Here is a 71,090-nt window from a genome sequence, read left to right on the forward strand (position 1 = left end):
ACAGTCCATCCCTGGTCTGCGTCAGCAGGGTTTCCCTTCCCGATCCATGACAGGAGCTGCAGCCCTAGAAAGCTCATGGCAGAGTAAACCTTAAGCACAGTCGAGTGCTTATGGAGATTTCCATGACATAAAAGCAACTTGAAGGGACCCGAGCAGTACCAGGACCTGATGGCACCATGGGGAAGAAGGGCAGATCACAATCGAGATGCACAGAATCCTTTTTCCCACCACTGAAGCCAAGTGCTCCTGATCCCTGGCTAACAGGGTGTCATGGTTTATCCTCTGAGCATGGAGGTTGGATGAGATGACCTTTGAAGGTCCTTTCCAACCCAAAACCATTCTGTGATTGTGTGATTAGATTGCAGAGCCTTGCAAATAACTCTGGAATTTGTCCTCTCCCCCATGTGAGAAGGGATGGAGGTGCTTCAGAGAAGCAGCTCCCTGACCTACCTTTCTTCACCAGAGAGCAGGATGTTCTCTGGAACTGCTGCCCCTGGAGCACACACAGGATTCAGCTGGGGAGGCAGTTCAGTGCCCTGGGAAGGGCTGGGATGCAGCGGGATCCAGCGCTGGCTCAGCATGTTGGCAGCATGACATAAATCATCTCCTGCCCTTGCTGATCTGTGTGCTGGGAGTGCAGGACACACGTTCCCTGTTTTTGTACCAGCTGATAATAAAGCTCTGGTCCCTGCCTGGAGACACTGACAGATTGGAGACTCGTTTTGTCCTGACCTCCTTGCACGTGGAGGAGCTGAAGATTCAGCCCTGGTGGAAGGCACTCTGACATAATTCGTCCAAGGACAAGGACACAGCCCTCCTCTTTCAAGAAATTTTCCTTTGCTAAGGCATATTTTAGATCCTTTACCCAGCATCTAAGGATGCCAGGACCTTAGAGCATCGCTCAGAGGGTCGACTAGGCTCCCATTTAAACCCCAGCAGTCCAGAGTGGCTTTTATGCTCATCCTTGTGTCCTTCTGGTGCAGAAGAGCAAAATGTAGAGAACTTGTAGAGGACACCCTGACCTGACCTTGTCCATAGGGGGAAAAGAGACCTCTTGGCAAAGCCACAATTCACTCAGTTTTGAACCTGTACAAGGTGCTGAGTAGGTGATGTTATCAGAGCTGGCATTGTCTGGGCTGGATTAGCTGTCAGAAAGATAAGCCAGCACTTGTAACCCCAGGAATGGAGGAGAACCACAAATAACCTTCCTGGAGACCCTGGGGAGTGTCCCGAGCAGCCGCTGCACTCCCAGTCTGAGCTGCCTCGCCACCCGCTCCCCTGCCTGGGCCACACAGCTAATTTTAGGCTAAAGGCCTTTTATTGGCTGACAAGCCTCTGGAATGCTCTAGGCACTCTGTAAGAACTGAGTTGCTCCCTGTGGCTTCCTGGAAGGAAGTATCTGGGAGGTTTTGAGGGTGGCAGAAGTGACAGCTTCCCATGAAGCAGCCATAGCTCCTGCGATCTGCCCTTGGAAGTGCCAGGGAATGTATCTCCTGGACCAGAACTTCTCAAAGGGCATTTCTGTGCCTCACTCAACCTGTCTTGGCTCCTTTAGCTTCAGGGGAGCCTCTCACCTGATGCTCAATGCATCACCCCCACTGACTAGAAGGCCCCAGTTATTAAAAAGTCTAAATTTCCATGTGATTTATTAAAAGAAAAAAAAAAAAAAAAAAGCACTTTGGGGGTTTTGCCCTCTTAAGTTGGGTGTCTTTGGGTCACTTTGGGACTTTATTTCCTGACTTTCCTATATGAATGGACAGTGACCATTGCTGCAGGGTCAGGAGCTGGAGCGTGAACACAGACCAGTACTTTGGGACTCAGAGTAAACCTCTGTGCCAAGAAAGCAAATAGAGCCAGTTCCTTCCTATGTGGGGAGACTTCACAGACACAGGACAGCTCTCATAGCAGCAGCAAGCTTTCAAAGGCAAGCAGCTCACTCAGCCTTAGATGGACAAATTCTGCTCAATGCCTTTGCACAGCACACCCTCCAGCCAGAGGCAGCTCTGGGCAGACCAGAGCACTGATGTGCCAAACTAGAGCCAAACCTTGTCAAATTAATTAATTTAGATGCTTATTCTCGAGTTAATTGGAATGTGGAGGCTTTAGCTGTGTTGAGTCATCCTGTGTAGCAACAAAATCCAAGTAGGAAAAGACCCATGAGGCCATGTTCCTGCTCTGGAGTGGATGTGGTTGTGTTGGAAAGCTCCTGGGCTGGGCTGACAGACTGAGCCCGGCAGAGCTGACTGAGCTTTCATCTGCTCACAGGTAGAAGTGCTGCCAATGCACCTTCCTCTGGCACAGGAACAGAGGTGGCTCCAGCTGCTTCCCATTCCCTTCCTGCACGGCAGGTGTAACCCTGCCATTTTCTGTGTGGATGCTCTCTGAGCTGTCTTTCTGGATAATTGGCAAAACAAAAGCAGCAAGATTGACAACAGGATTGAATTAGATGCTGAGGCTGAAACTGCATATCCCAGCTTTGCCCCAGGGTCCCAAAACCCTGGAGCCTGTCAGCTGGTGCAGCAGGCAGGAAAAATCAGGGGAGAAGAATGGGAGGGAAGAATGAGCTGCAGCAGACATCTGTCAGTGCAGCCGAGAGGGCTCTGCTGTCAGATGGAATTGCAGTGCTGGGAGGTTCTGGGATGGTGTTCCATCTCCCAGTTCAGCACAGCTAATGCCAGGTGACTGGGATATGTAAGGACTGTCCTTGCCCAGTGCATATCCCAGCCATGGCAGGGATTGGTGACTTCACACAGCCTGGAGCTGGCCCTGAATAGCTGGGAAATCAGGCCTTCCTGCAGCCCTGCACCGGCATGCACAGAGTCTAGTGAAAATCATTTCTGCCAGCAGGAATTCCCTGCTAGCCTGAGGTCAAACAGAAGCCTGGATGTAGGGGATGCCTCTGGCTTCCCATCCCAGACAGCTTGAGACCTGCACAGGGGATTTGGAGGAGTCAGGCAGCAAGGAGAGATTGGAAAGAGAGAGGTGCTGCTGTTCAGTGAGATAGGAAAGGAAGAAAAGCAGGATTTCTCTCCTCTCCTCTCCTCTCCTCTCCTCTCCTCTCCTCTGTGCAGTGCAATGCTCCCTGTGCCTGCAGGGACCATGAGCTGCCATGCACAAACTTCCCATTCACACACAGTGCCACCACAACACATCCAAGGACATATAAGGAAAGGTGAAATAGATCCCTGTGCAAACTGGATCCCTTTCAGCAGAGCAGTTTTGTGATTTCCTCTTTCCCCTGTAAGAAATTGCAGCCCTTTTGTTGGACCTTACTCAGTGGTTATTTATTCCTAAAGAAGGAAAAAGATCCTGACTGAGCAATGATGGAATAAAATATGCATGAGGAATACAGTTAGCAAACTGCTAAAACCTTAAACTCTCTGGGATAAAGCATTATATATATATATATATATATATATATATATATATATTAATAATCTCTGAGCTTTTCATATACTGAGGGACTTTATAGAACAAGAGGGTAAACCCAAAGACATCCTAAATAAATGACTGGCCTTTGTCCCCAGCTGAAGCACTGAGGACCTATAGGATCATAGTTAACATGTGCCTGGAGAAAAACATTTGAAAAAGGATTTTTACCTATGTGACCAAATTATTTTGTGACTGCAACTGTTAAACAAGGTACTCACACCACTTCCCACACCACCTGCACATTGGTAACAGCCAGAGAAACAGAGATGGTGGAAAGTTTTTGGCCTCATCAAATGTCAGGAGATTATCTGTGACATTATTGTACAGAGAAGATGTGACCCAAACACACAAAGAATATGGGCTGAGAGGTCACGAACTGAACAAGACTTTGCCAGACTCTTTTTGGCTGCATGTGCAATCCCTTTGTACCAGCAGCATCCACAGCAGCAGTGAATGTTTTCCAAGGGCCATTTCAGGAACACGAAGCAGCCTCTCTCCTCAGACAGTGGCTGAGTCCAGTGTGAGGCTGCCTGACCATGAAAGCAGATGGAACTGGGGCCTTGCAGGAGCTCTGCAGGGAGACTTCCCCTCTGGAGTTCCGTTCCCCAGGCTGCCAGTCTCCATCACACTGAACGGCTGCTCCCGGTGCCAGCCACCACCACCTCCAACACATCCACCGTCTGCCTTCCCTCCATTCCCAGCACAATGGCTCAAGCTGGCTGGTGCCTTGGCACCAACCCACCCTCTAATTAATGCACAAGAGAAGGAAGGGGAAATCTTCAAAGAAATCCCACCAACAGCTCTCACAGAAAAGCTCTAGACCAACCTGAGCAATTGCCTGATTCAAGTCCTCTTCATCCCCTTCCCTGCATGGTCCTGCTTGGCCTGCCAAGTCCTGGGAACACCAGGTCACTTCATCTCTGCCCTTTGTGCCAGTGCAGAGATGTCTTTTATAGAATTCTGCATTGCATTTGGAATTTTATTTCATTTTTATTTTGCTGCTTTTTGTTGTCTCTGTTGAGACCCTGTGCGTCATCTCTTCTCAGTTTTATTTGATTGCCTTTTGGAGATGAGGAGATTAATATTTCATCAAACATACAGGGAATAAATAACCAGATTTGAAAGACATCCAGAACCTTTCCTGCCTTGATGGGCATTTGCAGACCTGAGGAGTGGGGAGGTATTTTTATCACAAGCTATTTCTGAGGATGTCACAATCCTTGCCACAATCTCTGCAGGACATTTCCACTACCCATGACATGTCCATGTCCATGATGCTGTGGGGTTATGCTGAAAGGTGTGAGTTCAACACTCTGGAGATGCCCATTCCTCTGTGGGACAGAGGGAGGGCTCAGCCTGGACAAAAGGAGGCTCATGGGGGACCTTCTGGCTCTCCACAAATCTGACAGGAGGGGGCAGCTGCTGGGGTCAGGCTCTTCTCCCAGGGAACAAGAGACAGGATAAGAGAAAATTGCCTCAAGCTCTTGCTAGGGGAGGTTCAGGTTTGACATCAGGAGGAATGTCCTCATGGAAAGAGCTATTAAGCATTGCAAGGGACTGCCCAGGGAGGTTTGGAGTCCCTGTCCCTGGAGGTGTCCAAGGAACACCAGGACATGGCACTCAGTGCTCTGGGCTTGGTAACAAGGTGAGGATGGGGCACAGGTTGGACTCCATGGTCTGGGAGGTATTTTCCAATCTTATGATTCCATGATCCATGCAAGAGCCTCTGTACATCCTTGTACATCCATGGAACTCATGTGCATCTGTACAACAGCCAATGCAGCAGAATTGTGATGGGGCCTGTGCTGCCAGACCCAGCCACAAAGGGCTCAAAGCTGACAGGGTTGTGCATCACACAGTGTGTGAAGACAGAGCCACTTTCCGCTGGTGCTTTGGTGGGATCAGTTTCCAGAATAAAACCATGGAGTTTTTCCCAACCACAAACCACTGTGATCTGTTTGATGGGAAATGCCAGCTGCTGGTTGGGAAATTTCAGTTGACTTTGCTTTGAATGAGAAAAATAATAATTATGACTTTTATTATGATCAGTTTAGCATTCTGCCTTGAGGTTTAATTAGCTGAAGAACAAAAGCTTTTGTGTTTCTGTTCTATTCAAAATTGACACATCCTTCCAAAAGCAATTTGAAAAACACTTTTAAGAAATTTGGGAAGCAAATGAGAAATTCAATTAGATCCCAGATCTTTGTGGGTTTCCTTGAGTTGGCTTGTTTTAGTTTGCAGTTGCCATGTTTTTGTAAATGTGGGATCTCCTATGAATGCACACAGTGTGGGAAGAAGAAATGGCAGGAGGGAATTATCTGTGTAAATGAAGGAATCAGTCACTTGCTGCACTGAGCAATGAATCAGAGTAAACCCAGCTCCATGTGTCTGAGTTTTCCTTCTCCCAGCAGGACACTAGTTTGTCTTCCTGCATGGACAACTTCTGCATCTCCAGCAGTTTGATGGGACTAACAGGGATCTGAAGTGTCCAGAGGCCACCCAAGCATTTTGTAAGGCCTTCAAGACCAAGAAAATCTGCCAGCACAGCTCTAAGGTAATACTCACTAAATGAGCTTGGTAACAATCTTTGGTTTCCTTCCTGCAATGTTTTCAGTGGAGCTGTGGCTTCAGCTTTCCTGCTCTTTATCTCAGACCAGCTGTGAGACTTGCAGGGGTGAAGCAGGTAATACAGAGTGGTCAAATACAACAGGGATAACCACATTTGAGGTATGATTATACTATGTGGTGAGCAGGAATGAGGGAAACGTGATCCCAGCAGCCACTTTCTTTTGTCAGGCAGAGTTTGAGAGCGTTTTCCCCTCAGTGCAGGTCTAGGAGGAGGGAAAAGGACACAGGACAGAAAATCTGGAAACTAATTTTAAAAGCAGGGCAAAAAACAAGTCTCCTGGGAGAAACTTAATGTGTTGGGTTGGATTTTTTCTCAGCCTGCAGTTGCTAACACAGCCCCACGTGCTGACAGCCTGTCCTCCCCCGAGCAGCGCCCGAGCATTCCCAGCTCCACTCGACCTCCTGGGAAAGAAACAGTCCCAACACACAGGTGAGGAAATCGAGGCACACTGCTGATCTCAGCTGGGATTTCAGCTGAAAAACCAAACCTCACCCTTCCACCAACCTGACCTAAATGTCCAGGAAACTGAGGATTATTTTCTCCTACAGATGTCCCAGCTGGAAGCAAAGCCCTGCTACCAGTGCTCCATGTGAGAAGCAGGGATGCATTTCCCTGCACCCTTTCAGTGCACGGACCAGTCTCATCCCTATAGTGCAGGAAGGACACACAGAGTTTTCCCAAGCCAGGGGAGGGCTGGCTGCAGGGACAGGGTAGGAGCAGGGCAGTGGTGTAAGTCCCACAGACAGCCCCAAAGTGCAGCTGTAATGGAGCTTCTCAGACACAGACCGTCAAACCACGTGCAGTTACATAAAATAATTTACCAAAGGCAGATAAGTTAGACTAAACCTTTCCCCTCCCTCCTTCCTGGAGATCCGATATTTCTCTTCATTGTCTCCATCCCTAATACCCATGTCCCACGTCTGTCTCTGCACCGCACCGAGAAGTTTGAGATTAACCATGACGAATGAACTGATTTCCATGTCTTAGGGACTGTTCTGTTTTTTCTTTGCCGCATCTGACAAGTTGCATTTTACTATAAATCCCCTCAATTAGGTGCTTCAAACAGCACTGCAGCCTTTTCCCTGATATATGGGGAAGGAATTATCTTCATATCCCTGGCAACCAATTCCTTAACTAAAAATGCTTAGTGTTCACTTCTGCCTTCCCTGCATCACCTCACACTTAAGGTGACACACCTGAACACACCTGCTCACACCTGAGCAGAGCATGGCCATCCCACACGTCCTACTTGGTGGCTGTGGGCACGCTGTGATGGTGAAAGACAATCCTTGGTCTTTATGTGAGAATGAGGTCTCTGATACTTCCCATTGCAAGGTCCCTTCTGTCCCCTGGGTGCACTAAGCCCTGAGCAGCCCCCAAAACCAAAGTTGTTTTGTGACCAGGAGCCATGCCCTAGACCTGCAATGGTAGAAGGTGTCCCATGGCAGGGGGTTGGGACTGCATGATCTTCCAATTCAAATCATTCCATGATCCTATGATGCACTCAGTTGAATCCAGGATGCTCAAAGTTATTGGGAGCAAGCTTTCTCAAGCCATTTTTAGAAAATTCTGCATTTTCCATGGGCTGATTGAAGTGAGAGGTAACACAAGGGTGGCTCTGGAGCCTGTCTCATCCCATACTTGTCACGGGAGGGATGTTAAGAGACCTCAGAAACAAAAAGTTTCCTGAATTTACCAGAGCTTTATATATTTTCAGATTTCTTTGCCAAAGCAGTGACACAATTAATTTAACCCAGCTAATGCCAGAAGATTTATGTCTGTGTTGTTTATTCCCCTTAATTACTGGTCTGGGAACATTTACCCTTTGGGGGCCAGGATGGGTCACTGGGTGCCCCCACACGCTGGGGCACAGCCCTGGCCAGTCCTTCTGCCTTGGTCCTGCAGCTCAGGGAGGACCTTGATCCCCTCCTGCCCTCTCAGGTGCTCCAGAGACAAAGAGCAGCTCAGTGAAGATGGATGGAGGCTGTAGCCATGAATTCATCAAGAAACACTGCCCTCCTATTGATCCATTTGCAACCTGCTGTGGTCTGCAGCCATTCCCAGAGGCAGAGGCTGCAGCTGGGAGTGCGACCCAGCACCCCATGAGAGGCTGGTGGTGGATGAAGCATCATCAGCTAAGGGAAATATCACACCCCTGGATGGTGGTCCCATGGCAATGTTTTCCAGCATCTCCCCTCCCAGCAGTATCTCATGGATCCTTATTTCTTCAAGGAAAGAAGGAAGCACAGCATGTTGTCTCTCTATCTGCCCCGGGTCACCTCAGGCTGATGGAGCTTGGCTCACTCCCAGGATAGGCGCAGCACCCGCAGCTGGGGCACCCCCTAAACCTCAGTGAGTACAGAAGGCATGTTCTGAAACTGCCCTGGCATGGGGGAGCAGGTTTAACCCAGCCACAAATTCATCCAACTCAGGGATGGACCCAATCCTGACTATGGCAACCCCAAGAGACAGGGGTGTGTGGAATCCCTCCCCAGGAGACCAGGGAACGGCTGCCAGGGGACTGCAGGAGCTGAGACACAGAGGTATGACAGGACACCCTTTAAAGCCTGAGGGTTATGCTAGGGGAGAAGGGAAATGTCATTGTCCAAGACCTCAGGAGCATCATCTAGGCTCTCCCACACCACCGTCCCCCACCCTCCCCAGGACACTTGTCCTCCCCCTTCTCTATCAGTTCAAGCCCCCCCTGCTCCTGCCCCATCACCTCTGCCCCTCCCAGCCTACGGGACAAAGCGCCATGTCAGCAGCACTCCACCTCCTCCGGGTGCGCCCTTACGATCAAACACCCCCGCACAGCCCTCTGTGTCAAAGACCTGCATCCACCTGCCCCACATCCCCGTCCTTCCCTCAGGAGCATCTCCCTCACAAGGCAGGGCTGAAACCCCTTCCACCCCATCCCTGTGGAAGAGAAAAGGGGCTCTGCCCTCCCTTCGTGTTCACCATCCGTTTTGCAAAGGGGCTGCAAAGGCTGACAGGGGAAACCTGGGGGTAACTGGGAAACTTGTCCCAGTTCCTCTGACACAGCCCTGGAGCGAAATGCCCAAATGCATAATACCCACTCATCCCCTCATCCCCGGCAAATCGCATCCCCAAACCTTTTGCAGACACCAGGGAAGCCCCTAGGCTCCGCAGGAGAGACCGCACAGCGTCTGCACGATGGGAGTGAGAGGGGTGGAGAGAGAAACCCCCCTCCAAGGAGAGCCGGGAGGGCGGTCCCTGGGCCGGTGGGAAGTTTCTGCTGCTGAAGATGCTGAGGGAGGGAAGGAGAAGGGGGGGGGGAAATCAAATCGAGTTGGAAGGCACCAGGGAGGTGGGGAAAGGAAAAGGGGAGGAGGGAGAGGAGGAGGGAGAGAAGGGGGAGTGGGAGGCTGGTGAGGAGAGATGTAGCCCATCGCCAGGCGAGCTGGAAGGTGGGCAGCCGGAGGACCGGGGAGGTTATAAAAGGCAGGACGGGGACGCAGCCTCCGCGCAGCTCCGCGGGGACCAGCCAGGCTCCTTCGCTGCAAGCCCAGAGGATTCTCTCCCCGACGGCAGAAGCAGCCCAGCAGGAGCGGGGACGCTGCCAGCCATGCCTCGGGGAGCTGGGCGCAGGGGCAGCTGAGGATGGTGCCCGGCCTGCGTCCTGCCCCCCTCCTCCTCCTGCAGGTAAGATGCTTTAAGTCCTTTTCTCCCATAAGGGCCCTTCTGCCCCCTCCCCATCACCTCTGCGCCGTGCATCGCCCGCGTTCTCCTCGGTGACTTTTCAATTTCTTTGAAGGGAAAAGTAAAAAGAGAAACCACAACGCAAAGGGGTCTCGGGAGAATTCCTCCAGTCGAGGCACTGGGGCTTGGCAAGAGCTCGTGATGCTCAAAAACTATTGGGGAGGGGGGCTGAAGTGAGTGAAAGGATCATTTAAATGGGGAGAAATTGCAGTCAGGTCCTCCTGAGCTCAGCCCAGGGCTCCCAGTAGCTCGCAGCCTTGCACCTCCCAGTGAAACCAGCCGCCACCAGTTTCCCAGGCTGCTGGGAGGGGGTGGCCACTCTGGGGGTGTGATGGATGTGGACATTGCAAATGCAGAGCCCAGTTGTAGTCCCCATAATTAATTTTCTAAGGAACCCTCTCCTTTACTGCCCTGCACCTGCAAAGCACAAGACTTTCTCTCTAATTTGCTCGCTGTGGAACTGTAGCCACTGCTAATTTTGCAGCTCTGCACAATATGCAAATGCTTTGTCAGAAGCAATATTCCTCCTCCTTGAGGGCTCATCAAGGAGGGAAATGTTCACAGCCCAAAGCTTTTTTAAATCCCAAACCCTGGACAAACGAGATGAAGGGGTTTCCAGTGAAATCCTGAATTTTACTTAAACAAGCCTATAGTGGCAGTTAAACAAAATGATCAGGTTTTTGATAAAACCTCAGTGTCAAGGAGGGGAAAAAGAGCAAATCTGCCTGGCTGGCTGCAGAATGGTGTCTCAGTGGCCCAGCTGGGACCGCAGAGTTAAAACAGCAGGTAAAGTGGAGGGATAGCCCTCCCCATTGGCACCGTTATGGCTCATACCCTCCGGGCTGTGCACCCCACTATTCACCCCACTGTGCACCTCCCACATCAGCTGCATCTCTGGGCCAGGAAAGTTCTCACCTAAATGATGAGAAGAGCTGATGTGCACCAGGATACCCCCTGCCTAGTTGGTGCTGCTTCTAAAAACTCTTCTCCTGAGCAGCTGCTCTCTCTTATTGCGGCAACCCACTAACCCTGATTGATAGGATTTATGGGAGCTCTTTTGCTGTTACATTCCCTGGTTCAGGTTTTGTTTGGTTCTGATGCAAGAAATAAAGGTGAGACAGGGCAGGATCTTCTCCCTCAGCCCAGGTCCTTCTTGCCCAGTCTGTGGAGACAGCACAAACCCAGTGCAGTAGGGTCATGTTCTGGTGGGGACAGCCATATGAGCATGACAGCTCCTAATAACCTTGGTGAGCAAAAAGTGGTCCAAAAGAAGCCCAAAGGTGCTGAGACACAGCTCCCATCCTCTGTCAAAGCTCCTTAGGCTCAGGGGACTCTCTTGCCATCCCCAGGTGTTCCCCAAGGATATTCTCCTTGTGAAGGTGGAGCAACAAGTCCTCAAAAATCTTCCAGAGTTTGAGACAAAACCACCCCTGTGCTGGGGCTGGGACCAGGATGGGGGGGTCACAAAAACTAGACCAGACAAAGAGAAGCCTCTCCCAGCTGGCTTCAAAAAGAAACAGCCAATCTACAACCATCCCCCTCTTTGCAGTCAAGCTGTCTATTTTTCCTTATAAATACATGCATTCAAAACTCAGATGCTTTTCCAGAACAGTCCCAACCCTCTCCTGGGGACAGCATGGGCTAAAGGACGATGAAACCCCAGCTGTGAGTGCATCCCTGCAACCAGGTGTACCTGGATGCAGCAGCATCCTGCCTGTGAGTGCAGAGACCTGCAGCAGCCCAGCTCCAACCCAGAGCTCAGCAGGGACAAACCTCCCCTGCAGACAGTGGGTTGGCACAGTTGAGGGGTTGTTCCCCATGCACCTGGCTTGCACCTCCACTTTAGCATTGGTTTGCCCATGTTGCTTTACGAATAGACATCGCTCAGGAGGTTGGACAGACAGACTAGGAGACAAACTTGCTGCCAAGTGCTCCCTGGCACCCTGCAAGTCATTAAAACAAACGAAAAAAGTGATTCAAAATAAACCAGTCCACCTGCAGCTCTGTCAGGAGCCAATTACATTTCTGGGGCTGATAAAACTGCAAAAGAATTTCATGAAAAATCGGGGATTGATGATGAGGATGGGATAGTTTCCCCTCTCCTCTCACTTGATCACCTCCAGCAGCAATAAGCCCAAAAAACAGCCCCCGCCCCTTCCATGCTCAAATCCTTGCATAAGATGCAGTGCTGCAGTCGCAGGACGTGCTGACCCTGGGGATCTCTTCCAGTCCTCACTTTCCTTAAAAGCTGGAGTTGATTCAGTGTGTATGAAATCATCCCTGTGGTTTCGCATCTCCAGCAAAGAAGTGAATGGAAAAGGCACAGCCTGTTCCCAGAATAGCTGCACTGTCACCATAGGATGTATAGGAATACAATCAGAATATCCTGCACCACCAGCTCAACCCTGCCCTGAAATTCAGCTCTGCTCACCCAAAATCTTGCACAGGGTTAGCCTAGAAGTTCATTGTGAGTGACAAGCTCAAGCTGCAATTGAGTCTGCAGTGTTCAGAGAGGCTGCATCCATGACTTTGTCTGTGAGAACAGTTTTTGAACCCAAAGAAAGCACAAAGCAACCCCCAAATCACAGAGTTCCCTCACAAAGCAGAGCCCAGGAGCCATTGTCCGACACCCCAGAGCTGTCACTCAGGAGAGGGTGGCTCTTTCTGAAGATGGAATAACATACCCGGGGCCCATCTGTTGTTTTTCCTTTTTTCCCTAACTGCATTCTGAGCTATGAAGAGACCCTCCTTCTCTGCTTTATCTACAGTCACCCTCCTAGGAGCAGTCACCTCCATTCCAATGGCCAAGGGCAAAGTGTTTTGGTATTTTGCAGATCACAGTCCCTCTTCCACTCCGAAATCTGGACTGTCCTGGAAAAAGCAGTGGCAGATGCAGCTTTGGTGTGGCCAAACTTTCCTGAGCTGTGAATGTGAATAAACCAGAAAAAAAATTATGGGGAATTGAATTGTGCATGTTCAACCCTAAAAAGGTGATGGGTGAAGGAGCGGGTTTGGAGCAGTCAAGATGAGGGTTTTGGGACAGAGCTGGAGGGGAAAATGTCCAATCCCAAACTGAAAATATCTGTCAATGCACAGGAGTTCCACATGTACAATCTGCACAACAGTTCAATAAAATTGCCTTAGAAAAACAGCCCTCTCCAGGCTTGTGTCCATCACTCCAATTTTCCTCAGCAGCCTTTGCCCCTGCAAATCCAGATCCCATAGGAGCTGCATGGATTGCGTGCCCTTCTCCAGCTTGATGATGCCTTTAGCTTCCAACACCCAAATGCCATTAGTCATTTTTTCACCTGTCCCCAAAAATTCATGTCTCTCTTGACAGATAAATGAAATCAGAATTATTTATGGCAAGCAAGGGAGACCTGAGCTTAATCCAGGAAAACCTTTAATTGCTCATAAATCAGTTTTTACAGGGCATTCATTTAGTCCTGATTGATATTCTTTTGTTAGAATCTGCATCCAGCACACTTGGAGAGAGACTCCAAACAGAATAAACATTCTCACCAAAGCTCCTGTTTACACACCACAAGGACTGGCCCTCTAATACAGATAAATTAATAAACTCACAGATTTTAATGCCAGATGGAGGATGGAGATGTTCTCACTGCCTGCTCTCCCCATGAGTAACACTAGCCATGGAAAATCCCCACACGAGCGTTGCTTTAAGCCTTGTTCCATTGCCTGAGCTTTGCCTTGATGTCTCGATGATGGCAGGGCTTGGAATGGGGCTTTGGAAGAGAAATGAAGGAGCAGTGGGGGCTTGGTAGGGCAGCGAAGGGACTTGGAGGAACCCTGAGGTCATGGCTGGCAAAGCAAGCTACTGCCAGGTCTAAGACAAAGGTGTAAAGAGCATCCTTCATGGACCAGATGCTGCCTGGAGATTTCATTTGGAAATTGTTCCAAGCGAAAGCCCTCAAGGTGGAGCAGGTAAGAAGCTCCTGAGCTGCAGGAAACAGTGCCTGGAAGCCAGACGAGACAAAGGCAAAGAGATCCCCTGCAGTGAAGGCAGGAGACACAGGGGTTGGAGGCACCTCCAAGCACATTTGAGGGCAGCTCTTTCAGTCAGGCAGTTGCAGGCCACCTCCAGCCTCCAGCTGCAGTCCTGGCAGGATGTGCTGCTCCCTCCCCACTCCACTGATGCTGCTCTGCCATCTGAAGTTGGCATCGAGCTCTTTTAACACTCACTGTATTTAACACCCAAAGTCTGGCACCTTTTGCTGCAGGCTCAGAGCCAAGAATAGGCTCCATCCCAGCCTGATGCCCTGGGGAACCTCAGCAAAGGTCCAGGGCAGTAGCTGCTCAGCCCTTCCCTGCCCATGTATTCCAGGAGGTCTTTCCTCTTCCACACCAAGTGCTGTAGTGGGCAGCAAGCCCATCCAAGGCAGGGAGCAGAACTGATGGGTCAGAGAGGTCCCTACAGCAAGGACAACTCCAGAGTGGATGGTGTTGTCTCCCCTCCCAGGAAGGTCACAGAGGCCACCACTGTCCACTGCTCCCACTGCCCTCCCCAGCTCTGTGCAAAGCCCCTGTCTCCCACAGCTTCATCCCAGGCTTCAGTCCCGCTAATCGCTCAGCTTTCCAATTACAGCTCCTCCTCGGCACTGGACCTCCTAGATTGCTAATTAGGCTACAAGCCATCTATCTCGTGCTCAGAGCTGTCAGCCCTTCCTGCCGTGCAGATCCCCTTTTTTCTGAGGCAACATTATAGCGGGGGTGGGGGGGGACACATGCTTGTCTCTGGGTAGCACAGTGCAGGGGGGGATACTGCAGTTGGATGTGAATGTATTAATTAGTATCCATGGATTGCTTGAGAGAGCAAAAGCACCACAAGGGGACATTAATTTCTAATTGTTATTAATTGAATTTTTCTGCCAGGTCAGTGGCAGGTCACAGAGACTGACACCATGTGTGTGTGATTGTGCTGCTCACCCACACAGCAGCAGCCAGACTCCCAGTGATGATGAGCTGATGCTGTCCTAGTCCACGATGTTGCATCTCCTGACCAGGGGACCTGCCATCGTCACAGGCACAGGAACAGCTGGGTTTTTTTACAGCCCTGGCAATACCAGGACGTGGTTGGTGTGTCCAGATTGCAGAAATCTGTCCCATATGGTGCCGCACAGCTTGAGTGACCTGAGGCAAGTGGTCCTCAGTGCCTCAGTTTCCCCTCTGGGACAGCCCTGGCATGGTGGGTGGTGGGACACCAACCACCACAGATGTTTGCTCTGTGCGGGATGCAGGAAACATGGGAGCAGTGTCAGGGTTTTGTGTCTGAGCTGTGCAGTGAGGACTGGGGGGGCTGGTCCTGCTACAGAAAATGTGGGGATGAAAGGAAGGAGCTGGTGCTCCGTGAGATCCAAGACTAAACCAGAACGATCTCTGTGTATAAAACACGGATGTTACAGAGCCTGGAAGGGATCTGGGCAGATGCTGAGGCAGCAGCAGGGGAGACAATGGTGGCTCCTGATGGAGAAGAAGCTGCTGCCAGTGCGGGCACCCACGGGGTCCGTGCAGCTCCTGGCAGAACCATCATCCGTTTCTGTGGGAGCAGCTCCCCTGGCTAACTGGGAGCACTGTGCAAAGTGGCTGCTTCCAGAGGAGCAGATTGCCTTCCTTCCCGGACAGCTGAGAGCTCAGCTGAGGCTCTCCAGGATTTTGGCAGGCTGAGAGAGGTCACAGAGGTGTTCCTGCCTGCAGAGCGGGATCTGCCATAGCTGTGTGAAGGCAGGGTCGGGAGGGCGGAGGAACACGGCCCCTCTCTGGTCCAAGTACGACCCACTGCCGTGTCGGGGCTCTTGAGGTGAGCTTGGCTCCAGCCCGGCCAGGCTGGGCCCTGCTGGGCACCATGTGGCATCTTACAGAGCAGCAATGCTCTGGCAGCAATGCTCCTCAAGGACAGAGCTTTGACCTGTTCTCTCTGTAAAAGCACGGGGAGGAGTTGCACTAACCCACAAAGAGCAAAACAGATAAGACGGCAACCAGTAGTAAGAATTTTTTCACTGGGGCAAATTCCCCTGCAGCTGCCACCACCCCTGCTTATTCCCCTCAAAATGCTGACAGGAGTGGGACAAAACTCTGCCTCTATCAAGAGCTTTGGCCACACTGCAGAGCCTGGTAAAAAAACTCTTAGTATTAGTTGTGTTTTGGGGATCCTTTTTTCCTTTCTTTCTTTCTTCCTTCTGTAGCTGTTTCAGCTCATTTACAAAGCCTGCAAAGAGCCAGTGACTTCTCTATCCACACTCCTCTCTGGCTGTGGCTTGGTCCATGTGCTGTTCAGTGCCAAGACCTCTCCCTGTGTCTGGAAGGAGAATGGGCACTACCAGGCTGGAGCAGGCTGGGATTAGGAGAAACACATCCAATTAACACTTGAAAGCCTATTCAGATAGACAAACCATCCCAGACATCTTTTGGGCAGAACGCTTGTGTCCCATCTGCCAATGCCAAGAGCCAACAGGTGTGGTGGGTACCAGCTGTGGGCATCAACACAGAGGGGAGCAGACTCCCTACACCTTGATTCCTCCCCGTCTGGAGTCTGGGTGGTCTCAGCTTTCTGAAAGGAGACTCAGGAGGTGCTGGGCTTCTGTAGGACCAGCACCCAGGAGCTCCAAGCAGCTCTTGCACCAGGGCAGGATTGAGCTGCCGGATCCTCTGTGCCATCTGGAGCAGTCACAACAAGGCAGCTATTCTCTCCTCCATTTATACGTCTGCCTAACATCTCTCTTGCTGTCAAAACCAGCTTCCCAAGGCAGTAAACAGTTATTTGGAAAAGAGCAAGTGGGTGCTGAGCTTGTCTCTGTGTCTGAATAAATCCTGTTAATGCCTTGGTAAAGCATGAGGATGGCTGGGTATGCCAGCAAGGGCAGACAGTGTTTCTACGGCTCAAGGACAAGAGGAGGAATGTCTTCTCTGTGTTCAGAGCAGTTTGGGCGGTAAATGGCACGCAGGAAGGGGGGTCAGGCAGTAGGAATCAGCCTGGTTGATGGGGAAGGCAAAGGTTGTTGTCCCCAAGGAGCTGGGAGCTTGCCTGCAAGCAGGGGAGGTGCAGCCCTTCCTGCCTTCAGGCTCAGGGTTGTTTCCCAAGGGATCTGTATGTGATGTCTTTTGGGGCACAGCTCTGTCATTTAATCAGTGACTTTTCTCCAGGGGGTTTGGTCAGTTGCTGAAGGTGAAAGAAATGGAGTTGATCCTCATACACCATTAGTGCTGGTGGAGGAGAGGGGATGAGCCTGTGTCACCCTTTTCTACAAAATATCAGGTTCCCTCCTTCCCTCACCTGGCACCATGGTGACCTGTGAGACCAACACCACCATCCCTCTGCCATCTTTGCAATCCCTTCATCCTGGCAATTGCCTTTCTCACTTTTAGTTTCCCCAAACTCCTGCAAAGGCACAATAATTCAATAATCATTTTTCCAAAATAGCTCCTTGTGCAGAGTTTTAGCAGAGCTGGGTAAATCATGATCAGTGCTTTCCAACTCAATGGGAACGTTGGTGTTTGCTGACAATTCTCCTGAAAAAAAAACACTTCAGCCAGAGCTGGTTGTCTGTGGATCAGATCTCCTTAAGGATGTGTATGAACCTCTTCCCACTGACAGCTTACAAGGCTGTGATTTCAGTAAGGGATTGAAAATCCAGGCGTGGTGTCAGGCTCATCATGTTTCCCCTGTCTGCTCTCAGGATTGAAAGATGGTAAACCCAAAAGTGTTGATTAAAATGATAAATAGCAGAGGTTCCATGATTCATCAGGGGCTTCAGAAGGGCTTTCTGAGGGGGGTATTCAAGGCAGGAGAAGATCAATGGGTGGGGAACAGAGTGCAGTCCCCCAGCCTTCGGCTCAGATAAGCACAGTTTCCCTAGGAAGCCATCCTGTCAATGGTACATGTCCATTGTGCAAGCTTTGGGGTGGTACCCACCCAGACATGGGCAAGCTCAGATCTGACCCAAGGAGGCATTTGGGAATGGGGAAGCAGCATATTGCACATATAACCCCACCCCTGTCTGCTCTCTCCCCATCCAGGCATTTCTCCTCTGGGACAGCCAGGTTGCAGCCTCCATCCAGGAGCAGTACTGTGAGAGCCTGCCGCCTGTCACCAACCACACTGGTGAGTGTCCCCCAGCCCACCTGAGCCACCCCTGGGGATCCCGTGCTTGGAAGAGGGTGTCAGGGGTGTCTCTGGGCTCATCTGCTGCTGCATGGATCCTTTCTGGGGAGGTGGGACACTGCATCACAGCCTTGCACACTCCTTGCAGGGTGACAGTGGAGGCAGGTAGAAGGTGAACATTTCAGGAGATGAAAATAAAGAAAATAAATGTCTGTTGGGCAGAGGCAGAGATGGACAAAGAGACATCAGAGCTGGCTGCCTGTTCTATGCCATACCCAGGGACACCAGGACTTTGGCCCCTATGTCCACCCTCCTCTACCATCCCCCTGCCCAGGGATGATGACTGGTGGTTTTGACTTTTTGTGGAGACCACGTCACCAGTGCAGTGTGGCCACCATGGCTCGGAGCTCAGCCAGCTTTTGTCCCCCACCACTCCTACACAGGTGCCATTGAGCACTTTGGGAGGCCACCAGTCACGAAGAGCTTCTGGGGACACAGCTATGGCCAGGGCTGGCTCAGCCCTGATGGGCGGGAGCAGCAGGGTCATGGACAGCGCACTCCTACTCAACATTGTACATGGTTTGGTCCAATCAGGTCAGAGCTTGTGCCAAAAATGGCTTTTAGCCTATATTCAGGATGTGACTTGGATGTCACCTCAGCAGTGACAGGCCTGGTTCAGTGACAGCTTTTGGGGGAGGAGAAGTGTGAGAAGGAGTGGAGCTCACAGGGACAAGGAGAAAAGTCATCCCCAGCTCTGGGATGCTGCAGGGTTGATTTTCCGTGACTGAATGAGAATCAGAGCAGGCACCAAGAACTCTGTCAGGGTAATGGATGGCCACAGGACTGAGCACTGAGGAATGGCCATGGGGACCCAGAGCTGAGGGATGGCTGCCCACCACCCGTTAACAGCAGCATTAACAGCTCCTTTTTAACAAATCCTATCTTGGCACCAGTTGATCCAGTCTGGCCAAATCCAGGCTACCTTGCCCTGCAAGAAGCTTCCCAAGCCCACAAGGTGGAGGCAGAAAGCCAGGGCCTGTCCTTGGCCGTGTTAAGATGTGATAAATCCTGACCCAGGGCAGCAGGCAGGTCCCAGAGAATCCTCATGCCCAGCTCATGGCCTTTTCTGCCCACTGCTTGAACCTCCCAAGCTGGAGGGAGAGGTCAGAAAGGGGGGAGAATTTCTGCTGTGGTTTGCTGATTGATTGCCATGGAATCACCACCATCCTCAAGCACTGAGCACTGCTTTCTGCAAGGATTGGGCTTTGCTCAGTGGGGATTTATCCACATGATTACAAGCAGGATTTAGTGCACCTCAGTGTCCATCTCACTGGCAGAGGGGAGAACGTGAGGCTTCAGATTTGCAAATTGTCCATTTCTACACATGCAACCTGCAATTCCTGAGCAACTCATTTGGATGGGGCTGGCACATGTGAGAGCCATTTCCAGCTGGAGGGGGGGACTTAGAACAAGAGGCAGAAGGGAAACTAATTGTCTTATGTCTGCTTGGGAAGTGGAATTCAGCACCAGTCCTGGTCCTTGGGGTCCATTTAAGCCCTGCCTGATGGAGACAGCAATTCCTGTGGAGGGATATTTACTAAACTGGAAACTTTGATTTGAGCTATTTAACTTGAAGAGTTGTTAGGATGATGCTAATGAGAATTGCAGCAGGGCCCTGAGACTTAATTTGTTAATGTCTTCACAACCCTTGGGAAATGACACATTCTGACAACACAAGCCCAGCAGTCCCCCAGCGCATGGCTCGTCAGGAGATCTGCTGGGTGCATGCACAGGTACTGCCTCATGCCTGTGTGCAGCATCCCTCCTCCAAAACACGGCCCACCATGGGCTCTCCTCCTCTCCTGGGTCACCAGTCCCTTAATCTCTGTTTTAAAGATGATATGTAGCTGGACAGTGATGTCACCAGGGTGCCAGCACTCTCCAGGCATGTGCACTGAGCTGGAAAAGTCTCTGCCACAGCAGTGGTGTGGAGGGTGGAGGCACACAGGGGTAATGCTGTCCAGACTCAGGGGGTGCAGGTGGTGCAAACTCTCATCCCAGGACATGGAACACCTGAGCCTCACAGAGCTCTCCTGTCCTGCCCTCTTATTGTGGCAGCAGCTCACTGGCCACAGAGAGAAACACAACTTTCCCAGGCATCATTCTGGGAAAGGCTGTGAGAAGATCAGAGAAAAGGATGAGAAACAATTCTTATCTTAACTTGCGGCACCTGGTATTGTTAATATGTGGAATGTGTTATGGAGATTTGTTTACCATAGGGTGGTTTCTTAACTAGCCAATGGTGATGGACCAATTAGGTCCACCTGTAGCGAACTAGGGTATAAAAAAAGCAATGAGTTTCTTAATAAAGAATAATTGATTAGCCTTCTGTAAATGCATGTAGTCTATGCTAATTATTACCTGGCCGGGGGCCTCCTTGTGCTGACATCTTATCACCATGGTTTTACCCATCTTCCTTCAAGCCCCCAGTGCAGGGTGATATCCCTGGGAATTCAGGCCCATTGTGATGCTCCAACTTGATAGTCTAGGTATCCATCAAAAATTCCTGTCACTGAGCCCCTGATTTTAGCTGGGACTGGGACACAGGGGCACAGCTGAATACTCCATCAGAAAGCAGTGAAGCATCACAGTAGCAGTGAAGGAATATCAGGCTGGACTTGAGGTCAACATGGTGCATTCAGGAAATCAGGTCAGCTGCACCTCCAAACATCTGTAAGCCAGGAAAGTCTCAGATGAGGCTTGAAAAGGAACGCAGTGAGGATCAGCATCCCTTGTCTGGCACGGATAGGTGCTGTCCCAAAGGTTCCCAGCCCATGCACTGACTCAGACCACGGATTTCTCTTGCTGACAATTTCATCTCCCTACGGTCTGTGTGCAGCTGCTTCTTGCCCTGTTACAAAGTCCATCAGGGAGGGACAAGGTCATTTCATCCACCAGGGCAAAGCATTTCCTGCACCTGCAGAACTGTTTCCCTGGGGAGGGAAAGGAAGAATCTGAGAAGATGGGAAAGCCTCTTCCTAATTAATAATGAGGCTTTTCCAAAGGAGCTCAGCAGAAAGCTCTGAAGCAGAGCAAGCTCGGAGCACTCAAAGTTTTGCCATTCGTAGCTTTCAAGCCTGGATCAGCCCAAGGAGTTGCCACCCAGTTGCTCACATCCCACTCTGGTCCTGGCTGCATGATCCACTCCTTTAAGCTTGTTATCATGATGAATTCTTATCCTCAATCCTCTGTGTGTCTGTGTGTTCAGGAGAGAGAGGGGAGCACAGAAAATTCCTTGTCAGGAAAGAAATGTTTCATGCCAGTGCCAGTTCACCTAAAGCACAGAAAAATTACACAAAAGCTAAGCAGAAAAAAAAAAAGAAATGTCTGTGGGTTTTTAACTGAAAGCTTTTTCAAGGGGGAAAGGGAGTGTAGATTTGCATTAAATAAGGCAAATCTGATTGTTCCAGATACAGCACAATCCTTAGGCTAAGAAGCAGTGAGTGATGAGAACATATCCTTCACAGGCACTATCAGATAAGTTTGGTAACACCTTTCATAGCAGGTGACAATTTGACCAAGAGCCTTTCCACCCACTCCAGCTCAGTTCCCAAAGCGCTGACACTGCTCCAGCAGCCCACGTGCCACTGCTCTTTCATTCACTCACTGACTCCCCTGGGGCGAGTCTGGAATTTAAATTCATAAAGGTCAAATTAACATCAGCGACTCTTTTCAGTCTCATTGGCATCTCTCCCACCAAGGCAGAAATATTAATAAGGAGCTGAGCAAGGGTTAAAGATGCAGCAATGAGTCTAGGCAGGGACTTGAGGGAGAGACATGGTACTGGGTAGTTTTGGGAAACAAAACTCTCATTTACATGGAAAATCCTGGTGGATTTAAATATATACTAGTGTCAGAAAGGCCATTCTGCTCCATCATCTGGGAAACAGGAATGTCAACAGCAACTCACTAATATTCATAGATTTTACTGTAGTGGAAGAGGGAAGACGAAGAGGTTTTCCAGTAGGAAACTGTCCTGGCACATCCCAGTGTCAGTAGCAGCTACAGCAGTTAAACTGTACTTTGGACTGGATGCAGTGAAGTCACTGCCAGAGACTGTTCAGTTGTAGCCAAACTAGAAGGCTCTGCTGGGAAAACTGCCAGGGAAGGATTTTGATGTTTCACTCACCCACCACCAGATCCCAGCCAACCCCAGGGAATAAAGAACCTCCTGCCACAATTAGTTATAAAACAACTCCAAACACTCTGTGGTTCATGTCAGGAGAACAAGATAAGCCCCAAACACAACCCACTGCACTATATACATTATATACATATGTATACACACACACATATATATGCTGTAAATCTGTACATGGATCATCATAAGTGACAGATGCATCAGATACCAACAGCACAAGCTAGGTTTGGTGCCTTTTATTTATTCTTCTCCAGAGCAGCAGCAAAGACACGAGGGGATAGTCAGTGACGGTGAATAGCAACAAGTCAAAAATTCATTACAACGGCCCATAGCTATCATAATGTTTAATTAGCCTGGATAATTATTTTACATTGAGGATCATGGAACTTGAATGCTTGGGAGGATTGCTGGGGATTTTTTAAGGACTGGAGTCTTACAAAGGTAAATAGAAGCCCCCAGTGCCACTGAAAGCAGTGCTGGAGGTAGAGTTTAAGCAAGGATCTACTTTGAGGCAGACACAGCTGCTCCCAGCCATCCTGAGCACCGACCCCTGCTCACAGTGAAGTCAAACAGCTCCACCACCCCAATTTCTACCCCATGTTAATACAAATTGTCCCCCAGTGCCATTTCCTTCAATGCCTCAAGGCGCTACTCAAGCATTTAAGATCTGAGTGACCCTGCAGCTCGACCCAGCCACCCCTCCCTGGCACTTCAGCACCTGGAAGTAAAAGCATCCCCCAAAGGCCCCTGTTTTGGGGCAATAAGGCATGAAATGGGTCTTTCTTCTTCACCACTCTGCTGGAGCTGCCTGGGAGGGACAAAGAGATTTTTGTGCAATTTCGCAGTTGATGCATCAGACATCACAGAGAGTTGTATTTTGATTAGATGTTGAGATGAAGCCCTGATTGCCAAATGCAAATATTGCAGCAGAGACACTGGGGACACTCTCAGGAAGCCAGAGGCTGCAGGCAGCAGCGGCAATGCGGTCACAGAGGACATCAGGGCTGGATAGAGATAACTGTGGTTGAAGAAGAGCTCAGGACAGGTAGTGATATGAGTTAACAACTTTCACCTGTTAGACTCTTGAGACACCCTAGATAAATAACCCCATCATTCCCAGCCACGGGAATGAGCCTGTAGTTCAGATTTCCATAATCTTTCCTGCCTTTTGCATTGTAGAAGGGGACAGAGGTTTCACCCTTTCACCCCTCACAGTGTCTGTGCATAGCAGCAAACTGGGATGTTGTGTTGGTGCACAGTTCTGCCCAGTGTAAAGCAGGATGTGTTTACCAGCACAGTTATGTGTTTTGCTTTACTCCTCTTCAGAGCATCCCAGCAATGGCTTGATGGTATGATAATACTTCAGACCTCCTGAAACCAGCTCAAGAGCACTGTGGCCACACGTCTGGTACTGCTGGACCAGCATAAATATGCTCCATCGTCCATTTGGTCAAAATCTTTTGGCAGATTAGCTGGGAGTGGAGAGCTTTACCATACCAGGTGCCACACGGTTCCATGGCTTTAGCTCAGAGCCATCTTGAAGGTCTCTGAGAGTGGTGGGAGCAGGCTGGAGAAGGATGTTTTCTTGAAACAGATGGGATATTGCTACAGTTATCCTGAGATAGTTATTGTGATATAGTTGTCTCAGTGTAAGTCCCTGGACAGACACTTTTTTCTTCAGAAGAAGCTTTATATTGCTTCAGAGCAGCACAATGCAAAGGCAATGGGTGAGAAGGGATTGGAGCAACTTCCCCTGTGCCTCATTCCCTGCCTCAAAGTAGGACCTGCTCCTTCCTCCTCCAAACACCATGTTTCTGTGGGGAAAGAAGCCAAATTAGGGGAATTGAGTGCAGGTAGGAAATTCACTGACCTTTCGTGCTGTAAATCTGCAAAGACCAAACCTGTGCTGCCAATGGAGCTGAGAAGCCGGAGCACTCGTGTGCAGAATCTGGAGAATAGTTCCCCTGCAAACACGGATGGGCCATCGAGCAGGCAGGGAAGCATTCAGTACTGATACATACCATTTCCATGCTAAACAGTGCTCAATGCTGGGAGCCAGGTGCCACTCCAGGAGCTGGAGCAGGAAGTTGTGCTGGGCAAAAGGGATGTTGCCGCCCTCGTGGCACTCTTTGTCTTCACTGTTTTACTTATCACTTCCCCATCAGGAGAGGTTTTTTCTCTCTTTTCTGTATGCTGGAGAGAGCAGAAAGAGCAGCATCTGCTTTCTGCTGCTTTTCTTCATCAAGCCTTTCTCAGTGTGAGCCTGGGAAAAATATTACAGCCACCCACTGGATGAAAACCTGGTGGGACAGAGCTCAAATGCTGCCGGTGGCAGCACAGGGGTGAAGCACAGGGAGAGGTCCAGGAGCATCTGACAGCCTGGCTGAGCATCTCCTCATCTGACTGCAGCCCCAGACCCCAATGTCACCCCACAGCACCACCCTGACCCATGGAACGCGGAGGGCTGAGCTCCTGGTGATGCTGGTGCACCGTCCCTCTGGTGGGACTGGTGGGACCCACCGGGTTTGGTGTCTGGTGGGATTCTGTCATGCTCTAACGGGAGTGCCAAGCAGCATCCCACCAAGTGCCTTGGAGAAGGGTGGAGATATTAAATCCAGCCTCAAGCAGACATATCACAGAATGATGTACCTCTGTCTGGCTACATCATTTCCATGAGTCTCTCTGGGGTTGGTTATTAATGGCATTGCTGTGTGTTTGTTTTACTGGTGGAGAGTATCATCATTGTTGCTCTCTGGCCCTGCTGACTTTTAATTACTCACTCTTCCTGTTTGTCCTCCCTGGGCAATCTCTGCCTGTCCCCCAGAACAGACCCTGAAATGCAGGAGGGAAACTGAGGCAAAAGACTATGCAAAGAAAATGGAGCTTGTGCCCAGCCCTACCAGTCCCCATGAGGGGTTGTGATAGCTGCATGAGCTCCCATGGCCATTAGTACTGTGCAAGCCCCATTTTCCTGTGCTGCATTGTTCCAAGTGAAGCTTTTCCTGTTCCAGACATTCACGCAGCTTCTCACCTCAGTGGCTAACAGGAAGAGCACTTGCAATTTAACTTTCTCCTTAGTTCAAGTAATTACTGGTTGTTTTTTCCTTACAAGGATGAATGTTATCATAACATTTTTAATTGTGACCCTCTATTTCTCTGTCAAATTTGGGTCTAAACAACAAAGGAGCTCAATAAATTCAAATGGATGCAGAAAGACACAGACACACATGTGATAAAAGGCACCTTGTTTCCTACAAAACACAGGCTTAAAATAGTTAACATAAAGGGAAGGTTGCCACAGCAACCCTACACATTAGCAAAGCTAAAAACAAAGGTCATTGTTAAAATTAATTTCTCCCTACAAGCTATGGGAGGCAGAAGGTAACACTCACCATGCTCTGATGCTTCCCCAGCTCACATGCTTGGAAGCTGTTTTCCCTTGCTAAGATATTTGAAGACACCAAAAGCCCTGAAATTTTTTTTCTGAGAACAACACAAAATAACAAGGAGCCAATTTTTCAGATAATCGATGAAAACAGATATTTCTCTATAAAAACCTTCTTCTTCATCATCATCAACAGTATTTTGCTTTTTTTCCTTCGGTCATTCTTCAGCCAGCTCCATCCATAGGAATTTTTGGGAAAGGCGCTTGCACCCAAGGAGCTGTGAATTGGGGTGTTTTGTATTAGGAACTGGCAATTTCTGTCTCTGTACCAGCAGCACAAACATCTCTGGTACCCAGGAGTGTTTTGGAGTGAACTGTGCCTCTTCCAGCATCTCCTGCTCACCCATTTCCTGCTTATCTTAGATTATAGTATATAGATATTGTAGCCATTGTGCTTCCGACCTCGCTGTGAGATGAAGCAGGGACATATTTAGCTACGGTACATGTTGTTCTAAATATACACAAATTATACATTAAAAAGTCTGCAATCTGGCCTACCTAATGCCTACGTTAGCACACTTGGGTAGCTGGGAAAAACACACAAATCTTTGAAATCTAAAATAGCAGCAGCTTTGGAGTTTTCTACTCGGGAAAGACTGGAAGAGACCAACGGGAATGGCTGGGAAGGACATTTTGCAGCCAGGAGGTGTTTGGAGAGACTTAGAACCAGAATGGACTCACCACTGAGGAAGAGCAAGTCTGGCTTACTGCCTGTTGTGGGGCTGGATGCCAGCATCACAGCTGAAGGAAGGAGCAGGGCTGGGAAACCAGAGCCAGGGGACTTGGAAGCCCGGTCTAAAACTAGGTTTGTGCCAGAACTGAGCTTAGACAGTAGTTTACTGGCTTAGCCAGTAGTTTTAGACAGGACCAGAGTAACAGTTATTGGAGGATATGAGGTTACAGTTATTAAAGTAGTTAAGGCTTGTGCTCACCAGAAGACCCTGTGGGAAAGGCACTGATGCAGGCCCCACGGTGGAACTGCCTTGAGGGGAGAGAGGCAGTTATGAGTGAGGAGAGAGTCAGCTGAGTGACAGCTGGAAGTGAGGTTGTGATTGGCTGGAGGAATGCGTGGACAGTGTATGAGCGGGAGCTGATTGGCTGAAGGAATGCATGGACAGTGTAGGAGCAGGAAGCTGATTGGATGGTAGGATGCGTGGACAGTGTATGAGCAGGAAGCTGATTGGATGGTAGGATGCGTGGACAGCAGCATGGCAGCTGAACCAGTCAATGGGTGTGCTCTTTCTGTTAAGTTCTGTTAGGCCTCGGTTTGGTTTCAGTGTCGGGTTGAAATTAAAGGTATAAAAAGGAGCCGATTTTTAAAATAAGGCGTGTCTGTGTCCATTCCCACTGCTACAAGTCATGGCCATGATGATTCAACCAGCCCTTGCAAGCCTTGCTCGGGCCCCGTTTGGTGTCTGCCATGAGGGTTTTCTGGGGGCTGAGCTTGGGGTGACCCATCAGCTGATGCAGCAGCCCCAGCTCTCCAGGTTAACCCTTGTAAGAAAGGGGCCAGCAGACCAGCTCCTGTGAAAAGGCCTTTGTTAAAGACAGCTCTGGGTGTGAGCCCCAGGGGTCGCACACTGCCGCTGCTCCTGCTGGATGATGCTGAGGAGGAGGTGCACAGCTCTGTCTCCTGGCAGAGCAGGGGCTTCCGTCCTCACCGGAGTCCCCAGGAAGGCGCTTGCTGGCTCATGGTCTAGGAGTGTCATTTAGACTGAGTGCTGTAAAATTATGGTGACAGGACGGAACCCAGCACTAGCTGATGGCGTATGATTTTCTGCGGTTCTGCTGGGCTAGAATTACAGTTTTTACTTTTTTGTTGTATGCTGGTTTGTTGTTGTGGGGGTCTGAATTGCACCAAAGGCCCCTCATTTGCATGTGGTTCATGTGCAAGTTCTTTTGGGAGCAGTGGAAGTGGTCCCCGACAGAAAGGGCCATTCCATTCCAGAAAGGAATACAAATACAGGATCTGCAAAACACGTCTTAACTTATCAAGGGATATTAACACTTAACAATGACAACAAAAGGTAAGTTTAGAATTTCAACATTTAACATTCAATAGCAAACTAACATTTTAATTAAGAGCTTATCAACACTTGATATTCAATAATAAACTAACACCTTAATCAAGAGTTCGTCTTTGGGGTTTTATTCTTTATATTCTGACCTTTCAACAGCCTGGAAGTGGCCCATGGTGGCCCACAAACCTGTGCTAACACCGTGCACTTTTCCTTGCAGGTCCCCAGTGCAACGCCTCAGTGGACCTGATCGGCACGTGCTGGCCCCGGAGCGCGGTGGGACAGCTGGTGGCCCGGCCCTGCCCCGAGTACTTCTATGGCGTGCGGTACAACACCACCAGTAAGAGGGGCAGCACTGCTGGGACACGGCGGGCGAGGGTTCTGGACACGAGTGACACTGCACCTCTGGGCACAAAGCTCATCAGCCATAAAGAAAACAGTGCCAAAGGCCAGATTTCAGGGAGGGTCGTTTCAGAGAAGCAGCTTTATAAGCAGGTCCTGGGAGGAGGAGAGGGCTGATGTCCCCATCTTGGGGACACAGGCAGAGAAGTAATCCTGCCCTGCCCTTGGAGGTGGTACAGGGGCCTGAAGCTTCCAGCTGAGCAAAGACTGGGGGACTTTGAACGTCCTCCCCTCCTGGCGCAGGTGGTTGCACTGTCACTGCCAGGGACGTGCTGGGAGTAGAGGATGTAGTGATATGAAAAGTGCCCAAAGTCGTTCCTAGCATAAGGCTGAGTTTCTGAGCACCCAAGTGCTGCTTTTGATGAAAGAAATACCTTGCTTCTCACAAAAAACATAGATTTTTCCACCCTGCACAGTCTTGCAGCCATGGAGGATGGCACAGACACACAGCTTCTTCTTTGTGGTGCCTCCTGTGCCGCTGTGGGAGCCTCTCTGCATTCATCACAACTTGAGCCTGTCTCTGAGCCCTTCCCACCCCATCACCCTGATGAGGCTCACAGCCTCCTGTTAATGGTAGCTCGGTCTCACCCCAGTGCTGGCATTGCCCCACTGCTGACACCAATGACAGACTCTCTGGGGTGCCTGGGCCATTCCTTCCCAGTCAGCCTTGACACCTCCTGTCCTTGCTGGGAGGCAAAAAAGCTCCTAATTCAGGGAGAGAAATGAAACTTCGTGCTGCCGTCGCAGCAGAGAGCCTGGGCTGGCACATGATCACCCCAGCAAAGAGCAGAGTGAAAGAGAAGAAGAACTGGCGCTGCTTCCACTGCATCCCTGTGTGTGGTGAGGAGGTGTTGGGGTCCCCCAGTGCCAAGGGCAGAGCTGGTGCAGACCCAAAGCCATTGAGTGGGTCTGAAATATTCCAAGGATTTTGGTTCTGCAGTTGTGACCAAGGCAGTAGCTGAGCTGCCTTCAAAGCAGAAGATGCCAGACCTGGCCTGATGCCAATGCCCTGAATTAGTGACAGTCAGGTCACATGCCTGTGCCTATCCCCATGCTCTGTTAACCCTTGAATGGGCATCCTCTCTTTCAGATAATGGGTACAGGGAATGCCTTGCGAACGGGAGCTGGGCAGCACGTGTCAACTACTCCCAGTGCCAGGAGATCCTCAGTGAAGAGGTAGGAGCTTGGAAGTCCCTGGGCTCTTGGCAGGAGGGTGAGAGACAGATGATGGAATTTTGAAAGGCATCCAGGCCAGGAATGGCCCATGGGAGCTGAGGGCTGAGCATGCAGCAGCATTCCAGTGATAATGTTGCACGTGGCAATTATGACCCCTTCTGGATTTGCATTTTTATTCCCCATCAGAAATAAAGCCATGCCTGTTTCCATCCCCATTAAAAATCCAAGAGGATTGGCAGGGTGAGGTCCCCAGGGTCTCTGGGTACAAATCACCCTGTCACTTTCCTGCAGCTCCCTCCTGACCATCAGTGAAAACCCCATCCTTCCCTGCTGGCAATGAAATAAAGGAGATATTTAGGAAGCTGAAAGAGATACAAAAATGGGGATCAAGCCCCTGAGTAGGTCAAGCCCCCAGTTGAAGCAGAGGAGAAGAGATATGAGTTATTCATTTGCAGTTGATATCAACTCTGGTATTTAACATGGTGATATCTCTTGCCAGGAATGTTTTTTTCACTCACTTAATTGCTTATTTACCCATTGGATGAGTGCCTAACAGCAGGAGTGATCAATTAATTCAATTATCACTCACACTTTCCTGTGCCCAAATTCATCCTAGCCTGTCAGTTGCCCCCAGGGCAATGGGGGATGAACTGAGATAAGATTCCAGTGAGCTCAACTGAGTTCCAGCAGGGTTTCCCCAGAGGAGGGGTTGGGATGTCACAGCATTGAGCTGCTCTGGTACAAGTGAGATGTGAAACCAGGCTGGTGCCTCTCCTCCCCACATGAACCCCATCTCCTTCCATTCCCACTGTCCTGTCCCAGGGTGAGCTCCAATTGCTTCCTGAAAAAGGGCCCAGAATTTGAGGTGCAGCTGCCAAGGTGATGTGGTGGAGGAGGTGGGTTTGTGCTAGTACCAGGGCTGCTGTTGACCCTCTGCCCATCTCCCCCACTCCCAGAAGAAGAGCAAGCTGCACTACCACATCGCTGTCATCATCAACTACCTGGGCCACTGTGTTTCGCTGGGGGCTCTCCTCGTGGCCTTTGTCCTCTTCATGCGCCTGCGGTGAGTGACAAACCTGCTGCCCTGCTCCTGTAAGGCCATCTCAGGCAGGGATGGACCCAGCTCCTGTGCTTTGCCATCTACTCTGCCATTGCCCTCCAGGCTGGAGGGATCATGCCTATCTCAGGGTTCTTTTTCTTTTGCTGATTTTTTAAAGCATCTAGTTATGGAGGCAGAGGGTCCTTCTTGGTGCCTTCCACCTCCTGGTCTTCCTGCCCACCTCACCCAGGGCTTGGTCCCAGCAGGTCACCCTTGAGGTCCCAACAGAGACACTCAGCTCCACAAACAGCACTGTCCCCAGTCCCCCTGCTCTGATGCTGCCTTGTTCCACCCCTCTCCAGGAGCATCCGGTGCCTGAGAAACATCATCCACTGGAACCTGATCACAGCCTTCATCCTACGCAACGCCACTTGGTTTGTGGTGCAGCTCACCATGAACCCAGAGGTGCACGAGAGCAATGTGGTAGGTGCAGCTCTTCCAGGCTGAGCCCAGTCCTGAGCAGTTGCGGGGTGTGAGGCCCTGGAGATCACAGAAACACAAAGTGGTTTGGGTCTGAAGGTACCTTAAGGATTATTTTGTTCCAACCCCACTGCTATGGGACACCTTCACTATCCCAGGTTGCTCCAAGCCCCATCCAACCTGGCCTTGGACACTTCCAGGGATGGAGCAGCCACAGCTTCTCTGGGTAGCCTGTTCCAGGGCCTCACCACCTTGCCAGGGAAGAATTTCTTCCCTAAGCCTACTCTCTTTCAGTTTGAAGTCTAACATGTGCCTACAAAAGCAACTTCAGAGAACAAATAGGGCTGGCTGGTGGCTGGCAGGCACCCCATGTGTATGAGAAGCATGGGTTTGATTGCTCTGCCGGGGTCTGTGCTGCTCCATGCATTGATTGCACCACTGTGACACAGAACTCGACAGGCTCCACATCTCCTGACAGGTTTGGTGCCGCTTGGTCACTGCTGCCTACAATTACTTCCATGTCACCAACTTTTTCTGGATGTTCGGCGAGGGTTGCTACCTGCACACGGCCATCGTGCTCACGTACTCCACGGACAAGCTCCGCAAGTGGATGTTCATCTGCATCGGCTGGTGTGAGTGCCAGGCCTCCCCTCACCCTGCACTGCCCAGGGTTCAGTGATGGGTGATGCCCCTCCAGCCTCTGCTCTAGTTCTTGCACACAAAGCTGCAAAAAGGGTGCCAGAAGCAGGAGGATGGGATTTGCATGGACACCTCATCTCACTGGGTGGTTTGTGTGTGGTGGTTTGCATGTGAGAAAACCCCTGTTACGGTGTGGTTTTGTGGTGACCTTGCACCTCTGAGACTCACCTGTGTGTTCCCCTGCAGGTATCCCCTTTCCCATCATCGTTGCCTGGGCCATTGGGAAGCTCTACTACGACAATGAGAAGTGAGCCTGATTGCTCTTATCCTCTGTTCTTTCTATCCCAAATCCTCAGGGATCAGTTGTGTCAGGAATTCTGTCAGGGAGGAAAAAAAGGATAATGTTCTTCCATTCTTTCTTTTATCCCATCTTTCACATCTCTGCAGCACAAGCCCTGCCCCTGCTGGTTTCTCCTCAAAAGGCAAATGTGATTTTTAAGGGGGAAAATATATTATACCAGATTTCCTACAATAGGTTTGCTAAAGGGAGCTGGGATTTAACCAGGAGAGATCTAAATTACCCCCACCTGAGCCATTTTCACAAACACCTGCTGATGAAAGACTTAACAGGTACCTGAGAGTTTATCCCAGAGTGGGAAGTTGAAAGGAGCCCGTTGAGATGAATGGCAGCTTGTTCTGTTTTCCAGAGGTAGTTTTCCCTGCTGACTGCAGAAGTCCTGTGCTACTCACATAGACACCTACTGAACAACCCTGACAAGGTGCTCCCAGGACAGGGCTACACCTGAGTGAACTCCTGCAGGGTTTGCTGAGGACAGAGCTGGCCCAGACCTGTGTGTGAGGTTATGGAGAATCATGGAATATCCTGAGCTGGAAGGAACCCACAAGGAACATCGAGTTTGAGTCCTGGCTCTGCAGAGACACCCCAACAATCCCACCCTGTGCATCCCTGAGAGCATTGCCCAGAAGCTCCTGGAGCTCTGGCAGCCTCGGGGCTGTAACCATTTCCTGGGGAGCCTGTTCAGTGCCCAAGAACCCTCTGGGGGAAGAACTTTTCCTGATATCCATCCCAAATTCCCCTGTGACACAACCTCAGGCCATTTCCTTGGGTCCTGCCCCTGTCACAGGGAGCAGAGATGGGGGCTGCCCCCGAGGAGGAGCTGCAGCCCTTGATGAAGTCTAAACTCAGTCACCTCTGCCCCAGCTGAACATTCCAAGTGTCCTCAGTTGCTTCTGATGTGGCTCCTCCAGACTGCTTCCCATCTTCATGTCCCTCCTTTGAATGATCTCTAATGGCTTCAGATCTTTCTTACATTGTTGTGCCCAAAACTGCCCCCAGGGTGCGAGGTGAGGCTGCCCCCATGCAGAACAGAGTGGGGACAGTCACCTCCTTTGTGAGGAGGGTGTCCCTGCTTGTCCTGCAATAACCAGCTCCCACATCCATATGCCCACACACACCTCCTTTTACTGAGTTCCCAGGGAAGCTATTTCACAATGGCTGCAGCAGTTTGAGTTTTAGTGCTTTCACCTCACAGACAGTGACTTACAGAGACTGTGCAAGGACAAGAGTCTATCCAGGTCACTCCCATGTCAGGCTTGTCCTTGCCTTGCAGGTGCTGGTTTGGGAAGCGAGCAGGTGTTTATACTGACTACATTTACCAAGGCCCCATGATCCTGGTGCTTCTGGTAAGAGCAAAGTGACCTTTTGTGTGCTAAATAGAGTCCTTCTGTGTGCAGGTGGGTCACAGCTGCTTCTGTACAGGGTATTGTCCCCTCCTTTAGCTTCACTCTGCTGGGGCTGTTCTGCTGTCCCACAGCAGCACTGCCCCTCACCCAAACTTCTCCTTGAGCAATTTTGGGTTTGGGGTGGGCTGCAGGGGGAGCCTGAAAACCTCACTCTGACAGGGGTGTCCCATCAGCAGACTCCAACATGCATCAGAAGGTCCCTCCATCCCTGCCATGGCACTGTTGGGGTGTGGGTGGATGCTTTGCCAAGCATTTGCAGAAGCCTGGGATCCTTGACTCCATTACCTGATCCTGATTCCATTTCTCTGTTCCTGGTCCCCAGCTGAGTAGCTGTGCTTGATCCAAGGGTCACATGGATGGGGCTTTGTCTTTTGGGAGTGGACAAAGAAGAGCAGAGGTGGCAGGTCACAATCCTCTGTTTGCAGAGGGAAAGCCATGCACAAAGTCCCAAAACTATTCCTTCCTCCTTGCACAATGGTGAGAAAACTCAAGGGAGTAAAAATCACTGGCATGATGGAATAATTGATCCTGCTTCCCATTTCTTAGCCCATTAGGCAGCCAGGCCACTACTAATTCCTGTCAATGGTGCTCAGCTCCAAAGACTCCTTCCCCTTCCCTCGTTAGCGATTCAGCAGCCAAGAGAGCGACCAGGCAGACCCTGGATGTGATGGCAGCCACTCTACCTTAGATTCTTCCTCTCCCTCTGCTTTTTCACCTTCAGCCATTTCTCTAGCACTTGTCCTTCCTTGGCAATCTCCTGGCATGCCCTGCTGCCCTGATCTCCTGACCAAACTCCTAAATTGTATTATTCAAGTGTTTTTTCAAAAGGAAGACATCCTCTCATGGTGCATGGAAGGAAGTAGATCAGGTTCAAGAGGAAATATTCCCATTTCCCCTGGCTCCCCCTTCCCTCCCCCATTTCAGAGGAAATGGGAGGAAATACTGAGGGAGCAGACACTAACCAGTGACCCTGTTTCTCCCAGATCAACTTCATCTTTCTGTTCAACATTGTCCGAATCCTCATGACTAAGCTCCGAGCTTCAACCACATCAGAGACAATCCAGTACAGGTAAGAGCATGAGTGACCCTTCCAGAAGTCAGCCTAGGAACTGGGCTCTCTCATGATTACTGGGGATGGGAACAGCCCCATTAGCCAGGTAGTAAGGGGATGGGAGCATGGAGAGACACCTAAGAGCATCTCAAATGCTCTTTGGAGGTGCATGGTCATTAAATCTGGCCAGGGAGAGCCTTGTGATGTAGAGTGTGGATGGCTGTTTCTGCCTTTGAAGTGAACTCTTGGGATTTGAGTCTCTTTGCAAAAGCCTGTTCTGGTGGGACCTGATGAGCTCTCCAGGCTGGGAGCTGCAAATCCTGGCATGGAGGTGAGAATTAAATCACTGCTTGACAGAAAAGCAAAAGCTGAGGAAGCTGATGAATCGATGCCACCCCCACACCTCCTTGTAAAGAAGATAGTACTCCCAACAGCACAAGGCAGGAAGATTTAACCCCTCCTTGCCTGTTGGGGAATATTTTGCAGTAAGAGGTGCATGGTCAGAGTAGCTTCCCAGAGTACCTGGAATAGAAGACACTTTGGGCTTCATCATTACCTCTGTCTGGATCATTTTGTGGGCAGGAATTGGGGAATCTCACTGTGTGCCAGGTCAAGAGAAGCTGTTTTGAGGTGGAGGGTGGCTTTTTCAGCTGAGAAAGGAAAAATTCTGGTTCTATTATTGGGAAAGCTACACCAGTGAATGTGCTGTACTGTAGTTTTCCAGCTCCTAACCTTGGTTCCCTTCAGCTCCTCCATGTCAACAGCTCATTTGTATCAGGGACTGTTCTCTCCTCTAAATCAGAGATGCAAAACAGGTCCCAGACTCCCTCCCCGCCCAGCTCAGACCCTCAAGGGATGACCATCTACTGTTGGAATATGTCCATTTACAGGGTTTTTAAGCAAAAAGTGACGACTTGGCATTGTTCTTGTCCCCTGATCCAAAGGAATGAGGTGCCAAGCCCAAATCCTTCCCACACTCTCTGTAGCAGCACTGACTTTTCACAAACTGTACTTGTAATCTCATCAAAATATCAAATTAATTACCTGAGATAAGGTTTTCACAAACTTGTGTTGAAGGGTGTGAATTATTATACTCTCCTTAATTCCTTTTTAATTGAGCTGTAGATCAGCCAAGCAATCACTCTATGCCAGCTCAAGGTCAGGCCTCTGCTCTCCATGGCCCTTTTCTGGGTGGAGAAGCAGAGCAAGGGCCCAGTGCTCAAACCAGCCCCGTCCCTTGGGAGCTGCACTGGAAAACAGCCCAACTTGGCTCCATCCTCCCCTAGTCACTGGTTTTCAGGTCCCATCCCAGCAGACCAGTCCAAGCCATGCTGCTGCTGGGAGTGGGATGGGCAGAGTCCTTGTGCCCAGGGCTGCACTGCAGCAGCTCAGGTCCCTGTTTTCTCCCTAGGAAAGCAGTCAAGGCTACACTGGTGCTGCTGCCCTTGCTGGGGATCACCTACATGCTGTTCTTTGTCAACCCTGGGGAGGATGAGATCTCCAGGATAGTCTTCATCTACTTCAACTCCTTTCTGGAGTCTTTCCAGGTAATGGTCCTCCACACTGGCTTCCATCCCAGTCCTCTCACCAAGGGATGTGGAGGAGCCCATCCTGGCTGATGCCTCATCCTGCTTCTGCCCCCTTCTGAAACCAGATATGCCCAAACCCCTGAGCTGTTCCAAAGCCCCTGGCTCAGGGGTACCTGTTTGCTGTGACTCTGCTGCTTGTCTCCTTCCAGGGCTTCTTCGTCTCTGTCTTCTACTGCTTCCTGAACAGTGAGGTGAGCGCAATGGGCTGGGGTTTTTTTTGGGGGGTCTACACCCTTCCTTGCAAGCAGACAAGTTCAGCATGAGGGTCTGCTGCTGCACAGGGCTTGGAGGGTGCTGGTCCCTAATTCCCCATCTGAAGCTCTTTGGTGATTGGAGTTGGTGCTTCACCTCCAGCCCCAGGTACATCTACAGCCCCAGATTTTGCCCAGACAAGAAAGGCTGCTGTCTGTCTCCTCCTCTGGAGGAGGAAAATCCACCTCCAAGAACAGATGCTCTCATGGTGCACCTGTGTGAATTGGTGCAGCATCGCCCAGGGTCCTCCCCATCCCAGGGAAATCCTTCCCCAGGATGAGCCCCATACACATGTGGATTGCACATGGATGAGGATATCTCCCAGGCTCTGACCCAAAACACAAACAGCAGAAAGCAAAGGACCTGAGAGTAGAAGGGAATCCTGGGGCCAGATATTTGGGCAGCTCTTTCCTCTGCCTCCTCCAAATGCTCCCACACCTTTGTTGACTCAGGAAAGTTTACCCTGCATGAACCTGTTTTGTTAGCAAATCACATCTCATTAATCCATTTTGGCTGGAGGACTGAGGAGAAGGATGGCTGGTGCCTCTGAACAGCCTCTGTGTGATGACCAAATGTTCCTCTTTGATCTCGCCCAGGTGCGATCGGCCGTACGGAAGCGGTGGCACCGGTGGCAGGACAAGCACTCCATCCGTGCCCGCGTGGCGAGGGCCATGTCCATCCCCACCTCCCCGACCCGTGTCAGCTTCCACAGCATCAAGCAATCCACGGCTGTCTGAGCCGGCAGCGAGAGGCCGCAGCGGGAGCCGACGTCCCCACTGTGGGGAGCCCCTGGGAGGGGGGCACGGCACAAGACCAGCTCCTGCCGGTGGCCCTGGCCCCACAAGGGGAGCATGAACTCGCTTGGTCGTGGGACACCTGCACAGCGCCTGCCCCATGTGCTGGGCAGGCCTGGAGGACAGGACAGCTGAGACGCTGCATTGTCATCTCCCTGGCAGCTGTGTGACCTGCTGGCATGGCAGAAAGAGCCAGAAGGACCTGGAGAGGTTGCAGCAGCTTTCTGCCAGCTCCATCCTGGGCATGATGTCTCGGGGTTTGGGCATGACTTATTGGGTTTGTCCGCTTTGAGGTGACAGGAAACCAGGACATTGCTGGGACAGTTTATGGGGCTAATTCCCTGGGAAGCTGGGTCAGCCTTCCAGTGAGCACATGCTAGAACGTTGCTGGTGTGGGGGGAACCCTCTAGAGGAGCCAAAGTCCTATGTGTTGGAAGGGGATGGATGGAGAGCCCTGGAGTGGTTGTTGTTTCATGTGGCTGTGTTTTTATAGCATTAGGATTGAGTCCTTCCCCTGTCTCTTGCTGTGTCTTCTGGTGTCCTGTAACTGCTGCTTGGTCTGACTAGGTCATTTCTCATCTTGTCACCAAAGGTGGGGTAAAGCAATGGGGTGGGAGAGGGGAGGTAACTCCCCCTCCCATGGGGATGGGTCCTAGGGGCTCTGAACAACCACACAGAGTTGGCTTGATCTGGAGGGAAGCACAGGAATTAGTTAAATTCTCTGGTTCAGCCCAGATGGATCCACAGGTCTCTGCAAAGCCCTGGACCTCAGGCTGACTCCATCCCTGCCCAGAGGGTGGAAAGGTGAGGCAGCCCTGCAGTGGAGCGGTGGCTGAGGTCCCCAAAGGCAGGTACCACAGGGACAGGCCCTGGCTCTGCCCCCTCCTCCTTGCCCTGCTTTTACCTGGGCAGGTGGGCCCAGTGCCAAAGCTGCTCCTTGCTCTTGTGCAGGGGATGGGACCAAACCATCCCCACGTTGGGGTTAAGTGCCTTGGAGGAGCAGCAGCCTCCTTTCCCTTCCTCCCTATCTCCCTCCCCAACCTGGGGACTCCAGATTGTCCCCTTGTTCCCCCTCTCTCATTGCCCTCTTCCATGTGGTCACCAAAAGCAGCTGAGCAGAAGAGTGGATTTTCCTTGACCTCTTTGGAGCCACCTTTTCCTTGTCCCATATAAGGTCTGGGGATGCCCAGGCGGAAGACAGATTACAGCAGGTTTATGGGCTGTCTGCCCTCTGCATCCCAGGGATTTTGCTACTGGGGCCATACAGGGTCTGGTATGAGCCCCTTCACACTTCTGTGCCTCAGTTTTCCCACTATAAAGAATAGGCATAAATGTTTTCTGCCATGGGGAGATTTAAGCATCTTTGAAATTGCAGTATTTTGTGATTTGTGAAAGGAATAAAATCTTGCATCTTTTTATTTAAAGAGAAGCATAGGGGAAAACCTCTGGGGTCTTTCTTCAAACATTTGTGAAATTCAGTAGTTTAGAGCAAATTCCTCCCACCTCCCTCCCATTTTGATTTTCTACCTTCATGTCTACAGTGCAGCAAAACTGGAAATATCCCATTGACTCAAATAATCTGCCAGGAACAGCAACAGTTCCCAATATGACACAGTGACCACAACAAGGACCATACCCTGCACACAGGGCACTTTTCAGTCTTTGTTCAGGTTCAGCCACTGCCAACAGTCCCCAAAACTGCCCCTTCTTCAAAATATGGGTGTGAAAAGACCCCTGGAGTTATGCAATGGGAAAAGTGGCAGCTTCCAGCTCCATGGACACTTTCTACTGGTGCCCTACAAGGAGTAGACTTGTGTCTTCTGTGTCTTGGTTTCTCTGTTGGGTACTTTGGCAGGAGCTAATAATGATCTGCTGGCAATGGAGAAGGGGAAATGCCCCAGGGAGCTTTTTTCCTCATCCCTGCAGGTGATGTTGCCAAAAAATTATGTCCTACATGTTCAATTTGGATTTTTCTAAAGTGGGGTCTTTGGTGGAAAGAAGCTGGAAATTGAAAAACCAAAGAAAGAAACCCAAACAGAAGCATCTGTGTTCACATCGCTGTTTTTCCCTTCTCCTCTTGGTGGTCTGCTCCAACTGATGTGACTTTGCTTTCCGTAGCTGGAGTGTGTATTCTCAGTCTTGTTTGATTAAAAATACTTCAATTCCTCTTACAAGGACTTTTGGAGCATGTTTATCTTTTGGAAAAGACAACCCTGGCATGGCCCCTCCCCAGTTTCCATGGGATCATCCTCACACTGCAGTGGGCTCAGCTGGTCCAGAGCTTTTTTGTCTCTTTTCTACCCCAACTCCATGTGCCCAGAGCATGGAGGGGGCTCTCCACAAAGGTATCTACACCATCTCATCCAAGAGAATCCCACACAGGTTTTCCAGACAAGTACCATCAGGTCTGGAGAAAGTCCTCCAGGTTTTCCCCCTTGCCAGGGTTAATTTTACAGAATAAAAATGTAATGTGCTTCACAGCAGGAGGGAGGGCCAATGAAACTTGACTTTCATTTCATACATCAATGTTTACAAGTGAAATTCAGACACAAACAGATTTCTGGTCAAGCTCTTCTGTTGCAGAATTAATTTGTTCATCACACAGAGCCTTGGAGAGCACTGTAATTTAGTAAGCACCATGCACATAAATAATAATTACAGGTTCCTGCTGATTACATGATTGTATTTAAACTTATCAAGTAACTCTGAGATTAATGACCTGCCAATCCAGTGCTCTTGACAAGGCTGAAGCCTCTTGGGATCTTTCTGTGTTAACCCTTTATGTTATCCTGGTACCTTTCAGGGCTGGGAAAAGCAAAATGGGACTCCAAGGATGAGATCTCGTGGTGCTATGGGATATCCCAGTGGGATGATGCACAGGAGCTTCTCCAGCACAGTGAGATGGATTTTTATTTAGCTTGTTTATTTGGTTGATACATTAAACCCACCATGGAGGTTGTCACCAGTCCTGGAGTCACTTCCCACCCTCAGCCCCACCACCTGGGACCAAAGTTTGGGTGCCCTGAGATATATCCCCAGCAAATCAAGGGCCAGCAATGGAGAAAACCTGCCCTACAGAGCCTGAATGGAGGCAGAGGGAAGTCATGATCCTGATTCCCTGTGGAGGATCTGTGCCTTCATTCTACCTTCCAACTAGGCTGCCCTGTGCAAATATCGCCACTGCCAGAGCCAGGACTTCCCAGTTCCATGGCATGTAAATCACAGGTTTATGGCTGGTATTTAAAGCAAAGCAGGACTGTCATTCCCCTTCCTCAAACAACACATATCTGTCTGGTGGTCCACAGCTTTGGACCATTCCTGGATATTGAACCCTGCTGTACCTTCCCAGGCAGGTAAGGACTCTGGAAAGGGTGGGAGGTTGGGAAGGAGAGGAAATCTTGTGGCAGTTTTACAGCCCAGTGGGTTCAGTTGTGGCTTTCATCACTGTCTGCCCCAAGATGCCTCTCATCTGTGTCCTTTGAGCACTGCTAAACTCCCAAATAAATATTTCATCCTTTGATTCCAATGCCCCCTCCTTCACTGCTCTCTCAGCACGAGCCTCACGCTGATATTTGTCACTACAGTCGCAGTTAAATGGGTCTCAGACACGTGGTGGTGGTAGGAGACAGGCAGCTCTGCCACCCTCATGAAAATTTCAAAGGGACATATTTTTCCAATTTGGAGGAAAACTAAAGATCAGAGACACAAGTGATTCCATGGGAGAGCTCATCTATTCAGCCACGGAGAGAATACTTGAGGAGCCCCTGGGCCATACTGAAGGCAGCAGAGGTGTGTGGTCACACACAGCCTGCTGAATGGGCACCTGCACAGAGCAGGGATGGGTTAATCCCACAACCAGGAATTCGTGTGCACATCCACAGCTGAGTCCATCCTCCCAGCTGGCACCCTCACCAGATGCATGTGGACCAAGGACTGTCCAGGTTTTCCAGGTTTGCTTGGAAATAGTTGCAGTCCCCAACCACCTGCTCCCAGGAGAGCCTCTGCAAACACCATGGCTGAGACCCCCGGCCCTGCCCTCCTCCCTGTCAGGCAGAATTTTCCATGGGAAAGTCACCTTTAGGCTGCTGAAATCTGTTTCTGATCCTCCTGCTTAGTGTGGAAACTGAGGCACAGATTTGCTATGGATTTTGGGAAATATTGAGCTCTGCTGGCTGAGCACCATCCTGACAGACACCTCTGCTGCAGAGCATCCTCTAGCCTCAGAGCATCCTCCATCCAGGTCTGAGACCTGTTTCAGGAGACATCAGTGTGAAGTGGGCTTGGGACCCTCCTCAGCAGCCCAGAGCCTCCTTCTGCCCCAAGGAAATGTCCCCACCACCCCACCCTGATGCAGCCAACCCCACCAAGCATGACTGCTGTCTGTTCTGAGCTTCCACTTCCAGCCAGCTGGCTGATGTATCCAGGTGCCCTGCCAGACCCTAATTTTGGGTGCAGCAAGAGAAGGGTTACAACTTCCCTCACTCAGCACAGTACCCACAGGCCCAGTACCCAGTGGGCCCAATGCAGATGCTTGAGATCCAGAGGTCCATGTCCTCTCCTGGTCCTTGGCTGCTTCATTTTCTGCCTCCCCATTTTTCATAGAGGCAAATCACCAAGGACCTGTCCCTGCCTGCCCTTCTCAGCACATGGTGTTGGTGACATGGCTGTCAAGGCCCAGCCAACAAAAAGTCTTTGGGATTTGTGTGTTGAGTGTGGCTGACCTCCAAACACGAGGTGTCAGAGCCCCTGGCTCAATCCCAAAGGATCTTCTTTGACTGCCAAGAACTATTAACATCTCTCTCCTTCCAGAAGGATGTCAGCTTTGTTTGGGATGAAACCAGCCTTTGGAAGAGCAGATGATCCAGTGATGCTGCAGCCAGTAGGGTCTCCTGACCTGTGCTTGCAGCTCTGGGCATGCCAGGTGAGGTCTTGGAGGGTGGATGAGGCTCTTCCTGCAGTGGGATAGCTGGAGAGTCCCAAGGAGCTGGTGGCTCTGAAGAATCCTGTGGGGATGTGAAATACGGGGCAAAAAGGGTAGCCCTGGGTTAAGCACTTCCAGTAATCCCAATAGCAGAGGAACAATTATTGGCACAGCAGGAGCCAGAGACCTGGAGAAACACAAACAGGGGAAACTGCAGCCTAAGAATGAAACACACAAGCACAGAAGCAGGATCAGGAAGTCAGGAAAAAGCAGTGTGACTCTGCCAGCTAGTTCAAAAGGAAAATAGGATGAGATATTCAGGAAAAGCCTTGGATTATAGGCAAGAATAATTGCATCCTGATTGGAGCTTGAGTGACACTCCATCCACCCAAGCCAGAGTAATAGAATGCTCATGTTTCTGATTAAAATTATTTGGGTGGCTAAAAGGAGCTATATTTTAATGCATTAGTGGTTAAGGTGTGTTTAGAGGCTGCACATTGAGTTATAATAAATAAGCACATAAAGCAGACTTTTTTTTCCTCTGGGGAATGTCCTGCCCCATTTGCATGCAGGGAGTGCTTTCCATGCAGGGACTGCTGTGTCCAGCTTTGGAGACCCCAAGAAAGAAATGGAGCCTTCTGCAGTGATTCCAGAGGAGGCCACGGAGATGCTTCTCTACTCTGGAGACACGCAAGAAGAGCTGGGGGTTGTTTATCTGAAGAAGGCTCTAGGGAGACTTTAGAGACCCTTCAGGTGCCCAAAGGGGCTCCAAGAGAGCTGGAGAGGGACTTTGGACAAGGACCTGGAGTACAAGGAAAACGAGGAATGGCTTTCCATTGCCAGAACTGAAGTCTGACACATAAATCACAGACTGGATCAAAGTGCATCTCACCCACTTCAGGTGGAGTCCCACTGCTTCCACCCAGGATCTGGTGCTCCTCCCAACATAACTGAGTCCACCTTGATGGTGGTCCCCAGCTCCTTAGCAAAACTTTCATTAGCTTCCTTGCTTCTTTGGTCAGGAGGGTTCTAACTCCTTTTCACCTTGTTGTTAGCCCTTGCACACAAACCCAACCTTAAAAGGGATAAACCCCACATATTTTAATTCAAATCAGCTTACAAAGGCTTCATTCATCTCTTTTGACCCCCAGGGTAAAACTTTAGTCTTAAATAATTAATTCTGCTTGATTAGGTTTATTTTTTTTCCAAAAGAGATTCATTTCCTGCTGCTAAATTTCCCACCTGTGTGTAATATCCATGTTTTTCCATTTCTTTTTCCAAAAGCAGTGCCCCCACACATAATGTGATAGCAAGGAACAAAACTTAGCCCAGTCCCCAGAGATTTTTTCCTATAGAAGTTACAACTCAGGCATGGTACACCTAAATCGTGTGGGGAGCTTTGAAGGCCCTGGCATAGCCCAAATCATCACAAATCCCAGCCTGGCAAAACAAGGCATGAGTCAAGCACTGCTGGAGAGGAGGACATGTGGAGCCAGTGCCATGGCAAACAAGGGAAATCTATGCAAAATGGGAAGCAATTAAAAGAGAATCAACCAGGCTGCAGGAGGAGAAAATTGCTTCTTTCAAACCATCTTGATTATAGGGCTGCAAAGGCCCAGAGCTCCCATGGCTTATCACCAGTATGAATAGATGAAAAGTTTGTTAATCAGGATTGTCAGTAGCTCTCCTAAACCCAAACATCTTCACTGAAACGAGGGCTGCCAGGGAACTTTTATGTTCCACAGCTTCCTCTGCTCAGCCCTCACCCATGAATGTGCTGGTCAGAAGAGGCCAGTGCCTTTTGGTTTTTCCAGAAAAGGGCTGGGGATTTCACACTAGTAGTTGGGAAGGTGACACTTCTGGTGGAGCTGGATGGAAATGGACGCTCCACAGCCTGTCCCCATCTCACACAGCCCTTCTCCTTCCCTGATATCCTGAAAGGCCAACTGTGAGAAAATGCTCCTCACTTTCAGAAATTTAGAAGGGTTTATTAAACCTTATCAAAAATACAACAGAAGACTGAATAGACAAAATATTATGGTGCTGGCAGCAAAGGATTTTTCCCACCATGTGCTCAACCACACAATGGAGGTTTCACCCTTTAACCTTTTAACCCCTCCCAAAGTTCTGTCCATTGACTCCTTCTTCGCTGTCCAGTGGTGGAGATCACTTCCTTAAATCTTCATTGGAGGTCAGGTGTTGCCATAGTGACAAGCCGACCCTCCCAAATATCCCAAACCCAGGCTGTCCCTTGATAACAACACAAGGGGGTATAACATAACTATAAATCTAAAAAACTTAACATATATACATGATATTTGTCTGTTAATTGTGAAAGTCAATAATCACATTACTCATCTATCACACCAACGGTGTTGGTGCTGTGGGGAGGAGTTTGTCAAGACTCTGAAAGTCAAGCTGTGACATGGGCTGATATCTTGCCAAGGTGGGATGGGGCCAAGGTATGGCTGGGAGTGGGCAGATGTGATTCCTTTCCATGTCCACCCTCATCCCACCTTGGCAGTGACCACATGGACAGTCACAAGGAGAATACAAGGCTTAGAAAAGGACTGTGTCCAGCCAAGGTCAGATTTGGTCCTCTGATCTCCTAAAAGGATAAACCCCAGCTACGCATCCTGCAGCACTGGGAAGCAGCTGGGACACCCCTTGTCAGCTCCCTGAAACAGCTCTGGGAGTTTGAAGCAAGAAGGGAGGGTGGGAAATTGCTTTCTATTGCAGCTAAAGTAAGCAAGGAGCAGGTGGGGGTGCACAGCCAGGGCTGCACATAGAAACCAGCCTGTCCAGTGCCTGGGGAGGGGACTATGAGCTGTCTCCTTTCACTGAGCTCAGATAAACCCTGAAACAGGCGCCGTGTGGTGCTCAGCAGCTGAGCTGCAGCTGCCTCGGTGCCAATTACATACTTTTGCTAATGCCACCGTGCTAATTGCATTAATGGGACACTAATCACACACCTAACGGATATAAACGGGAGCTAATTGCTCTACAGTGACACCGTGCTCCATGCAGAGCTGTCCATCCCTGCAAAGAGTAGCTGTTCCTGCAAGCATCCTGCTGCTCCCAGGAACGTTCAGTTGGCAGCCACAGGGCTCTCCCAGCACCCGAGCCGCCGCACCGGGTGAGACATGGGGTTAGGAATTAGAGGGGTATTGATTAGAAATAGATATTTAGATGAAATATTGTTTAATATTTGCTGCATTTTACTGTGCTAACTGCCTGTAAAGGGAAGACAGGGTGTACGTGTAAGAGCAATATGAAAGAATGCAAGGATGTGTGATAAGGGAAGGATGATATTCATCAAAACAGGACAAAGTTACAAGGTGATAACAAGGCTCCTCGGGACCCCCAAACCAGATCCAACCAACCTCATGGTTTGGACTGTGACCAAAGGATCAGTAAGCATGGGCAAGAAGACAGGGTGAGAAGGTCAACTCTGATGAAGACTACCCCCAAGAACCCCCAAGACAACCACCAGAGACAAGTACGCAGGCGCAAGGGACTGATAAGATAATTAACAAACAAAGTGGGACAAGGTGGAGCCAGGAAATTAATATGCATAAATGTACTGCAAAACCTAATGTATATGTAACATTTTAGAGGATAAAAAAGAACGCTGAGAGCAAGTAGGTTGTGAAAAATGTGTATTTTATGATTGGCTTTTCGCAAGTATTAAAATGAATATTGTATGTGTTATGTTAGAAAGTTATGCTGTATTAATTTTCTTAAGTATTAAATTAACTATTAAATACTGGTTTAGATTATAACATAATGTTAAAATAGAAACTATGCTATGTAAGATATTTGGTTAAGAAAGGACGTGCACCAGATAGACGCCACAGAACACCTAAATCTTTCAGAGAAAGGGAATTGATTGCTCCCTTATCAGCAGACAACTAACTTCTTCCCACCTCGCTCAGACAGGAAGACGGCATGAGGATTAAGAGGAAGAAGTTGACAGTGACCAGACAGAATCCTGTGTTTGAATGGAATTTATGCATCATGTATGAGATGTATGAATATGCAACAGGCGATTGTTTTTAAGGGTTAATCCTCTGTTAACCGGGGTCCTTTTTCGGGCTCGTGTTGCCCAGAAAAAGGTACCCGGACGTCCGTATCTCTTTGTTTTTATTGTCTCATATTGTCCTAATCTCAATTGTTCAAACTTTATTATTCTGATTATATTACTACTATTAAACTTTTAAAATTTCAAAAACAAGTGATTGGCGTTTTTCACATAGGTGCATATGCCTTTGTGGAGGTATCCCACATGCGTCCAGCTGAAAATACATACCTACTTTATAACTCACTTTGAGTTTTAGAGTCTTTCTGTGTGTCACGGCCATATCTGCTTCTAAACCTCAGCAGGAATAGCCCCTTCAAGACCCATCTGATTCTTTTTGAGGCAAATTAAGCCTCTTGTATGGTGGGGAGATGTGTTCAGGTGGCAGAGGTGTCTGACTCTATGTCCAGATCACCCATGGTGAAGGGGTCTGCCACTATCCATCAGAGGGGTCTTGCCCTTCTCCTGGGCCACCCTGGGTATGACTAAAGGCTGCGGGTCCACCCTAGGGACCCACAGTATGCCTGGCAAGAGGGTAGGAAATGGGTTATTCCTGCCTGGAAGGAGCAAGCAGGAGCTGGGGAAGGCACTGGCCCTGCTAAGGGGCTGCTCAGGTGCTGCAGGGCTGTTTTTGCACCGTTTTCCTATTTCTCATGGCTGGTCCCACGCTCCCTGCACTTCACAGCCACTTGCTAACACCCATCCCTCAGGCTCTCCCGGCTCCCTGCCTTTGGCACATGGAAACTAAGCTGGAATTTCTCACGGCTTCAAACACAGTTCCTCTTCCCAAAGGGTGTTACAGCCCAGTGCTAAGCAAGAAGGACAGGCAGGTGCCTTCCCCGCAGGCTCTGTGGCCTTCTGTCCTTGCTGGAGGGTAATTAATGCTTCTTGACTTGCTCCTGTGACAAGCTACGGCGGCAGTGGCACAGCGAGGGCAGCAAAGCAGGAGCAGGATGCAGCTGGGTGCCCTGGCTTCAAAATCCAGCCTCAAGCATTTCAGTCATCCTCGCACGGTTTGGGATGAGTTTAAACCCTTTTCCCTAGCCATGGCACTGCACTAACAAGGGGCAGGTCACTCAGGGGCTGTCTCTTGTCACAGCCCATCAAAGCAGAGCTGTCCTCAAAATACCCTTAACTCTGACCCTAATGCTGTTCAGGACCATAGTCTTTGAGAAAGTAAAATGTGTCTGGGAAGGAGGCAAAAACTAGATTTAGAGGTAAAATTTTTCAGTTAATTGGAGAGCCTGTTTAGCGGGTAGGCTAAAATCTTCTGGAGGCAAAGGTGCATAGAGCAAAGCACTGGACAAATCTCTTCCCAGGGCATGTGGCAAAATAAAGGTTGGATGTATTATAACAAACCATGAGCAAAAGGCGGATAATCATCTGTGCCACTGGAAATGAAACACACATTGTTCTTTGCAACCTTCCCCGGCAGAGCCTGAGCCAGCAGCTCTGCACCACTGCGGGCAGAGCTGCAAAGCAACTGCGGAGAAAAGCCCGGCTGGGCTCTCCCCGCACTTGGAGAGGGCGATTGCTCAGTGTGAGAGGAATCTTAATGGCACAGGAGGCAGCTGCGGCAGCGTTTATCACCTCAGCAGTCGCTCACAGGCAGCACAGGGCTGGAACTGCAGGAAGGGGTGCGGGCAGTGCTCTCAGGGCACAGAGGGTGCAGTGTCAGTGGCTCTCCTCATTGCAATGCCCAGGGCATGAACAGTGCCATGGGCTCCTGAAAACAAGAGACGACACCGCTTTCCCAATTTTTGCTGCAATAAGATGGTGCAGTGTCACACTGATTTGGCAAATTTGGTCACAGAAGCCACAGTCTAGAGTTGCCCAGCTGCACAAGTCAAAAACATATCTGGGATTCAAATGGTGGAGGAGGAAGTCATAGAATCCTAGAATACCAGAATGGTACTAGGTTAAAAGGGACCACCCAGTTCCACACCCCTGCCATGGGAAGGGACACCATGGGTTGGGGTTGGGGTTTAGGATTTCCTCCTTCTGTTTTCTCGGGGAATTTCTCCCATTTTTGTTGCTAAGAAACAATAACGATCGTTACTTAAGAGAGACAAAAGAAGTAACTACGGAGAAGGGACAGCAGTGCAGCTGGCTTTACTGTGAGGGCTGAGGAGTTTCTCTCGGAAGGGCAAAGTTACCGAGAACTGGGCTGGGGAGAAAGGGGCTAGGCACAGCCCCCAAGCAGCCTGTGCTCTCGGTATTCAGAGGGGAGAGAGGCTGCGGTCGTTGTGGGGAGAATTTGTTACCACTGCGGGGGTCCTGCTGCCTTTCCTGCACCGTGAGCAGCGCCCGTGTCACCTCACCAAACAGAGGACCCTTCACCATCTGCTGGAGTGCCTCAGGGGAAACCCCGGGATCTCTGAGCCCCTTTCCCATCCTAGGGAGCCTCTCTCTGCCATGTTCGGGAACCAGGCTGTTAAAAATAGGTTAGAAACTGTAGTAAAATAGTTGATAGTTGTTAAGCATGTGCTGTTAGTTTGGTTGTTATATTGTAAAAGGGGTTAAAAGTGTAGTTACAAGAAATATGGTACTCAATGTACCGTATTAGACCTAAGTAAAGTGCATCACCCCCCAAGGGAAACAGCCAGCCTGGACAGAACTGTAAGGGCCAACCAAGCGCCCTAAACCTTCATGCAAATGAAGGATCCAAAAAGAAGCCAATCCAAAGGGACAAAAAAACAGGGTAAAAAGGGGCTTCTGACCCACTGAACCTGTGCTGCTCCACCTGGAACCTCGGGGGCATCGCTGCTGAAGTAGATCCAGCGCCGGCGCTGCAGCATCCTCGACGGGATCGCTCCTGCTCGGTCCGCGGGCCCCCTTGCTTTAGGCCTTTCTTTTATTATAATAAATGCTGAAATCACTTTAGTGCCGGGAGCGTTCTGTCATTTATAACAGTGCTGCCCCTGCCCAGCTCTTCCGTTGCTTTGCCGCTGCTCCGGGCTTTTTGCTGCGCTGTAGCTCCGCACGCCCTGGGACACTCCACTCGCGGTTGCAGCTCCAGCTGCAGAGTTTCTGATACATCTCGTCTACGGGATGTTTGCTCATTCCTGCCATTCCACCTTGCTGCATCTGAGGGTCCTGCTGAGACACCAGGATCGGCTGCCCCTGGGAAGTTTGTTGTTTGAGGTGATTTTATGATAATACTGTATTCCCCTATAATCTGCTTTATGCCCAGAAATGGGTCCTGTAACTTTAGGCTAGGTCTGGAAGAGGGAGGGAGCTGGGCACAGTTTGTGTTCAAGCTCTCATACTCTCCCGTGCTCAGCCTTGCAGCAGAGAGGGAGTTACATTCTTTGCTTTTAGCTAGCTTCTCCTTGTTAGCTGAGGCAAGACATTTTCCTGGACTGCATACTGCAATCCTCTGGTGACTTCTGTGGCTTCTTCTGGAACTGTTCAGCTTCAGCATCAGCTTTGAAAACCAGGCCATAGGTGGGAGCCTTGTGGGAAATAGTAAAGGTAAGAATACTTCCAGAAAGCTGTAAAAGCAAACAGAAAGAACAGAAAACTTAGAGCTAGCTGCAGCTGCAAAGCCTGAAAGTAGAAAAGTTACAATAGTGTAACAAGCAAGGACATGAAACAATAGCTTGAGTTTCAGGCTTGGCTAAGATAGACCTTAAGACTGCAAAAAAAATATGCTTAGCATATTTGAAAAATATGCTTAGCAAGATAGTAGAAGGTTTTAAGCTTAATAATGAAGTATTGTGTATTGTTAATAGAAAGCAGACCAGCAAGCATTGTGTGAAGCAAGTATATGTGTGCTTTCAGTGATTGGCTAGAACAACTGCCTGTAAGGTTTAGCAATATGCTATTGGCTAGAAAGTTTTTTAAATGCTCTGTAACAAATCTTTGGCTGCTGCTGGCAGGAGAGCTTTTGCTATCTTCCAATTGTCTCAACAATGTAATGAGGCTGATGCTGCAACTGTCATAGATGTGAGATTATTGGCTCTCTCAATTAAGGGATGAGTATTGTGTGAATATTAAGAGAAGATTTATTGATGTACAGTTTTGTTATTGTAGTTTAAATGTCCTCTGTTCTCCTCATAATTCCCTTCCCCCCCCCCCCCCCCCCCCCCCAGTACTGTTACCATCAGACAGCCTGGGTTTCTAGGATAGGTAAGAAGAAGGAGTGCACATGTGCCCCTTGCCTGGGGCAGCTGGGAAGGGAAAAGCTTGTTGCAAGAAAGCCGTCTCCACCCGATAAATGGCAAAGAAAAGCTGACTGACAGACTTTGGGAGGGGCCAGGCTTTATACTCCTGATGCAACCCACAGCAGTATAAAAGGCAAAGCATCCATCTTGAAGATGAGCCAGCCACATGGTAGGCAGCCACAAGGGAAGCTCCCAGGCCCGTTTTTCCTTATTTAGTCCTTTTGTTGTATTTTTGTTAAGGTTTAATAAACCCTTTAAATTTTTAAAGTGAGCAGTCGTTTCTCACAGCAATAAAGTTCAAGGAATGTATCCTAGCAGTCCCATCTCGTTTGTGAAAATCCCCAACACAAGCCTGACTCTGCGGACTGGCGGGGCAGTGCGGGACACTGCATCCCAGCTCTGGACCTCGGGGGAAGTCCCTAAAGAAAGAACTCTGAATCCACCAGCTTTCTCTGCAGCGAGGAATTTCAACACTATTCATTTTTTTCCATGTGCCCTGCGGTCACTCTGTCTGTTCAATAAACAGGATTTTTCACTTCCCTCCAAGATTCATTTCATGTCGGCTGGGGAGAGAATGCCAAAACCTACCTTCTGTACAGAAGATGTTCATTCCAGAGAATTTTCCTCCTAAAACTGTCTCAAAACCGAGACATTTGTAAAGCCCTTTTTCCACCTCTTCCCGTCTAGGCCAAGCCGCCATTACCGTGTGGGCCCCGAGCTCGCTCCACAGCGCCCCCTGCTGGAGGGGGGAATCATCTCACCCACCCTGCCCGGCCGGGAGCCAGCAGCGCCCCTGCTGGCCATGACTGGAACTGCACCAAGGGGAAATAAAGAGCAAGGAACAGACTGTTGGATTTTCTGGTTTTGTTTTTTCTTTTGCTTGTTGTTGCTGCCACTGTTGTTGTTTGTTTGCCTTGTTATACATATACATACTACTAAAGAATTGTTATTCCTTTTCCTATATCTTTGCCTGAATGCCCCTTAATTTCAAAGTTACAATAATGCAGAGGGAGAGGGGTAATATTCTTTATTCCAAGGGAGATTCCCGCCTTCCTTGGAAGACACCTGTCTTTCAAACCAAGACACCTTGCATTAGACTAAATTTCTCAGTCAAGTAAAAGTGTTTCTTTACCCCCTTCCCCATCACTTACTCTGTTCTTGGATTATGAATTCCTCAGTGGATGAGAGCTGATGAGAGTCCAAGAAAATGCGCAACAAACCTAACCTAAAAAAAGGCTTTGAAAGTGGCAAGAAAATTAATCCACAAACACCAGACATTTACGTTCAAAAAGGAGACAGAGGAGTTCTGTAACTTTATTTGAATAAAGGGAGAGTCCATGGGGCATTTCCCATGGGATCTCTCAAATTACTAGAGGATGCAGCTTCCTGTTTATCCTAACTTCCCAGTCACATTTCCCTCTCTCCTTCCCCATTACCTGAGGTACTTGAGATTTGTAGAATTCCTGAATGGCTTGATACAGACCACTTTCTAATGTGGACCCACCCATCTTTTTCTTTGTATCTCTGTTCTTTTTCTCTAACTCCAGGAATTCAGCATGGCCTTGGGTAAGCAACAGTCTGTGTCAATTAGTGGAATTCCTATGAAATTAATGGTTCCACCCATTGCTTCTTTCCAGTATCAGTATCTGGGTTTATCTACAAGCACACTTTGTTTGTAAAGACACTTCCCTCTCATTCCTTTTAAAAGTAAATTTCCATCCAAATCAGTCTTCTGTGAGGGATCCACATCATGCAATTTAGAAATATCACAGCAAAATATTTCAAGCTTGAAGGACAAAATAAAAGTCATTCTGGATTTTAGGGAAGACTGACAAATTCCACCAAAAGCCCTATATACATCAGTGTGTGCCAGCACTGCTCATTACACAAAATGCTTTTTTTTGTGTGTCTGAATTCCTATTTTCAGGCTGGAACAGACATTTTCCAGCAGGTACAACCTGGGCAGATCAGCTGCATTTTCCCTCAGAGGAGCATTATTTATATTCCCATCTGTTAAATCTTCGTGAGTATACCACACTGTGACCTCTCTTTAAGGAAGGGGCTGCATTTCATTAGCCAGGGCAAAGCACTCAGCTTGCAAAGGAAAATCAATACCTGTCATCTGTATTTATGTATAAGCCTTTATTAATGGGGACTTTGGAGTTGAGCTGATGTTCTCTGTGTCTGTCCCTAATACCCCCTGCTCTGCCAGCTATCCCTGCTCCACTCAATAGCCAATCCTGTTTCCAAAGAGATGCACTTTAAAAAGCATCTGCACCACTTCCTTTACCCAAGGGAGTGGAGCTTTTTCAGCAGTTCAATAATATTCATGTACAATATAACATTATACAATCATATCCTTTGATGCCATGGCCAGCTTGATGGTGTTTCTCTTTTCACCATCATCTTTTTCCTATAAAATAAAAGGAAAAAAAATAGTCAGGGCTCATAAAAAACACTCAGTCAAATATATATTTTTTTTTTTTGCATTTTGGGATTGATTACTGTTTTCTTCCTTAATAAAGTATTTCTTTCTTGTTTTTCTTTCCCACTGGAAAATCAAAAGCCCAAGAAATACTTTATTGACAAAGTGTCCAGCTTTCAGTTGTCAAAAACCTGTGAAGTTTTGGCCTGGAACCAAAATCATGAAAGTATTTCCAAGAAGTATTTTAAATCCTCAAAACTCTTTTTAGTATTTAATGTTTTCAGTTAAGATTTATTTTTAAAAAGTCCTAGAGCATATGCAGTCTGGGAGGAGGTTGCACATTCATCACCTCTGTCTACAGGTTGTGTGTTCTCATGGCTGTGGCAGGGTGAGAGCTGAGGATCCCTGGCACATTCTTCCACATCCCAGTTCCTCCTGCACCATGACTTATGGGTTAACTTGAAGCTCTGAGCTGGTTTCACATTCCCTAAGCCCAAGAAGGGATCTCAAGATGGGACATATTGGCAAGGCATCTGTTTTGGGTAGCATTAATGCACAAGTGGAAGCAGCTTCCTAACATGGCACCTCTCCGCAGCAGCAGTAAAAAACAATTTCAAAAGTGAAAAAAAAAATTTAAAAATTCAGTGGGAAGAGAGAAATGCAGAGACTGGAGCGTCTTCTGCCTGCAGCTCAGCTGGACCTGCCTTTCCCCCATGGTTCCTGATAATGTTTTGAAGTCCTGGATGTCCCTGGCCACATCTGGATCCTCTTTCTCTCTTTCTTCACTCATTCGCTGCCCAAGAGTGGACTTAACCTGCGGAGTTGCTGATTTCCCTGTGCAGAATTACTTTATTTAAACACCCTCATTCCTTGATCCTCTCCATCTCTCCAATCCTTCCTCTGAAAAAATAAAGCAGGGGATGGAAACCACTGTTGGCACCAAGCTTGGCATGCATAGCACAGACAGTGTAGCATGGAAAAATGGGCCATAGCAGCTGTGAGAACTTCAATTACCTTCAAATGGAAGGATCTTCAAATGGAAAATTAATGACTGAACCTCAGTGTCTCAGAGCTTGAGAGATTTTCTTCTCATTTACTCAAAACTAAAAAGGAGAGGCAAGGTGAGGTTTGCTCATATGGATCCTTGAGGAAATTGATGTGCAAGGGACTTCTCACTGTGTTGCTTTCAATGAAAGGAATTTCTCTGCAAATATTGAATGCTGGGAGAGTCATGGAGGTGTGACCACATTCCCTTTTTCTCTATGAAATTGTTTTCACCTCCACTAAAATTATAACAAAATTAGGAGGTTTAATTCATCTGGAAAACTCAATTCTGATCCTTCCAATTGAAGGAAAATTGCTGGTGAAGTCTCTCATTCATGGAGGAAGAGCTGGAGGGAGACTCAAGGCATGCCATGCTCTTCTCTGGGGCATATTCATGCTACACCAATGCACCTCTGCACTGATCAGAGGGTTTCCCAAGAGAGTGGCAGCTCTGCTGTGTCCTGTGTCACTCACTGCCCGGTGTCATTGCAGCAGCTCCTGCTGCAATGGGGCTGGGGGCGGGGGGAGGGGAAATGCAGCTTCTGGATGATCCTGAAGCATCACCAGAAATCACAGAATCATGAAATACCCTGAGTTGGAAGGAACCCACAAGGATCATTGAATCCATCGCCTGGCCCTGCACAGACATCCTAATAATGCCACCCTGTTCATCCCTGGGTCCAAATGCTCCTGGAGCTCTGGCACCCTCGGGGCTGTGACCATTCCCTGGGGAGCCTGGGCAGTGCCAGCACCCTATGGGGAAAAATCTTTTCCTGATATCCAGCCTAAACTTCCCCTGACGCAGCTCCAAGACCAAGCTCCCACTGAAAGAGCAGCAGCCAGGATAGCACAGGGATGATGTGCACCAGTACAGGCAACTGCTTGAGGATAAATGAATAAATAGGAGAAAATACCTTCCCAGTGCAAAGCTGCTCATCCTGGGTGGAAGTGCCTGTGTTGCCAGGCTCTCCTGGCTGTGACAGCTCCAGGGAGATGAATGCAAAGAAAAACCACAGCACTGTGACACTTTTATCTCCAGAGCTGCCTCTAAGAGACACAAAATTGGTGTCAGGCTCAAAATGAGAAACAAGAGACCAGGCTGGCTGCTGACCTGCAGCAGCTGAACACCAACAGCTGGACTTCTGCCAGAGGAGCCAGGCACCTGCTCATTTTTCAAAGCACTGGAATACACTGACAAATCTCGGTGAGTTTAGGCAGCTCAGACAGCTCCTTTCACTGTTCTGGGGAGAGAAGGGCACAGATAAAGGAGAATCCCAGTCCTGGAGGCTTTCACTGCACTGTAATTCCATTACACCGGCAGGATGAGCACTCGTTGATGGAAATTAATGTCTGGAGTATTTATTGCTGTCAGAGCTAGCTGGGTTCTGTGTGGAGCATCCTTCCTCACAAGGCTACGTTTGGGAATGCCTGGGTGACTCACGGAGAAAAGGAGGGAGGCCTGGGTTGGAATGGAAACTTAGGAGAGGCAGCAGCAAATCCAGGGGGAACTTAGAGATGACAGAAATTTCAGAGGGGCTGAAAAGGAGTCAGCAAGGAGACTTTTGGAGAGCTGGAGTGGGATCAGATGGGATTTCCCCAAAGGATTGTGAGCAGCTGCAGTTTTACGCAGCTCCTGCTGCATCCCGGGTAATCCATTTACTTTGTGTGGAATAATCAGGTTTTCTATCTTCATTAAGATGCAAAGACCATCTCCATGAAGTCACTCCAGCTTGGTAGGAAGCTCCTGGGAGAGCCCTGCCTGCACACCTGTAAAATTAAGGCATCACATTAATTCGCATTCTGACTGCTGGGGAGGGCATCGGATGCTCACACCCACATCCAGCCCTGCGCAGTGCAAGAGCCTCCACATCAGCAGCATCACTTCTGACCACTTGGTTTGCTCTCAGTGGTGGCTCCCTGAGGATGGTGCCTCTGAGAAAGACCAGCCTGGTCCCTGGAGTGTAGCTGGAGCATTACCATCCCAGCCACATGGCAGGGTGTCATCTGGAAAAGTCAAGATTATTTGAGAGCATCTCCACCAGCAAAAAAAGTAGGCTTGGATGGGTGGTTTGGTACTTGCAGGCTGAAGCTGCCTCAACAACCCTGCAAGCTGTCAGAAGAGCCCTCTGACACCCCCGTCTCAGAGCAGCCACAGGTGCTGTGTTCAGCCCTCTGTTCAAACCAGGCAGCTGGTGAACACAGCTGTGCCAAACACTGACCCTTCCTTCCCGCCCTGCATTCCCAGAATACTGGGCATACCTTGGGATGCAGGCTATGAGCACAGAGAAGGAGAGAGACTTTAGCTTGTTGCTGTCAGTAAGAGCTTCAACAAGGTAACCACAGAATAGAATCACAGAATACCCTGAGCTGGGCCCCCAAGAATCACTGAGTCCCACCCCAGTCCTGCACAGACACCCCAACAATCCCACCCTGGGCATCCCTGGCAGCGCTGTCCAAACCCTCCTGGATCTCTGGGAGCCTCGGGGCCGGGACCATTCCCTGGGCAGCCTGGGCAGTGCCAGCACCTCTGGGGAAGAACCTTTCCCTGATCTCCATCCCAAATCTCCCATGCCCAGCCCCAGCCATTCCCTGGCTCCTGTCTCTGTCCCATAGCAGAGATCAGAGCTGCCCTTGGGGAGGAGCTGCAGCCCCGCTGAGCTCTGCCCTCAGCCCCCTCTGCTCCAGCTGAACAGACCAAGTGCCCTCAGCTGCTCCTCGTGTGCCCCTCCAGACCCTTCCCCATCTTCATGTCCCTCTTTTGGATACTCTCGAATAACTTTTAATCTTTTTTATATTGTGGTGCCCAAAACTGCCTCCAGACTTGAAGTGAGGCTGCCCCAGCCCAAGGCAGAGCAGGACAATCCCCTCTCAACTGCAACAACTTTGCTGACAGCTGAGAGGAATTGCTGCTGCAACCAGAGACAGGCTGCACTGGGACAGCACAGTGTTTATTGTCAGGCTGGTTTGTGTTGGCTTTTCCCTTCCCTGAGGCAGGAGAAGGCAGGGTGTTTAACCAGCAGGTTAAATACAAAAAACTGCAGGAATCTGAAATCAAGCCATGACATTGTTCAAAAGGTGAACCTGTTAAAGCCTTTTGAGAATTTATGTTTTATGGGTGGAGGATTTCTTGGCCTGTGGAGAGATATGGGTGAGTGTGACAGAGCATTTAAACACCTCTTAGTTGGGTGATAAATAGGAGCTGGAGCAACAAGCCAGACTCAGCATGTGTAGCATGATCCTAAGGACATTTTTCTGCTACCTTTAGCTTCCTCTAGTACTTACTGAATTTGTTAACTTACTATCCTGTTGTATTACACTAAGTAATTTATTTAGTTATTATTTTGCACTGGATGATTGGAATTTTGCACTGAGTAGTTCTTATATTGCATTAAGTGGTTTGTTTGTGTCACACAGTTCGATCCGTTCCCCCCCTCTCCTCTGAGTCTTGTGGTGGTGGTCTTCACCCAGGTTAATTTTCACCCCTTACCCATCCCATCAGTTGTATCCCGTTGGCTGTGGGCCCTCTCCTCTGCCCCCCTTCCCCGGGTTTAAAATCTCCCACCATGAGCCATTCTGTCACTTTCTTTTCCCAGATGTCCCTGGAGTGGTTCCACACTAAAACTGTGGGACTTTTGGTCTCAAGGAGAAAGAGCGCTTCTCGTCCCTTGCTTTTGTCCTTGTCGGTACTACCGGGGTCCAAAGCTAGCCAAACCAGACCCCATGAGGCTTTCAATCTGACACTACCCCTGCTCATTTCCAATTCCCTATTCTCCATTCCTTACAGAGGAAGTTTTTGTCTAAAATATGCAGACCCAGCCTGTCCAGGCAGATGGTAATGCAGGAAAGAGAAGAAGCAGGAACGCTGGGCCATCCCATTGTGACCAGCGGAATGCTCTTCCCAAGGCTGCTGCCCCTCTCCTGCCTGGGATGGAAACAATTTAGAATTAGCAATTCACAGAAGGCTTTATGTTGGAAGGGACCTTAAAGCCCATTCAGTTCCAGCCCCCTGCCATGGGCCAGGACACCTTCCACTGTCCCAGGTTGCTCCAAGCCCCATCCAACCTGGCCTTGGACACTTCCAGGGATGAGATTTAACCCAAGCATGAACATTTGTTGACTCACACACTCCCACGAGAATTTTCTTATCCTTTGATTCTTCACAGTTATATACTCACAAAAAAATCTTCATCTGCTACAAATGCCAAATGTGTTTAATGCAGTGCCTTTTTCAAGGTGAAAATTAGCAGCAGGTTGCAGAGATTTAATTTACCTTTACCTTCTTCTCTATCAGGAGAGTGCTTCCCTGGCTATACTCTATGTGTTTAGTTACAATAACTTTTCCTAATTTTGGTCCTATTACCTATTTTTCACTAAGAGTCCACTGGCTGCCCACAAATAGGATTAAACTGGAATTTTGATTCCACAAGTGTAATCATAGAATCATAGAATTATTTAGGTTGGAAAAGAACCATAAGATCATCAAATCCAACTTCTCCCTGTCTTCCTCCTCTTTTCTTCCTTTTTTTACTCCCCTTTTCCTTGTTCCTCAAAGAATTCCTCTGTCACAGAATCCTGCAGCAGTAAATGCCCAGTAGCATGCATAAGGGTACATATCCACGCTGACACTCTGTAAGAGGTGTGATGCTTCCAAGATTAAGTCATCCAGGACTCCCCCAATTTAATCACCATTTTTCCGTGGTGATTTTCCAGAGGAAGTTGCTACTTGAAGACAGAGCTCCAGTCATGCTACCTGTGCCATTAAGTGAGACTGATGTAACTTCAGAAAAAAATTAATTTAAAATCCATACAGAAGCTGTGGTGGGAAGGACAGAGGGATGCCTTTGCCACAGGGCAGTGTTTGGGGCATTGTACCCTTGGGCACTGGCACAGAGCCTTCCCCTGCTCCATGGGATGAGGCATCATCCCCAACACCTGGACAGAGATTTGAGTTTGCAGGTGCTGTTTCTAAGTAATTGCACCAAAATATCTTACTACAGACAAGAGTCACACGTGCAGGTGTTTGATTCCGAACAGCTGCTTTGGCTCATTTCCCAATATTCTGTGAATTTCAGTGGGAATTGATTTCAAAGCTCTGGGACTTGCCTCTGAGAAGGGCTCCAGTTCCTGGAGCTCAGCTCCAAAATCAACCAAATGCTTCCGAAAACCTGCCTTTCCCTCTGCATTAAGGACGTGCTGTTTGGAGGCTGGATCACCTCCCAGCCCTGGCAGTTATGCTCTTGTGATAAATAGGTGTGATTCGTGCTGATAAAATTGAAACAGTAATCAATATGGATATAGTAATCAATATTTAGAGATAACAAAATGGTTAAAAAGGTAAAAAGCTAGGAAAGCGGAGGGGAAGGGTCCACCCTCCCCATTATCTTTTGCAGATGTTCAAGGCAGGAAAAGGAGTCAGATAAAGCTTCCTAAAATTAACTGAAAGAGGGAAAACTTGGGTGGAACTCAGAAATATGTTAATTTATAAGATTTATTATATTGGCTTATATAATTTTGGTTTTGGCATATATGATATTAGCTTGGTGCGCATGTGTAACCCAAAGGTGAAATAAAGGACACCTGAGGAAGAGGAGCAGCCTTCATCTGGACGACCCCCAAAGAGTGGTGCGACCCCCTAAAAGATGGTGGCGCATGCGTAGTGAAGATGAAGATGAGGGTGGAGACACCAGTGTGATGAATCGAAAATAGGAGGAGATGCTGATAATAGACAGTATAAAGGGGGGAATTTTGGGCTTGGCAAGCCTTGTACGTGAGGTGGCAGGGGTCCCAAGGCCCTCGCACTCCGTACCCCGCGGTAATTTTGCTTATACGTCATTACCCGAACCAGACTATATTTTATTATAACCAAATTATACTGCCAATTTATTAAATGTATTCAATTTTATATATTTTAAACTATATCATTTAAATTTCATTAAAATTATTATTACATTTAATTTTGTTTGGCCTTTTATTTGTGATTGGATAATTGGGCAAACATAACACTCTTATCTGCACCCCCAGGGCTTTCCAGTCCCCTGTTCTCCTGCATGGGAACACTTAGTCCACCCTGCTTAAGGCTTAATCCATGGTTGGGCTCTCCTCTTCCCAGAACAACATTAGCAGTGGAAAACAGCACTGAAGGGAGAGGTGACTTTGCTCATGTCCTGGTTTGGGACAGATTTGGAAGGGAACTTCCAAAGGGATGATTCCCTAAAGGGCAAAATTCAGCAGCCCTTCCCCTGACCTGTTCAGGAGATAAATCTCCTTCAAGAAAAATTGAAAAAACAGGGGTTTATTTAACAAGCAAAGTATTCACAAGCATAAAAATTAATAATATTAAACAATAAAACCTCTTGCTCTTCTGAAGAGATGGCAAATTCAGAAAGTCTTTCTGTAGTTCAGAGAGGGTCGTCTATGGATGTTTCTCAGCTCACTCGGTCTCTGTCAGTCCCTCCAGTGCTGGAATGCAGTGTCCCAGGCTCTGCTGGGCCACAGGTGTGAGCTCTCAGTGGTTTTTCCGGGTTTTTGGTCCAGAGCACGTTTGAACAGTTCCAGGAAAAGAAAAAGCCACAGTCCAGGGAACTTCTCTGCCTTGGCTAGCTAAAAAAACTAACTAAAAGCAAAGGAGAATTCTCTCCCGCTCCCTGTCTATGCTGCACACAACACACACCAATAGAGAACTGAAGCTCTTATCTCTATGTTTTTGAATACAGCGACAAAAAAAATTCCACTGCTTTTCCTTCTCCCCCCACTTCTCTCTCAGATCTAGTTTTAAAGGCACAAAGCTTATTTCTGGACTAAACAGAGGAATGAGGATACAATTCAACATCATAAAAAGCCTCTCAAAGTGCCAGGCAGGCCCAAAAACAGCATGGGGCCCAGCCGGCCGCTTTCTTGCTCCATGCTGCTTCCAGCCATCACAGCTGGAGTGAATCTGCTGCAGGGCTGAATTAAAGATTTTGTTAACACAGCTAATCTTGGCGAAATCCTTGCCTAACCCAGACCCTGCCTGCATTTATTGCCTTACAGGCTACTTGACCAGAGCCTGCTGCTGTATGTTCAGCAAAGAGATCCAGCTCAGCTGCTGCCAAGGGGTGGGAGCAGAGAAGCCAGGAGGGATCAGGGTTTTGCTCGTTCCTTCTGATGGAAAATCCGAGTATTCCCAAATAGGAAACTGGTGCCCCTGGGGCCAAAGCCAAGGCTCACACAGAGGTTGAGCTCAGCCTTATCTAATAAAATCTGTGTCATGCAGTCTGTTGGTGTAGGGGAGGTCAGGATGGTGCTTGGTGTCCCTGGAGGTTGTTCAAGGAGACCCAGCTGCATCTGTGGGAGTATGAGTGAGAGCAGATAACCATGTAGGAGGGAAATTCAGAGAGTAAGTGCACAGAGAAACCACCCCAACCTCACCAATTCCCAAAGCCACAAATAGCTAGAGGTGAGAGACACACCTCAGTGTGCTTCTGCTCTTACTCCAGCACTTGGTTTTGGCCATTCATGATGTGCAGTGTGAGAAGAACTTCCACTGTGACCCATGAGGATGCTCCCATGCTGGGCAGGACTACAACTATGGGGACCTGAGTTTGTGGCTCAGCTCCATCCCAGGGCCAAGCTGGAGCTGTGTTGCTGCAGGAGTCCACAGCCTGTGTTTGCTGGAGCAAGGTGATGCAGGAGCGTCTCTGACAGCAATGTAGACACTCAGGGATGGGGGCGGCATCCTCCTCCCAGTGTAAATAGGCCTTCAGGCATCAGGGTAATAACTCAGACAGACAGGATTAATCTTTCTTCTCTTGCTGGAAATGGTGAAAAGCAGGAACAGAAAGATCCTGAGCCTGTCTTTGACATCAATCAAATATGCACAGAAATATGATGGTGGTGGTGACAAAGCAGCAGGGAAGAGGAGAGCAGGAGGGGCTCATGAATCACAGACCAAGTGTGAGAGGAGGCAGCTGGCTGGGAGGCTGAGAGCAGCAGCCTGAGACCTGGTCCCTGCTCAGCTCTGCAGCCAGGAATGAGTCTGGGATATTGCCTATGGATTTCCAGCTGTTGTGGAGCAGGTCTGAGCAGAGAGCGCCCAACACATGGGGCACACCCTGGTATGTTGTAATGTGCTTTTATACTTTGTAATACTTTGTAATAGTTTTGGTTTTTTATCCCCTTATTTTCCCTAAATGGTGTACCCCTGATTGTATCCCCTCCCTCTACCTGTATAATCATTTTCCTGTGTTGAGATCATCCCCAAATCCCTGCCCTGGCTCTCTGTCAGTCACTCAGCATCCCATCCCCTCTATCCAGAACTTTCGGTCTAAGTCATTGAGTGATTAATCCGAGGCCAGGAGTCAGCCCCCCAAGTATTATTCTATATGCTATCCCAAATGTCCATCCCTAAGGTTTCATCCCTGGAGGGCCTTTACTGGTCAGCAAATGTATCTACCTTTGGTTTCCTCCCCCACTTTAAATGTAATCTTGAGGTTCCTTTAGGTTTACTCTGAGCAAGAGGCAACACTGAGGTGTGGGGCCCCCTGAAGAGCTCAGAATAAACCTTGGATTAACCCCTGCTGAGAGTCGGCCTTTTATCCTCTACCGATGTCTCCAGTGTCTCCTCTGCTGCAAAGGTGTCTAGCCCAGATGCTTTCAGTACCCTCGGGGCACCAGAGAATGTCTCTGCCGACCCGGGGCTGGCCGGGGTTCCTGGGAGGCTCCCAGAGAGACGGAGACACTGGTACCCCCAGATCGCCCCCACTGGCTGTCACCCAGTGCTGTCCAAGGCCAAATGCTACAGTGGCTCTTTGTGTGCTGCCCAGGAACTCATTTAAAAGGGCACTGAGCTCCAACAAACCCATTTTGTGCAGGTCAGAAGGCATTGGCAGGTGGCAATAACTTCCTGTCGCTGTTGGCCTAGATGGGGCTGAATCTGGACTCACGCCCTGTTCCTCATGGCTCAGCTTGGACTTAAAGACAGAAATTGCGCACAGTGAGGCAGTCAAAGACCACATGTCCCTGTTGGAGGTGTCTCAGAGGCTGGCAATGAGCTGGTGCTGATTCCAGCCATCCGTTGTTTGTCATTGCCCGTGTCCTCATTTTTCATCCATCCCCAAAAAGGGTTTTAAGGCAGACTCCGCTCCTGTGTAGTGTTACAAAGTTTGTCTTCTGGATTCAGTGCTTTTTGCAGTAGGGTGGGGTGAATGTACCTCTCCCCTCCCCTCCACTGCTGGTATCACTTGGATGTGTCCAGATATACAGCAGTGCAAGCAGATTGCCTGAGGATAAGCTTTCCCTGCCTCCCAAACTGAAGAGGATTCAATTTTTTACTGGAAAAGGTTACAAAAATGTCCTGAAAATTACCCCAGATTAGAAGAGGCTTTCTTCAGTAACAGGGCTCTCTTTCTCTTCCTTTATTGGTTCTGCAGGAAAAAAATAAGCACAAACTTCACTGAAAGTGTTCAGCTGTTTTTCCCTCAAGCTTCTAAAAACTTCAGCTCCTGGTTGGATGTGAGCCACAGCTTGAGAAGCAAAGGGGGCTGATGGGTGTGAGTGTGGGGCTGGCAAAGCTGAGTAAGGATGCCCTGCAGAGCCACACAGCATCTCTTTGTCCTTCCAGCAGCTTCTCAACCACAGCCAGAGATGCAGGAACTGTTAGCCTGAGCATTCTTGGCAAGCAACAACTGCTCTGTTGGGCTAAACCAGGACAGTGACTTGGACCAGCCCTTATGGAGGGGGTGGAGTTGCTCCTTTGCCTCATCCCACCAACAAAAGACGTGAGAACCAGGATATTAGAGGTCACCAGGATATCAGAGTCCTCACTGACTCCCAGCATTGGAGACCAGCTGGTTACTGCAGCTCATCAGAGAACTCAGGTGTCCTGCTGCTCCACCACCAGCAATTGTGGTTTGCAGGTATGATTTTCTGCGTAAACTCTGAGCTGAATGTTATTTAAACTTCTCTTTAGCAAACAAATCCTCCAAGGAGGGGATTTTTTTTTTCTGTCACTGTTCTCCAGGGAGAAAATACTCCTGAGGGAGTTTGCCTCTTTATCCCACTGGAAGCATCTCAGCTGCCAGTTTTGCCATTGTTTGGTTGTCTACAAGCTAAAAATACCCCGTGTACAATTAACCTGCTCCTTGTCACCCCTGGCAATGGGGCTGACAGGTGCTCACCAGCTGCACTGGTTGAAATAAAACAAACAAAACTGAGGAAGATTTCCAGTGTCTTGCTGTGCTGCACTGTGAAACTGCTGCACGGTGGCAGAAAAGTGCTTTAAAGCACCTGTGAAGGTGATGCCAAGTGAAAAATTGTCACCCAGAGGGGGTTGTGCAGGTGCTGAGCTCTTAAGTACATCATGTGGTGGGTGAGCAATGGTCTCACACATCAGGCCCAAAGGGTGACAGTGGCTGACACATCAGACTGGCACCAGTCATTGGGTCCTGCTCAGTCCTGTGGTCTTCAACATCTTCATAAATGACTGGGATGCAAGACTGGAAGGGATGCTAAACAAGTTCACAGATGAAACTACACTGGGAGGAGCTGTTGTCTCTCTGCTCTGTCGAGGGCAGAGAGGCCTGCAGAGAGACCTCAACAAATCAGAGAAATGAGCAATCACCAACTGTGTGAAGTTCAACAAGGGAAAGTGATGGATTCTGCACCTGGGATGGGGTAACCTTGGATGTGTGGATGGACATCTAATAAGCTCATCTTGTTCCAACCCCCTGCCATGGGCAGGGACACTTGCACTGTCTGGGAAGGTGTACCTGGGTTTGGCTTTCCTCTCTTTTCTGCTTTGACTCACTGAACAATACCATCTGGCTTTTCCAAACAGCAGTTTTGCTCATTGTGCCTTCACTGGGATCCATAATAAATACTCCTTTGGTCAATAATGAAAGAGCAAGGAAAATTAGCAGTACTTCTGCCAGGAGCTCAGAGCCAGTAAATCCCAGAGAAATGCCATGGCACCCACACAGAGTTCAGAACTCACTGGGATGGATCCCCACATCTCCCTTCTCAATATTTTTGTCTTTATCTGGAGTATTCTTCTTCCTATGATGCTCTGGCTGTCTCTGGTGTAATCTCAGAGCTGCAGCAAAGCCCTCCTCAAGCAGCCCAGACACAGCGGTTTGTGGCCACGGCCCTTCCTGCCAGGATGGATGTGAACCATGCACGAGCACTGGCTCCAGTGTCTGTTCTTTCCTGTTCTTCCCAAGAATGATGTTTCTCCCTATAAACTGAAGCTCCTCAGCAGCTGATGGCTCCTCCAGGTATTCCTCACCTCAAGGAAAGATTTGGCAGAGCTTTAAAATCATCCTAGATTTTGATTTTGGCTGCTTTGAGGTGAAAAGCCAATTTTCTGGTTCAAAACATATTTTTGGCTCTAATTACTAATGTTGATAAAATAAAATAAACCTTTCGATGCAAATGGTCTGAGGCAAATGCAACATCATGAATCACTGAACAGTTTGGAAAATTTTTCCCTTCCCATTTGAAGCATTAAAACACTTTAAATGTCCAAACTGGCTGACTATTTTCGATCCAGCCTTGGAATAATCTCATTATTGTAATGCACAATGATTTCCAATACACCTACAGTTACATGGAGGAGAAATGACTGTGGGTGACATAACTCCTCCATCCTAGGAGCAATGGATGAACAGCCAGCAATGCTGTTGCAGGACTGCGAGAGTTTTAAGTGTCAGTTACTGATACAGTGGATGGAGCTTAAAAATGAGAGGAGGGAAAATCCCTGTGCTGGAGCCACATCGAGGCTCCAGGGAGGCAGATCCAGCTGCAGTTCTGATGACTCAGCCTTCAGGGAGATAATTGCAATCTCCAAGTATCAAGGGATGTCACTGCCAAGGAAGGAAAGGAGATATTTTATGGTGGGAGAAAGTTCAAAGGGAGCATGGCTGAGCTGCCTGTGTGAAAGCAGAGGTGGGATGATCCAGGCTGAGCAGTCAGAAAAATTGTCAGCCTGTAAAAGTGGAAAAGTTAGAAATTCCATCATTTGGGATGCTCAGAATTACAGCAAACAACATCTGAGCGAGTTCCCCTAAGGAACCAATCTGCACCAGCTGATCCAGAGCTCTCCAGCCTCCCCCACTCTGGTCTTCATGACATTTTATCATATAAATGCAGGTGTCACTAAGGAAATTATTAGATCCCTGTCCCCAGCAGTCCCACAATATCTCCCTTTATTCAGAACTGCAAGTTCTACAACCCCCGGCCAAGAGGCCCTGCCAGGCAGGTGAGGGCTGTTTCCCAGGGGATGTGTGACCTCCATTCGGAGGGAAATTGGATACACAGCTCTGTGTCCCTGGGGCACAGTCCTCACTGCATTGCCACTGCCACAGCCAGCTCCAACACTGACTGCCTGAGGACAAGGGAAGCTGTTTGTCACCACCCTTATCCTGGCACCTCTGTGTTATTGAGGAATAGATATGAAAGAGCAGGAAAGGAAGAGCCAGAGGTTCCCTGAGGAGCAGGGAAATAATCTCAAAGGCTTGCTCTGAGCAGTTCAAAGACTGAAACATGTTCTGTGGTAGGCAGCACGGAGACTGGCAAAGGTTGGACATTGCCAGATGTGAAAAATCTTTGTAGAAGAAATGTCTTCAAAGGAAGGTAAAGTAGAGCCTTAGCTCCTGACTGATGGGTCTGCAGTGAGCTACAGAGGAGAAGGTGCCCTTTGCTGGGCCAGATTCTTTCCTGAAAAAGCAACAGAGAGAAGAAAGCTTCACTGCCACTCCTGATATGGGCAGAGGTCAGACTCCTCCCAGATACACTCTCCTGTGAAAAGTAGAGGCTGTTGGCCCTTTCTGTGTTATATCATCCTGCTGCCTCTTTGGTGTGACTCCTGCCCACTTCTTGATGGCCCCAGGCTGCACCATGATCTCTGCACCTTCCACCTGTTCTTTTGTATCTGGGACAGCTGTGCCATCTTGCTGCTGTGGCTGGAGACAGGATTTTGGGTGCTGCTTCATGGGTGCAGTGTGGGAGGGAAGATCATAGGATCATAGAATATCCTGAGCTGAAAGGACCCAAAGACTCAACCAGTCCAACCCCTGGCCCTGCCCAGACACCCCAACAATCCCACCCTGGGCATCCCTGGCAGCTCTGTCAAACACTCCTGGAGCTCAGGCAGCCTTGGGGCCAGGACCATTCCCTGCGTTAAGAATGAGGTTCTATATGTCTAATTCAATAAACAACAGAGTTGAATTTAGCAGCAATTTTAATTGAGCAGCAATTTTATATAAAATAATACAATCAAATATAATCAAGCAGATACAAAAATAAATTTGGCAGTGGTTTGGATAAAGCATAGGCAAAACCGACTGGGGTACGATCAGGGTACGGGGGGTTTCTCACCCTGCCTCCCGTACAAAAAGCACAGGAATCCAAGCACAGCCTACATACTGTATGCTAATACATATTCATCAGTATTTCTCTGTAAATCTCCTCCTATTTTCAATTCTTGAAATCTATGTCACTGTACTGCACAGCACATGCTCTGCTTGTTTCTAAGGACTCTTCTTAGCTTTTTGTGGTCGCATCCGACGATGGCCTCTCCTCATGGTCACTGTCCTTTGAACAACCTGTGAACAATGGTTGCACATGCACCCCAAGTCTTGTGTTAGAGAAGCCAGCATTATATTCCAAAAATAAGCCTTATTATTTCATAGATACCTGGAATCATCTCAATTTTGTCCATTTCAAAGCTGATTCTTTAATTATCCCGAGACCTATTCCATTTTGGGATGTTATTTATCTCAAACTACATCCTGTATCCTATTTTCTCATGAACATCTGAAAACATCTGTTTTGCAACACTAATTACATATCCTTTTCCTCTATTACTTTTTAACAAATATTTTCTAAAATATCAGTATAGTTACAATTGTTAGCACAAATCATATTCACTTATCACACCTGGAAAGTGTTCAGCATGCTCTGGAGGAAGAACCTTTCCCTGATCTCCATCCCAAATCCCCCTGGCCCAGCCCCAGCCATTCCCTGGCTCCTGTCCCTGTCCCAGAGCAGAGATCAGAGCTGCCCTTGGGGAGGAGCTGCAGCCCCGCTGAGCTCTGCCCTCAGCCCCCTCTTCTCCAGCTGAACCGACCAAGTGCCCTCAGCTGCTCCTCGTGTGCCCCTCCAGACCCTTCCCCATCCTCGAGTCCCTCCTTTGGATGGAGGAAGATCTAAGAACTGATGGCATCGCTGCCACAAACATCTGCATCTGTCTGGTCTGCTGGGGCCGAAGTCTTCCTCCCTCCACACTCCCTGGGACTGCTGCATGAAGTATCAGCACCAAGGCTAGGATTTGGTACCTGGCTTTGTGTGTTGGTATAACACAGCCATTTAACACAGCTGTTGGTTTTTTTGTTTGTTTTTGGTTTGTTTTTTTTTTTTTTTTTTTTTTTTTGGGGGGGGGGGGGAGGGGGAAACCACAGCGGTGGCGTCTGTGAAAAACTGCTAGAAACTTCCAGTGTGTCCGATAGAGCGAATCTCCGATGGCTCTAAAGATGGCCATGCTGCTGGCCCAATTAGAGAAGCTGGTAACGCCTCTGTGATTACATATTTAAAAAGACAATCAAGAAGCCCTTATGAGGGGAGTTGTGTTGTTGCCGTGGGCCGGCAATGGCCCGCAGCCAGCTTTGCCTGCCGGGCCGCCTCAGGCCAGCCGCCCTGAGGGCAGGAGGGCGGGGCGGCGGCCACGGGAATGGTGGCGAGGGGTGTGCTGAGCGATTCCCCGACACGGACCCTGGGCGAGATCAACTTCTCAGCGTTGCAAAATCCTGCAGAAATCTTCGAACTGGTGGAGTTTGTTGGTAACGGTGCTTGGAGGGAGCAGGGTTTTTTCCTTTTAGAGAAAGAGGAGAAAGTGAGGACATGTGGCTGAAGCCAACATAGCGACCCCACAGTCAGTGGGAGGAAGAGGGGGAGAAGGTGCTCCAGGTGTCCGAGCTGAGCTCTCTCTGCAGGCCGTGGTGAGGACTGCAACACGGCAGTCTCGCTGTAATTCATGAAGTCCGTGGGGGGATGCAGAGATCCACTTGCAGCCCGTGAGAAGAGGTGCTCGTGCTGGCGTGAGTGGATGCTAAAAAGCTGTCATCTTGTGGGAGACTCGAGCAGAGCAAGAGAGCCCTTGCTTCCAGAGACAGGGAGGGCTTTTGCTTCCAGAGATAAAGGAAAAGGGCCCTTGCTTCCAAACTAGAGCAGCTTATACTTAAAAAGAGTACACCCTATGCACTAAAGTGATCCATGCTATGCAGTTTTGGAAAGACTGCTTTGCCTGTGGGAGGACTCACCGCAGGTTGGGCAGGACTGCTACTTGTGACAATTACAACCACATTGGAGAAGGTCACAGAGAGCTGTCTCCTGTGGGAAGAACCCTACGACTTAGCAGAAGAGACTTCTCTCCTGAAAAAATATTTTGAATGAAGAACTGACCAAAATTCCCACACCCTGTCTCCCTGTGCTGTCGGTGGGAAGGAGGGAGAGGATGGGGGGGGGAAGGTGTTTTAGAGGCTTATTTTATTCCTCGTTATCCTTCTCTAACTCTGTTAATAATAAATTTACGTTATACCTTTAAGTTTAAGCCTATTTTGCCCTTAGAGTGTTCTCTCCTAATCTCTATCTCAGTTCATGAGCTCTTTGGGGTGTTTTTCCCCCTCCTCTGCTCAGCTATAGGAGAGAAAAATGAATGGTATTTTTGTGGATGCCTGGTGTTTGGCCACTGTGGAACCACTTTGGACACTTTGGCAGAAGACAGAATCTTTTTCTCCTGCAGAAGGATGCACTGAGATGCAGCAAAGTGACTTGGATGTATTCATCCAAATCATCTCAAGCAGAGCAGACATGGAAAATCCCACTTTCCAGCCCTCAGCAAATAATGCATTCCACAGACCCAACATCCCACCCTGTTTGCCAAGCACTGCATTTTTGTTTGCTCTCACTTTCAGTGAGAGGCTAAATAACCCCTAATTACAGATGAAATGAGAGCAACCATGGCTTCTTCAGCCATCAACACAGGGGAAACCAGCTGGAAAGGAAGAGGTGCTCGCAGCCATGTCAGGGATTCAGGCTGATGTTTCAAGCTGTCACTTTTCCAGTATCCCATGGCCAGGCCAGGGGATTGTGTTTGGCTGTGGATTTCTATGCCAGGAGGACAGGATGGTAAGACTGAAGCCTAAATAGGGAATATTGCCCCTACAAGCCCAAAAATGCATCTCCTGTTTGCTCTCTGATTTGCAATTTCTCTCCTGCTCTATGTGCCAGACATACCAGGCCCTGTGAATTTAAGCAGAGTCTTGTAAGAGGCTTCCTCCCAAGTGCTCCTGCCCCATGTGTAACCCACTTACTGCACTCAAGACTCATCACAGAAATGAGCCGTGGGGATCACTTTAAGTTCCATCTATGAACACAGAAGATGCTGCTCCTGTCTCTCTGCAAGAGCCTCTCTGGCAGATGACATGATCCTGAAAACTGATTTTATCAAGCTTAATATGCCACAATATTCCTGTGTGCTTGGCAGATGCACCTACAGTCATAAAAATTACTCAGTGAGGATTGAAAAGATTATCACTGAAGAGCAGAGACCAGCCTTAACTCTGCCCTGGGATACCCCAGGTGCCACCAGCCCAGGACTGAGCACTGCAGTTGTTCCCTACCAGGGCTCTCTGCCCTTCACCACCTAAAAATCCTAATCCCCCCCAGCCAGAGGGCAGGGAATGGTGTGGCACAGCCCTGCTCAGCCAGTTCTTATGCAGATGAATGATCCTATTTGATGTGATGACATAGCCAGCAGCTGAGGCCATCTCCCAGCTGCTTTAGGGGCAAAGGCAAGCCCTGAGCCTGACATGAAGCCCATGAGCCCATCTGAAGTGGGAGAGAGAAGGAAGCTGCCTAATGATCAACCCTGGGCTAGTAATTACTTAGAGCATTCATAATCATCCCCCCAACCCCTCCCCTGCATTAAACAGGAAATATGCAGCACGCAAAGAGCAGCAGGAGACTTGGCATGCCAGGGGTGAAACCTCAGCAGGACCAGCTGGGCTAGTGTGCAGGAATTGTGAGAGGGATTCAGGCCCAGGGATGGCCTCGGGTCCTAAAATATGAGTGCAAAGCCCTGCTGGGCTTTTGGTTTGTACCTAGGTACGTTTGCAAGGAAGCCTTCTTCCCCTCTGAAAGAGTGAGAGCAATGTGGCATGTGGAGGGTACCCGGGGTGAGAATCTCCATTTTTGCAATCCACAGGTGCAACACCCCAGCAAAGCTCAGACCTTAAAAGTTAGGAAGAAGCTGCCCAAATAGCAACCAACGTTGCTGCTCTTCCTGAGAAATTAAATCCCCACACAGAGAAGTTTCTTTTCATTTGGTCAAAACCTTCTCCTCTGATTCTAATCAAAGCCTCACACTCTGCCTTGCTTTCTCCCTGGCAGTAGTGGGGTCACTAGGGATATCTTGGCAGGAAATTTCTAAAGGAAATGTCTTTCAGAACAACTCTTTGTGGTGAGAATATATCTACCTCATCAAAATGTCTTGTTCCCCCTTTTATCTTTAAACAAAACCTGCCCAGATGTGCGCTGTGCATCTGCACCAGGCTGCACACGCTGCTGAGCCTGTGGCTCACAAGAGCCCCGGAGAGGAATCCAGGCATTTGCTACCCTCTGCTGTCCTTTTCCCGCTATCTCACCTCCCTCTGGCAGAGGCCACCGCTATTTTCC

The 71,090-nt window shown here is 49.0% G+C and overlaps 1 protein-coding gene across 1 annotated transcript; it reads left to right on the forward strand.

Moving 5' to 3' along the window:
• The first annotated feature begins 9,461 nt into the window (after positions 1-9,461).
• CRHR1 (corticotropin releasing hormone receptor 1) lies at positions 9,462-36,693 on the forward strand. The gene is made up of 13 exons (XM_041461885.1): positions 9,462-9,724; positions 17,816-17,900; positions 27,785-27,904; positions 29,057-29,142; positions 30,099-30,205; positions 30,544-30,664; positions 31,140-31,293; positions 31,547-31,607; positions 32,932-33,004; positions 34,048-34,133; positions 35,527-35,662; positions 35,854-35,895; positions 36,553-36,693. The coding sequence occupies exons 1-13, from the start codon at positions 9,683-9,685 to the stop codon at positions 36,691-36,693; spliced, it is 1,254 nt and encodes a 417-aa protein (XP_041317819.1). The 5' UTR covers positions 9,462-9,682.
• The last annotated feature ends 34,397 nt before the right edge of the window (positions 36,694-71,090 follow it).

The sequence above is a fragment of the Pyrgilauda ruficollis genome, unplaced genomic scaffold, assembly GCF_017590135.1.
Source record: "Pyrgilauda ruficollis isolate IOZ18807 unplaced genomic scaffold, ASM1759013v1 scaffold157, whole genome shotgun sequence".
In the NCBI taxonomy this organism is placed as follows: Eukaryota; Metazoa; Chordata; class Aves; order Passeriformes; family Passeridae; genus Pyrgilauda; species Pyrgilauda ruficollis.

What these genes read in the sequence shown, in the direction of transcription:
- CRHR1 (XM_041461885.1), top strand. Translation starts at nt 9,683, where the DNA reads ATGGTGCCCGGCCTGCGTCCTGCCCCCCTCCTCCTCCTGCAG. An exon ending in GTCCTCTTCATGCGCCTGCG is followed by an intron (nt 30,206 to 30,543) that starts GTGAGTGACAAA and finishes ACCCCTCTCCAG; the next exon opens with GAGCATCCGGTGCCTGAGAA. An exon ending in GTTCATCTGCATCGGCTGGT is followed by an intron (nt 31,294 to 31,546) that starts GTGAGTGCCAGG and finishes GTTCCCCTGCAG; the next exon opens with GTATCCCCTTTCCCATCATC.